This window comes from Nicotiana tabacum, chromosome 8, assembly GCF_000715075.1.
Source record: "Nicotiana tabacum cultivar K326 chromosome 8, ASM71507v2, whole genome shotgun sequence".
Taxonomy (NCBI): Eukaryota; Viridiplantae; Streptophyta; class Magnoliopsida; order Solanales; family Solanaceae; genus Nicotiana; species Nicotiana tabacum.
Window position 1 is genome coordinate 86151948 of NC_134087.1, and position 72089 is coordinate 86224036.

Sequence of the window (72089 nt, forward strand, 5' to 3'; positions counted from 1 at the left end):
CTTCCAAAACTTTGTTACACTCCGGAGTCCAGGAGAAGTTATTCTTCTTCTTCAGTAGTGAGAAGAACTGATGGATGTTATTGGAGGATCTTGATATGAACAGACCCAGGGCGGCTATGCACCCGGTTAGCCTTTGAACGACCGTAACATTGTCCATCACGGTGATGTCTTCTATGGCTTTGATTTTGTTGGGATTGATCTCGATTCCCCGGTTGTATACCATGAACCCAAGGAATATTTCCGCTCCAACCCTGAATGTGCACTTCTCCGGATTTAGCTTCATATTGTATTTCTTCAATATGTCGAAGGTTTGCTGCAAGTGTTTAAATGGTCCTCTGCTCGCAAGGACTTGACTAACATATCATCAATATAAACTTCCATTGACTTTCCTATCTGTCCTTCGAACATCTAGTTTACTAGGCATTGATAGGTAGCACCGACATTCTTTAATCCGAAGGGCATTACATTATAACAATAGGTGTCGAATTTAGTGATAAAAGAAGTCTTTTCCCGATCGTCCGGGTCCATCCGAATTTGGTTGTACCCAGAATAGGTATCGAGAAAGTTGAGTATCTCGTGCCCGACCGTCGTGTCGATCATGCGATTGATGTTAGGAAAAGGAAAAGAGTCCTTAGGGCATGCCTTGTTTAAGTCCTTGTAGTTTACACATTCTTAGCTTATTTCCTTTTTAGGCACTACTACTACGTTAGAGACCCAGTCTAGGTACTTAACTTCTCCAATGGCCCCTATTTTAAGGAGTTTAGATACCTCGTCTTTTATGAATGCATTCTTGACCTCGGATTGAGGTCTCCTCTTCTTTTTAATTGGGTGGAACTTCAGGTCCAAACTCAGCTTATGAGTGGTCACCTCCGGTGGGATCTGTGTCATGTCAAGATGGGACCAAGAGAAACAATCTACGTTAGCTTTATAAAAATTATAAGTTTTTTTCTAAGCTCGAGGGCTAACCCCATGCCCAGGTATACCTTTTGATCTGGTAGGTGCTCGATCAATATGACTTGCTCCAACTCTTTGACCATTGATTTGGTGTCGGTATCATCAGGAGTTATGACTATCTCGGAACTCCATAATCATCCTCCTCATCGACTCCCCGTTCCTCTGATCCGACCGGGACCGACATAGGTGATTGCTATTTAACTTCCACCTTTCCGGTCGGCCCCGTGATCTATAATGTCAAAATGGAGGGTACCGGGAGTACTTCATCGACCGTAAACATCTCTTTTGTAGCTGGTTATTCTCTATATACCATCATGATTCCTCCTGGTGTAGAGAACTTCAATGCCTGGTGCAAGACCGAAGGAACCGCCCTCATGTTGCGAACCCATGGTCTTCCGAATAGAGCATTATATCTCATATCTCCTTCGATCACATGGAAATTTGTGTCCTAGATGGTCCCGACGGTGTTCACCGGTAGGGTTATTTCCCCTTAATGGTTTCGCATGCCATTTTAAATCCGTTCAACACCCAAGTTGCTGGCACTATTTGATCTTGTAACCCCAACTGCTCTACGACCCTTGATTTGATAATGTTAGTCGAGCTACCTGGATCAGTCAACACACGTTTAACTCGAGACTTATTGATAAGTACGGATATTACCAGTGCATCATTATGAGGTTGAACGATGCCCTCGGCATCCTCATCGTTGAATGAAATGGTTCCCTCCAGGATATAATCTCGGGTTCATTTTTCCCTCGTGATAGATACTTTAGTGCATTTTATCATCGGCCCTTGAGGGAAATCGGCCCCTCCAATGATCATTTTGATGATGTGTTGAGGTTCCTCTTGCTCGGCTTGTTTGTGGTCCTCCTTGTTTTTAAAGTGGTTCTTGGCTCGATCACTTAGGAATTCTCTTAGGTGCCTGTTATTAAACAATCGGGCAATTTCTTCTCTCAATCGACGGCAATCCTCAATCCTGTGTCCATGAGCGCCATGATACTGACATATTAAGTTAGGATCTCTCTAGGTAGGGTTGGGTATACTTGATGCGCCCGATGGCTAGCAAGATACTTGTAGCGTTGACGTTGAATTTATATTCTGACAATCTCGACGGCTCCCTGGCCCCGAGTGGCCTGTCGAAACCATTTTCCTCATTAGACCTCGGCTACTAGGCCCTTGATCGCTTCTTCTTTCGTTCCTCGAAGGGTGACGTTTGGACCCATTTCCTCTTCGATCTTTGCTATATGGTTGATACGGATCTCGAATCGGCCTGGATTCATGATCGATGTCTCTCTTAGGCATGTCGTCAGTTCTGATGGGATAAATAGACATAGAAGGGGCTCTGAGCTGGTCATCGTCGACTCTGATTTTTAACAGGTACCTATTGTGGACGTCGGCCCAAGTTACCGCTGGGTACTCTACCAAGTTTTATTTTAGCTTCTACAAAGCCAAGGAACTTCCGGGGTTAAGTCCCTGAGTGAATGCCTAAACGGCCCAATCCTCCGAAACCGGAGGTAAATCCATCTGTTCTATTTGAAATCTTGACACGAATTTCGTGAGAATCTCGTTGTTCCTTTGCTTAACCTTGAAAAGATCCAATTTTCTGGTCTCGACCTTGATTGCCACGACATGAACCTTTACGAAAGCATCTGCGAGCATATGAACGAATCAGTGGAAATTGGGGGCAAGTTATGGTACCATATCATTGCTCCTTTTGACAGAGTTTCCCCGAACTTCTTCAATAACACTGACTCGATTTCGTCGTCTTCCAAGTTGTTACCTTTGATGGCACATATGTAGGAGGTCAAGTGCTCATTTGGGTCCGTGATTCCATTATATTTTGAAATATCAGGCATACAAATACTCTTGGGGATTGGCTTCGGTGCCCGCTCGGAGGAAAAGGCTTTTGACAAATTTTTTGGAGTCCGGACCTTTCAATATTGGAGGCGCTCCTGGGATTTAATTGACCCGGGAATTATATATCTCTACCTTCTTGTCGTTTGCCTCAATTTTGTTTTCACATGACTCCACTGTTACGAACAGAAATTCCCACCCTCGGGATTGTGATGGTGCTTAATATTTCACTTGCTAGGCAAGCGAACATTAGAATAGTTTTAAGTTTTTTGTGACAAATCAAATTTACCGATGCCAATTAAACTGAAATAATTGTAATAGAACTAAAATAAAGTGTGAAAAGTCATAATAACAGAAATATCTAAATACAACCCAGAACTTGTGTCACAAGTACACGAGCGGCTAGAATAATACATATAGTGGTATTAATGAAAGTAAAACTATCTGAGAAGAAGTAAACAGCTAGGATAAAGTAAAATGGGACTTCAGAGTTGCGAACAACGAGCAACTGTACCTCAAGTCTCCGACAGATATCCGATCTGAGCAACCTACTAACTGCCGCTAGGACCGACTCCAAAGTCTGCACAAGAAGTGCAGAGTGTAGTATGAGTACAATCGACTCGATGTACTCTGTAAGTGTCGAACCTAACCTTGACGAAGTAGTGACGCGGCTAAGGCGGGTTACTTACAATAACATGTACGCAATATAATAATAATGACAGTAAAGGAATACGGAAAATAAAGCAGTTAACTCATGACAATAAACTCAATTCTCAAAAACCAGTGAAACCAGAAATACCTAATCCTCAAAATCTCGTATGAAAACATCAAATCCAACACAATACCACAAGAAATACAAAACAGATAAATCGTTGCGGCGCGCAACCTGATCCCACCGTATCAACACGATCCTCCCTTGTTTCTCCATGTAAATATCAATAATAACAAGTAAAAATATGTTGCGGCGAGCAACCAGATCCTACCATATAATCAGAATGAATATCATAATCCTCCCTTATTTTACCATATCAATCCTCCCTTATTCCACCTGTTGCGGCGTGCAACCCCATCCTACCATATCAATAAATGAAATCAGTTTAACAGCTCAAATCACAAGAATATCTACGATTAACGAATACGAGAGCAGCGCCATAAGGAAAATCTCATACCAAATCAAGAATTGCTAAAATTAATACTAAGCAAAGAGACAAGTTAAATAAATGGCAACTAAATGGTACGAGTAAGTCAATTAAGGCAAGTAGCAATTAAGTCATGTAAGCATGGGAGAAACTAATATTTTAATACGAGAATAATAAATGACAATTAGAAAAATTAAGGCATAGGAAGCAATTAAAGCATGGAACAGTTAAGATATGGAATAAAATAATTAATGAAATACGAAAAAGCATGGAAATAAGTATTATTACAGCGTATATATACTCGTCACCTTGCATATACACCGCTACATATGAATTTCACATAGCACATAGCTCAAGGGTTCCTAATTCCCTCAAATCAAGGTTAGACCCAACACTTACCTCGCTCCGCAAGCAAATCAAAGTTGTACTGGGGTCTTACCTCTAAATTCCGCCTCCAAACCAATCGAAACTAACCAAAATCGACTCAATAACATCAAATAATGCTAGGAAAATCAATTACAATACATAAAGTTAAGATCTTTATTCATTTTCCAAAAAGTCAACAAAAGTCAACCCCGGGCACGCTTGGTTAAAACCTGAGGTTCGGACCAAAATCCATTTACCCATTTATCCCCGAGCCAAATTATGTTATTAATTTTGAAATCCGACCCCAAATTGAAGTCTAAATCCCAAATTTGCAAAAATAAAACCCTCCATTTCTTTCCAAATCCCTAATTTTCTACAATAAAAGAACAAAGATTAAGGCTAGAAATTAAAGGGTGATGATAGAAATGGAAGAAAATAAGTTAAAGTACTCTAACCTATGTAAGGGTGATGAAATGTCTTCTCCAAATCGCCTCTAAGCTGAGCTCTAATGAAAAAATGGTGAAAAGAGGGTGAAATACCATATTTAAAATGTTTTAAGGCCTGCGTCCCGCCTTCTTCGCATTCACAAATGGTCTGTCGCATCCGCGATGCACATTGGCCCAATTAGCCTACGCGTTCGCGAAGCGCCTGCTTCGCGTCGAAGGCTTACACCCATCTGTCCTTGCGTTCGCGGTCCTAATGCTGCGTTCGCGAAGAGTAACGATTCGTTCCCCCCTTCCAGGCCACTAGCCCCTACGCGTTCGCTAGAAGCTGTTCGCATTCGTGAAAGGTAAATCCCCCAATGCTCTGCATTCGCGATTAAGAAAACCAACCCAGCCCTAGTTTTCCCTTCGCAATCACAAAGCACAAAGCACCAGGTGACATCAGAAGCTCAAAACCAACAATCTTCTTAAATTCAAGTGTTTTGTAGCATATCTGAAACTCACTCGAGCCCTTAGGGCTCCAAACCAAACATGCGCACAAGTGTAAAAACATTATACTAACTCGCTCGCGTGATCAAAACACCAAAATAACACCTAGAACTATGAATCGGATACCAAAACGAATGAAATTTTCAAAAAAACTTAAAAACTTTCAATTTCTCAACTGGACGTGTGAATCACCTTAAATAAACTCCGTTTTACACCAAATCAATACCGTACTTAACTTATACCAAGTTTCGAAATCAAAATCTGAACCCGGTAGCAACAAAGTCAAATTACGGTCAAACTTATGAATTATTTAAACCTTTAAACTTTTGGTTTTCAACAAATTACGATAAGGACTTCTAAATTCGATTCTGGGCATATGCCCAAGTCCCAAATCACGATACGGACCCACCGAGCCTGTCAAAATACTGGTCCGGGTATGTTTGCTCAAAACATTGACCGACGTCAACTCAAATGAGTTTTAAGGCACGATTTCATATTTTTATCATTTTTTCGCATAAATATCTTTCGAAAAGAGACACAGACTGCACATGCAAATTGAGAAAGGCTAAACAGAGCTATTCGAGGTCTTAGAACACAGAAATAAAGATAAAACTATAGATGACCTATCAGGTCATCACATTCTCCACCTTCAAAACAAACATTCGTCCTCGAACGGACGTAGAAAAGTACCTAGATTGGTGAAACGGTGTAGATATCTACTTCGCATGTCCGACTCGGACTCTCACGTGGCTGCCTCGATTTGTTGACCTCTCCATTACACTCGAACAGAAGGAAAACTCTTAGACCTCAACTATCGGAATTGTCGGGCTAGAATAGCCACCGACTACTCCTCATAAGTCAAATCCTTGTACAATTGGACTGAGCTGAAATCTAACACATAGGAAGGATCGCTATGATATTTCCAGAGCATGGACACATGGAACATCAGATGAACTGCTGATAAACTAGGTGGCAATGCGAGCTTGTAGGCGACATCACCCACTCTCTTAAGAATCTCAAAGGGTCCAATGTGCCTAGGGCTCAACTTGCCCTTCTTTCTAAACCTCATCACACCCTTCATGGGTGAAACCCGGAGCAATACCCTCTCTTCAATCATGAATGCAACATCACGAACTCTACGGTCGACGTACATCTTCTGCCTAGAGCGGTGCGAACCCGATCCTGAATAATCTTGACCCTATCCAAGGCATCTTGTATCAAATCGGTACCCAACAACCGAGCCTCTTCCGACTCGAACTATCCAACTGGCGAACGACACCGCCTCCCGTATAATGCTTCATAAAGAGCCCTCTGAATGATCGACTGGTAGTTGTTATTCTAGGTAAACTCCGTAAGCAGTAAGAATTGATCCCAAGAACCCCCAAAATCCATAATGCATGCACGAAGCATATCCTCCAATATTTGAATAGTGCGCTCAGACTGTCCGTCAGTTTGGGGATGAAATGTTGTGCTCAACTCAACCTGCGTGCCCAACTCAACCTGCGTGCCCAACTTACACTGTACGGCCCTCAAGAAATGTGAGCTGAACTGCGTACCTCGATCAAAATGATAGACACAGGCACACCGTGAAGATGGACGATCTTGCGCCTGTAGATCTCAGCTAACCACTCTGAAGAATAGGTAACTACCACTGGAATGAAATGTACTAACTTTGTCAACCTATCCACAATGACCTATACCGTGTTGAACTTCTTCTGAGTCTGTGGGAGTCCAACAACAAAATCCATTGTGATACGCAGCCACTTCCACTCAAGAATCTTTAACCTCTAAAGCAAACTACCAGGCCTCTGATGCTCGTACTTTACTTGCTGAAAATTTAGACACCAAGCTACATATGCAACTATATTATTCTTCATTTTCCTCCACCAATAATGCTACTACAAGTCCCGATACATCTTGGCGGCACCTGGATGAATAGAATACCGAAAACTATGGACCTATTCAAGAATCAACTCACAAAGTCCATCCACATTGGGCACACAAACATGACCCTGCATCCTCAAAACTCCCATCATATCCAACAGTAACGTGCTTGGCACCACCGTGCCGCATCGTGTCCTTGAGTTCAAGCAAATGGAGATCATCATATTGATGCTCTCTGATGCGCTCATACGAGGAAAATCGAGCAACTGTTCAAGCTAACACACGACTGGGTTCTGAAATATCTAACCTCACAAACTGATTGGCCAAAGCTTGAACATGTGCTACAAGCAGTCTCTCACTAACTGGGATATACGCAAGGCTACCCATACTCACTGCCTTTCTACTCAAGGCATCGGCCACCATATTAGCCTTCCCGAGATGATACAAAATGGTGATATCATATTCTTTCAACAGCTGCTACCATCTATTTTGCCTCAAGTTGAGATCCTTTTGCTTGAACAAATATTGTAAACTCTGATGATCTGTGAATACCTCGCACGACATGCTATAAATATAGTGCCTCCAAATCTTCAGCGCATAAACAATGACTGGCAACTCTAGTCACGCACAGGGTAGTTCTTCTCATGAACCTTCAACTTCTACAACGTGTGCAATCACCCTGCCATCCTGCATCAATACTGCACCAAGCCCAATTCAAGTTGCATCATAATACACCATGTAGGATCTTGAACCTATGGGCAACACCTAAAACTAGCATCGTAGTCAAAGCAATCTTAAGCTTCTAAAAGCTCAACTCATACTCATCCAACCATCTGAATGGGGCACCCTTATGGGTCAATCTAGTCAGTGGGGCTGCTATGGACGAATACCCCTCCACGAACCAACGATAATTACCCGCCAAACCCAAGAAACTCTGAATCTCTATTGCTGAAATAGGTCTATGCCAGTTCTAAACTGCCTCAATCTTCTTAGGATCCAGCTTTATGCCTTATGTTGATACAACATGCCCCAAAAAGGCGACTGAGTCTAACCAAAACTCATACTTTGAAAACTTGGCATATAACTGTTTATCTCTCAGAGTCTGAAGTACAATCCGTAGATGCTGCTCATGCTCCTTTCGACTGGGGGAGTAGATCAAGATATCATCAATGAATACAATCAGAAAAAAATCCAAATAGGGCTTGAACACCAGGTTCATCAAATCTATAAACGCTGCTGGGGCACTTGTCAACACAAATGACATCACTAGGAAATCATAATGCTCATACCGAGTCCGAAAAGCCATCGTAGGGACATCAGATGCCTTGATCTTCAACTGATGGTAGCCAGATCTCTAATCAATCATCGAAAACACTTTGGCACCCTGAAGCTGATCAAATAAGTCATCAATCCTCGGCAACGTATACTTGTTCTTAATAGTGACTTTGTTTAATTACTGATAGTCTATAAACATCCTCATCGACCCATCTTTCTTCTTCATGAATAACATGGGTGCACCCCAGGGTGAGACATTAATTCTAATAAAGCCCTTATCAAGCAAATCTTGCAATTGCTCCTTAAATTCCTTCAACTCTGATGGGGCCATACAGTATGGCAAAATAGAAATGGACTGAGTTCCCAGAGCCAAATCAATACAAAAGTTAATATCCCTATCGGGTGGCATCCCCAGCAGATCTGCTGGAAACTCACAAACAACTGGTACTAAATCCATGGAAGGAACCTCCGTACTAGAATCACGTACATAGGCCAAATAAGCTAGACATTCCTTCTCGACTATGCATCGAGCCTTTACATAGGAAATAACCCTATTGGTAGAATGGCCAGGAGTCCCCCTCCACTCTAATCGAGGAAAACCCGACATGGCTAAGGTCACCATCTTGGCGTGACAGTCCAATATAGCATGATAAGGTGACAACCAATCCATACCCAAGATAACATCAAAATCTACCATATCAAGAAGTAGAAGATCTACGCTAGTCTCAAGACTCCTAATAGTAATCACACTCGAGCAATAAACATGATCTACAATAATAGAATCTCCTACTAGCATGGACACATGCATAGGAACACTCAAAGAATCACGAGGCACAACCAGATATGAAGCAAAATAGGATGACTGATCGGGTCCAACCCTACACCACTACAGAGTGGCAAGAGCGGTCGATGCATCTTTTACCCGAGAAGGTCGGGATCAAATCCACAGGGAGCTAATACAATGTTTGGAGTTGGATTCCTATCTAACCTAGCAGTGTGTAGTGCTCTTAATTACACTTCCAATCATTCTTGTTTGTTTGTTACTTCTAATTTTATACTAAAGATGAGCAAAATTAAGCTAAGTAGATATGTTTGTAGGGTTTTCTAAATGGGTAAAGAGGCACTAGGGAAGTGACTTACTCCTAGGTGAGTATCTAACGGGATCTAGAATTTAGGGCAATAATGTTATAGTTGGGATCATGCTATAACCAATGCACGAAATTACTCACTCTACACCTCTCGGTAGTAAGAGTGACTTTGCCCTAATTGGCTTTCTCAAGCCCAATTGGGTGTTCAATTTGTGCAAGCAATGTTGGCTCAAGTCGGGTATTACTATCTCTAGGTTTAACCCTTTAATTGGGGCTATCAATCTCTTAAATACACTCCAATTCCTTATTGGCCTGAAATTCCTAGACTTAGTCTCTCTTTCTCAAGAAGATCCTAAGTCAAAAAGGCACAAATTAGTGTTTGCAACCACTAATTTATTATAGAAAGCATAAATCATGCCAAATAACAATCACTCATAAACATCTAAGCCCTAAAATAAAAGATCCATTAAATACCCACACTAGGGTTGAGCCACAACCCTAGCTAATAGGTTTAGCTACTCATAATCGAAAAATAAATCATAGATTGAGATGAAGAATAACCCATAAATTGCAATTACAAGAGAACAAACTAAGTTTAATTTCTAAACTAGCTACAAAATTACTCAAAATAGTCAAATACGGCGTTTCATGTGCTCGGCTAACGTAAGATGACCTAAAAATCTGAAAAGAAAGTATTTATACATAGCTAAATTTTTCGGACAAAAATTGCCCCTAACGGAGGTACCACTGACAGAGGAAAATGGATTTCTACAGCGGTGAGGCTACCGCGGACCGTGGTCTTTAGCTTTTGCTCAAACTCCAAGCTCTCTGAATATCTCCTCCGCGGACCGCAGTAAAAGGACCGCTATCGCGGTAGGGGTACCGCGGTCGCATAAAATCATCGCGAACCGCAGTAACGTGAAATGCCTCAACTGGTATCTCTCTAAACCTTGCCACCACGGACGGCAATAAAAGGACCGCGGTCACGGTAAGTCTTTTGCGGCCACGGTAAGTTTTCCACTATAGCACTACTTTGACTTGGTTTTGAACTTGTGCAGGTTTCACTCCTTTTTGAGCTGGTTATGACATCCTTGTCTCCTTTTGACCAAATACTGCAAACAAGCATAACAAGTTAGCTTTTGGGGAATACTTGTACACATTTTAGTCCAAAACTCAAGCAAAAGGGAGCATAAACTAGACTAGAATCCCTAGTTATCAACTCCCTCAAACTTAAGCTTTTGCTTGTCCTCAAGCAAACAAAGTAATTCATACCTCCTCACGATGATAGAAAGGAAAATTCAGTTGTTCTAAAGTAACCTCATCAACAATCAATTGGAACTAACAATTACCCTTGTGAGCACCTATTTTTTGCCCTACATAAAAATAACTCCTAAAAATAGACCAAAAATAGTTTTAATTGATTTTTAGGATTTTTTCTTTATTTAGTTGCATTTCATGCATTTTTAATATTTTTAAAATCATAAAAAAAATTATGTTTTAATTTCATGCCATCTTAGGTTCAATTTGCATTTAGAAATTAATTATATTAAGTTAATTGCATTATTAAGGAAAAATCACAAAAAATATTTATTTTTACATATTTAGCTTTTAGTCTTTAGAAATTAGTATTTTTATTTAGTTTTAAGTTAATTAGTTGTCTTGATAGATAAATAATTTTAATTTTTAAAAATTAGATTAATTTAGAATTTAATTTAGGGTTTTGATTAATTAAATAAAAATGAGAAAAGGAAAATAGGAAGAATATATTTTTTGTTCTTGTTTCTTTTAAAATTGGGCCAATCCTTAAAATTGGCCTAATTAATTTTAAAACCCATGAGCCCAACCGGACCCCTCCCCTCTAAAATCCCTAGACCTAACATCAAATCTTAGGCTCCTAAGCTTGAACGCCGTTTTACGCCAAAAATGGATATATATCTCTCTCTTTCTCTCTAAAGAAGCTAAGCAGAAGACCCCCTCCCTTTCAGAAAACCATCAACGACGCCCTCATCTCCGATCCTCTCTAACAAAATCCTTGAACCAGTCCGAAAACCTAGAAATTCCCCCACAAAACCTCCATGGAAATCACCTCAAAACACTAGGAATAAGCCACCAACATCGTCTGCCATTATGGATCACCAGAAAATTCGTCTACAGCTTGGGTCCTTGGCCAGTTATTTTGTTTTTTGCTTCAGCTGTTTCTCGGATTAAAAAATGGGGGCTCTATTCCAGGGATTAAAATTAAAGCTATGAGCTGTCGCTGCATAATTTTTGGGATTCTCGAGCTGTAGGGTATAAGAAGTTGTTGATTGTTGCTGTCCTAGTGTGTTGGGCGTTCTTCTTCTTCTTTTCGCCTTTATGTGACATTGTATCTCTATCTTATCTTGCATTTGAGGTACACATATTATGAACTTGTATAATATTTTGAATTGTAGCACAATCACACTTCACTTTTCCTCTATGAAATTCATATATATTACTGCTTTTTTCATGTGATGTTTTTTGTGTGTGTTTAAATATGTCCAGATCTTATTTTGTTGTGGTAGTATGTTTGCTATTTGCGTTTAAAGGTCACTGATTTACTGGAACTAGCAGGTCTAGGTAATAGCACAAACTGACTTTGAATGAACTGTCATAAAAGGGTTGAAACATGAATGAGTAATATGAATGAACTGTTATGATTTCTGTGAACCCTTAGTTGCAATGATCTCTGTTCACATTTGTATTTTATGAGTATGGATTATATACTTTATTTTGTGAAACCAATCATTTTATATTTACCTAGTAAGACCCCAGGAGTGTGCAAGTCAGTAGATGACGATTGAAAGGAGTTATATGAATGTAGTAGTTTACCGATTCAGGTCATATTTTTATTTGAATCAATTTCATTAATTATAGATAATTTATGAATTTGAGATAAGAAAGTATGAACTTCAAGTAGAGAAGACTATTGTATGATGATTCCTTTAAGTTGGTGATTGAACCTGTGGTAGTAGCTTCCTGACATGAGAAACGTGACTTGAATTATTAGTCTTTAACTGATTTGAGCTTCCAACTTCAGGTAGGTATACCTCTGGTTCCTTGTTGCCCATTTTAAGTTTCACTCTAGGTTTAAATTAATTATAAACCCCTTTGAAGTGCTTGTACGATTGTTGCTTCAAGTGTTGCAATTAGGTAACATTCACAAAACCAACTTCGTTGACAATTAAATTGCTATTTATCAGATTGTTGCTTCAAGAGATGTTGGTCCAGTGGCGTCATTAGTGTGGCCTTAACAAAATTATTGTTGCTTTGTTCTTCGATAATTATATTTTGCCAAAAGTAATTACAAAGTTAATCCTCCCATAACAATCTTCCATAACTTTAGTCTTACAATAATCTCAAATTTAGGAAAATAATTATGAACATTCGTAGCTTTGCTTTAGGCACGATTAATAAATCATCGTGACTATGGGTACGGTTCTCGTGACATAGTTATGATACCTAATTCCTAAATTTGGGAGTGCATTTCATGTGACCCAATCATAACAACCTTGAACATTAATAAAAATAAACATATCGCGAATTACGGATGCATTTCATGTAGCGTGGTTTGCGGTGTGTCCCAAAACGGCAAGTGTACGACAATCGTAACTTGTTCAAAAAATAATTCCATAAATCCTAAAAAGCGGTTAAAATAATTAAAGAGTGATTATAAAGCTAAAAATGCACAATAGGCTTAAAACGTGTAGTAAATCAGATAATAGGCCAATTATTAATAGTTTAAGCGACCGTGCTAGAACCACGAAACCCGGGAATGCTTAACACCTTCTCCCGGGATAACAAAATTTCTTATCTAGAATTTCTGGTTCGCAGACTTTTAAATAAAGTTGAAAATTTCCTCGATTTGGGATTTAAAAATAAACCGGTGACTTGGGACACAAAAATAAACTATTCCAAGTGGCGACTCTGAAAGAATAAATAAAATAATTCCATTTCGAATAATGTCACTTAAATTGGAAAAACTCTCTTTATATCCCCTCGGGTGTGTAGAAAAGAGGCGTGACATCTCTGGCGACTCCGCTGGGGATCAAAACCCGAAACTTTGGTTCAGGGTTCAAGAATTCGAGCTTAGAATAACTGTTATAGTTGGCTTGTTTTTATCTGATTTTTACATGTTGAGCCTAATGTGCTAATTGTTGCTTTTTAACGATTTGATATTGTTTGGACTGTATATAAATTGCTACAAAACCCTCCTTTCTCTGAGTCTTCTAAATCATCTAGGATGTGTGCACTTCGTGTAACTTCTTTTCTTTTAGAGTCATCCCAATTTTAGAACGACGTTCGGACAAGTTGCAAAGCCGGTGAAGCTTCTGTATTCCCGGTACGCTGCCCCCCCCCCGGCTCAAGCTGTCTGCTCCGGTAAGCCAGGTCTAGAACAATACACTTAGGTTTTTAAACCTAGTATAACATAGCATCATGCCGGATCCCTAGTAGGAACGTTTGTTTGCATCACGTGCATTTGAATTTTGGAACTCAACACGGGGGTTGTGTCCGTCTAGGACAGGTGTACCCGAAATCAAAAAGACCATCCTGATGTATAATACTTGCTACCTGTATAATTATTTGATTCGGCTTGCATGTTGACCGGCTTCTAGAAGAAAAAAGAAAATAAAAAAAAAGGTGAGAGGTAGGTATCTAGAAAATTCACCAACTCTGCCGAAATTCTGAAAAAGAAAAGTCATTTCAAAATTAGCCAAAATTTTCAAGTGTCATGTTTCCCTTGTTCCGTCAAAACTGACCGAACTACGCGGGTCTCATTCTTACCGGATGTGAGATACGTAGGCAAAACTCATCGGTTCCAACCCCGATTTTCAAAAATTCAAAAATATTTTCCTTTAGTTCCTTCTTTGGAAATTTTTCCTTAGAAAATTAAAAAAAAAAAGTTTTTAAAACTAAAAAAAGTACTTTCCTTCTTTCTGAACTATTTCATACGGAAAAAAATCAAAATCAAAAAGAATAAAAATCCGAAATACGGGTTTCCTTTATTTTGAAGTATTTTTTTTCCTTTTTTTTCAAAAATTTAAAAAAAAAACAAAAAAGGGGGGAAATATTTTTTTCTTTCTTTAAAAGTATTTCTTTAGTCCAAAAATATTTTTGCTTTTCTTTAGAAGTACTTTCGCAAATAAATAAAAATAATTTCAAAAATCCAAAATATTTTCTTAAAAGTCTCTCTTTCGAAAATTAAGAGGCAAAATCCAAAAGAAATAATTTCTTTCTTCTTTAGAAAAAGAGAAAACAAATGAAAATTCAAAAAAAAAATATCGTCCTTTTCCTTTTAAAATTCCCAAAGTTCAAATCAAAAGAAAAAGAATTTTCAGAGTCTTTCATTCAAAAAAAGAGTCAAAATCAAAAATCCAAAAAAATATTTCCTTTCTTGTTTTAAAGTATTTCTTTCGAAAATTCAAAACAAAAAACAAAGAATTGAAAAAAAAATGTTTCTTTTGCCTCAAAGCTTTCATGGTCTGAGTGTTATAAAAAAAGAGTTAGTTTATTTACTCCATTCCTAATCTTCCTGAACTACGCAAGATCTGATTCATGCGGCGTCATGATACGTAGGCAATCCCCATCAGATTCGATCATAGCCATAAATAAATAGAGTAAAAAATAAACTGAAAAAAAGAGAAATAAAAATTGAGTGAAAAAAGAAGAAAAGAAAAGAGTGACAAAAATAAAAAGAAAAAGAAAAAAAAAGAAAAGTGAGTGCCAAAAAAATATAAATAAAGAAAGCGACAGAAACGAAATGAAAAAAAAGAGTGACTAAAAGAAAGAGGTACATACTGAAAGAGTTAGTTAAGACCGGTATGAAACATGCAACCGTTCAAACACATGGTAGAAGCGTTTAACTTTTAAGTGCATTGCATCCCAACATGCGATTCCCTATGTGTTAAATGTCTCAAAACTAACAAAGTTGTTAGGTGTGCAAATTAGCCAGGTTCTGTTCAGGTGGTTGGTTTTGTTGGTAGTCTAGCCTCCCCTCCTTCACAAAATCCAAAGGCGTACATGGCCTCCGCAAGCAATCTACCAATCATCGGTCCTGAGGATAGCCCGACATCGACTATTCTGCAGCTAGAATCAACAGCTGCTAAAGAGAATAAGATGTTGCGTCTCCGCATATTGGAAATGTGGGATGCCTGATCTAATGGTAGGGAACCGCCAAGTGCAACTCTGGGTTCACTGAGTTGATCCCCAGGTCAGGTGATGTTACCAACGCCTCTGTGCCCAACCCGCTCATTCCAGACACCCTCTAATGCTGTCCAATGTTCCTGTCATGCCTTCTGTGGTTCGCTCCTTAGTGCCAGTTTCCAGGGGTGTACAGCTTCAATCAGAAATAACATATGTGACCCCATACTCCTTCACTCAACCTCCACAATATGATCTCTTGGTGGAGCAAGAAAAGGTTGTTAAAAATCCCGAGCAAGAGGAAATGGTTCGAAAGATGAAGAGCTTGGAACAAAGCCTAAAAAACATGCAAGGTCTGAGTGGTCAAAAGAGTGTCTCATACTCTGACCTCTGTATGTTTCCCCATGTCCACATGCCAGTTGGCCTCAAGATGCCAAAATTTGAAAAGTACAACGGGCACAGAGACCCGGTTGCTCATCTGAAATGATACTGTAACCAGTTAAGGGGTGCTAGTGGAAAAGAGGAGTTGCTAATGGCCTATTTTGGAGAAAGCCTCACCAGAATCGCTTTTAAGTTGTATACGGATCAAGAAATTACGTAGGCATGTGTGGGACGATATGGCTTGAGATTTTGTCCGCCAGTTCCAATATAATGTGGACATCGCTCCCGACAGAAACTCCTTGTCCAATTTGAAAAAGAAAACTGCGGAAAGCTTCCACGAATATGCTGTCAAATGGCGTGAGAAAGCTACCAGGGTAAAGCCTCCAATGGACGAAACTGAAATGGTTACAGTCTTTCTGCAGGCCTAGGAGGCTGACTACTTACAGAACATGATGTCTACTGTGGGTAAGCCGTTCGCTGAGGCTATCAAAATTGGGGAAATGGTTGAAAACGGTCTAAAAACGGGCCGAATCTTGAGTCATGCTGCTTTTAAAGTCACATCACCAGATGTTCAAAATGGTTTGGAGGGTTTGATGAACAGAAATGGGAGTGAGGAGGGATCCATGATGGTTTCAAGCTCGAGGGGGGCCCGCAGGTCATTCAGCCAGTCATATGTGCCTCCTATGGTCCCACCACACTATTATCCCCTTCAAGATGATGCTTATGATGTGGCACCGCTTTCCTATGCGGTGATGAGCGCGCAATCTTACACGCAGCCACAACATTATACACAAAACCGAGTTCCACCTCATATAAATGCCCATCATTACCAAGCTCCATATAATCCTCAATCAAATGATCCCCAATACAATCCTCGCCCAAGAGAGCCTTTTAGAAAGAATCAGTTCACCCCTACTGGTGAATCATATTCAAGCTTGTTCCAAAAGCTAATTAGGCTAAATCTATTGCATCTAGTGGCCCCGAATCGGCGAACCCCGAGTCCCCTCGTACCGAGTTGATACTAGATGTGAATACCACTCTGGAGCAGTGGGACACAGTACAGAGGACTAATGGACCCTCAAAAGGGCAGTTGAAGATTTGATTGAAGCTGAAAGAATTGTTTTTCGGGATGAAGAAGCTCTTGATGTGATAAACAATCTGTTGCCTGCTCACACTATCAGGCCAATAGTCGGAATGATTTGCGAAGATGAGGAACTTGATCCGGCACTGAAGGCCATTGCAGCCATTGCCGAGATAGAAGGAAAGCCAAAAAAAGGTTGCGAAGCCTAAAAGTTCCCTATTAGACGGGCGTCTCGGTAGCCAGTCTTGCTATCCTTTCTGCATCCGGATTATCTCAAGGTGTGATCCGGATGTTTTACTTTATTATCTTAATTTCCGATGTAAACCCTTCTATCTTCAAAAATTGAAAAAAAATCAAGAAATCAAAAATCAAAAAAATCAAATGAAATTAATATTTCATTGTCTAGGGATGTCTCTTTTCTTAATCTTGTCGTTTTTCCTATTCTCTTTTCAGTTCTGTTTAAATGCAGATTTCAATAACATGACATGCTTGCGGACTTCATGCCCAAGATCCTAAAAGCTGTCAAACCGCAAAATAATGAATAAAGGATTAGATCACAATGAAGATAAAGTTTAAGGAAATAAAACAAAGAGTTGGAACAACTGAAGGAAAATTGGTTTCCGAATTGGAAAGGTCCATACATTGCAACAAGAATACTGCCAAAAGAGTGCGTTGTACTTGGGACATATCGAAGGAAATGTCATTGAAATAACTGTCAATGCAAATGCAGTCAAAAGGTACTATGTTGGATCCTCCATATAGTACTAATATTCTCCGATTGGGATGACGAAGGCTTTCATTCTCGCTACCCAAACACTATCAACCCTTTGCAAACCTTTGAGCCGGCTCCCATTCTTTGATTACCTTCTTTGGAACCTGAAAATATTATTGAAAAATGAAACGAAAAAAAAGAAGAAAAAAAAGAAAAAAAATATACAAAAAAAGAGGGAAAAAAAGACAAAGAAAATGAAATAAAAAAAATGAAACAAAAGAGAGAGGAAAAAGAAATAAAAACAAAACAAAATAGAAAAATAAAAGAAAATCAAAAACAAAGTTCCCTGAACTACGTTTGACTTGATTCCGTAAGGATACGTAGGCAACATCTCTAGGGTTCAGTCACACCAAAATAAAAATTCAAAATCCCCCAAAAAGTGAAACTGGGGCAGAAGTTATAATGGTCCAGCGATGGGTTCGCCTGAAAGGTTCCAAAGTTGTAACTCAATCCAAATCCTTTATATCCCAAAATCCTGTTCAAGTCCTTCTGATTAATCGGTAAAGAGGTTCGAAATGGGAGGATAGAGTTACTTGGATCTGATACAACAAAATGAGAGAAATAAAATGAGATTCTTATTGGTGAAAACCTACACGAGCACCGTAAGGTGATGGTAAGCAGAGAAACAAAACGAGAGAGTCTTAATGGTGAAAATCCACACGGGTACCGTGAGGCGACAATAAGCAGAAAAATTGAAATGAGAGAGTCTTGTTAGTGAAAACTTGCGAAGATCACTATAAGGCGATAAGAGAAGAGAAATGAGAGAGGTCATCTCGTGAAAACCCGCAAAGGGCGCCCCTGATCAAAAAGAGGATCCTCACAGCCATCGGCACCTACAGAGTCCTGGCAAGGTTTCTCGATTTTGAGGCAAAAATTGTGATGAATTTCTGAGAGTCGGACGGTTTACACAGATCAGGCATCCAGTCCAAAAGGCATGTAATGTTCATTGAAGTCCCCATGTACTCCAGATAAGTCCTTCTTTCCTTTCCCCGAAAGGTACACTTCTTGTTTTAAACTCATTCTCTATTCCATTGTTTGTTTTCTTTGAATCCCTTTCGGTCTAACACTGTTCCGAAACTAAGACAAAGAAAGGATGGCAAGACTGATTTTACAGGGTTCTCATTTGACGCGAGCTAATGCGCAAAAAGGCACCCAGCCTCGTCAGGTGCGTAAGTCGACTTCGACTGGCCATGGAGGCCAATGCTCCGAAATCAAAACTCTTAGAAGGAGAAAATCAAATTGAGGTGCCTATAAAGGCAAATGAAGTTGAAAAGGTTGAGTCCCACGTGGCTAACCATCTCGGCAAAGGTTTGAAAAGCCAAAGTACCCAAATGATCTGAAATTGAAGTTGGAAGAAAAGGAAGTCAGAAAGGAAAGGCCTACGAAGGCAAAATAAAGTCGAAAAGGTGGAGTCCTATCGACCAATCGTTATGGCAAAGTATGGAAAAGCCAGATTTTTCCAGAGTCAGAAATGCAATCGGCATTCAGGAAACAACCGGTTGCAGATGAAAGGGGCCGGGATCAAGTGGTTGAAATAATCAAGGCTACAAAACCAACTACCGTTTCAAACTGACAAATTGTTCTTTATTTGAACAACAGGAAACAGGTACAATCCAAAGCAACCTTACAAGAAGCAGGTGCAACCAAAGAGAAACTGCGCAAGGGCTAGAAATAGCTTTGCATCAATAATCAATCCAAAAGGGAAGTCTCCTCCGAATTCTTTCCTGCATTTTTACTCATTTTCTTAAAATAAAAAAACAGAAAAAAAATGAAAAAAAAAGAAAGAAAAAAGATAAGAAGAAAAATTCAAAAAAATCATGGTAGTCTAGGGTCCCCAATCTCTAGCTATGTTTTTCCAACGTAGGGTCCCATTCCCTAGTCGATGCCAGCATAACCTGGTAATTTTTTACCTACATAGGGTTCTATTCCCTAGTCACCACCAGCATAACCTGGTAGTCTTTTTCAGTATAGGGTTCCACTCCCTAGTTGATCCCTAGCATAACCCTAGGACCTTTTTGTTTTTCGGCATAACCTGATGACCTTTTCTGGCATAACCCGATGGACCTCCCCGGCATAACCCGAGGACCTTTTTCTTTTCCAGCATAACTCGATGACCTTTTCCGGCATAACCCGTGGACCTCCCCAGCATAACCCGAGGGCCTTTTTCTTTTCCGGCATAACCCGATGACCTTTCCAGGCATAACCCGAGGACCTTTCTCGGCATAACCCGTGGACCTCCCCGGCATAACCCGAGGACCTTTTTCTTTTCCAGCATAACCTGATGACTTTTCCCGGCATAACCCGTAGACCTCGCCGGCATAACCCGAAGACCTTTTTCTTTTCCAGCATAACCTGATAACCTTTTCTGGCATAACCCGAGGATCTTTTTCTTTTCTGGCATAACCCGATGACCTTTCCCGGCATAACCCGCAGATCCCCCCGGCATAACCCGATGACCTTTCCCGGCATTACCCCTGGACCTCCCCGGCATAACCCAAGGACCTTTTTCTTTTCCGGCATAACCCGATGACCTTTTCCGGCATAACTCGTGGACCTCCCCAGCATAGCCCGAGGACATTTTTCTTTTCTGGCATAACCCGTGGACCTCCATGGCATAACCCGAGGACCTTTTCCTTTTCCGACATAACCCAGTCATTTTTCCAGCATAACCTGGTAATCTTCCCAACTTGGGGCCTCCGATCCCCATTTGATTGTATATAGGGTCTCTACTCCCTAATCTCTTTTTCTCAGGGATACACAATCCCGATGGCAATTGCTTTCAATAATGAAATAGCTTAGATTTTGTTACAATAACTCACGAAATTTTCCTAGTAAAAACTGGGGCAGAAAAATTTCGTTCGTTTGTTTGCTTTGGTGCCTAAACAGGTTTTCACCGTGAGGCACAAGGTTTGAGATGACCAAAAGAAGAAGTCTCAACCCAAATAAAAGAAATAAAAAGATGAAAAATAAATGAGCTCTAAGTGTAGAAGAGGAGAAAAGATGCGGACTGCTCAAGATATGATTGAAGTCACAAGCTTTGCATGTCCCGCTTTGATCCGAAGATCTGAAGAAAAATGAACCAGCATTCGCAGATAATGAGCATCAAGATTCAGATCAGAGTATGAAAGAAGAACCAGCCAAGACTCAAGATCGAGCTTTAGAAGATTTATAGATAGGAATCTTGTAACTCGTAGCTGATAGGCTTAGCTAGTTTAGCTTTTTATTTTTTCATTTTGGTGTAATAAGAAGCTCAGCAAGCAGAAACAGCAGTAAAATCACAGTTTCTCGGTAGTCCCAGCTACCAAAACTTCCAGAACTACACCGACCTGATTCCTTTATAGCCAAGGATATGTATGCAACCTCTGAAGCAAGGATTGGTCAAACTTTTTCAAAATGCTTCCAAATGGAGTATCAAACGGGCAAAAATTGCTCGTAATTGCTCACTTTATCTTTTCCGAAAAACTTTTCATGTTTCCAATCAAAGAGCGGCAGCTGTGAGCACCTAATTTTTTCCCTACATGAAAATAACTCCTAAAAATAGACCAAAAATAATTTTAATTCATTTTTAGGAGTTTTTCTTTATTTAGTTGCATTTCATGCATTTTTAATATTTTTAAAATCATAAAAAATTGTCACGTTTTAATTTCATGTCATCTTAGGTTCAATTTGCATTTAGAAATTAATTACATTAAGTTAATTGCATTATTAAGGAAAAATCACAAAAAATATTTATTTTTACATATTTAGCTTTTAGTCTTTAGAAATTAGTGTTTTTATTTAGTTTTACGTTAATTAGTTATTTTTATAGATAATTTTTTCATTTTTACAAATTAGATTAATTTAGGATTTTAATTAATTAAAAAAAGAGAAAAGAAAAATAGGAAGAATATATTTTTTGTTCTTGTTTCTTTTAAAATTGGGCCAATCCTTAAAATTGGCCCAATTAATTTTAAAACCCATGAGCCCAACCGGACCCCTCCCCTCTAAAATCCCTAGACCTAACATGAGATCTTTGGCTCCTAAGCTTCAACGCCGTTTTACCCCAAAAATGAATATCTATCTCTCTCTCTAAAGAAGCTAAGCAGAAGACCCCCTCCCTTTCAAAAAACCAGCAACGACGCCCTCATCCTCCGATCATCTCTAACAAAATCCTTGAATCAGTCTGAAAACCTAGCAATTCCCCCCACAAAATCTCCATGGAAATCACCTCAAAACACTAGGAATAAGCCACCAACATCGTCTGCCATTATAGATCACCCGAAAATTCGTCTACAACTTGGGTCCTTGGCCAGTTATTTTGTTTTTTGCTTCAGCTGTTTCTCGGATTAAAAATAAGGGCTCTATTCCTAGGATTAAAAATAAAGTTATGAGCTGTCGCTGCATAGTTTTTGGGATTCTCGAGCTGTGGTGTATAAGAAGTTGTTGATTGTTGTTGTCCCAGTGTGTTGGGCGTGCTTCTTCTTCTTTTCGCCTTTATGTGGCATTGTATCTCTATCTTATCTTGCATTTGAGGTACACATCTTATGCACTTATATAATTTTTTGAATTGTAGCACAATCACATTTCTCTGTTCCTCTATGAAATTCATATATATTACTGCTTTTTCATGTGATGTTTTTTTGTGTGCGTTTACATATGTCCAGATCTTATTTTGTTGAGGTAGCATGTTTGCTATTTGCATTTAAAGGTCACTGATCTGCTAGAACTAGCAGGTTTAGGTAATAACACAAACTGACTTTGAATGCACTGTCATAAAAGGGTTGAAACATGAATGAGGAATATAAATAAACTGTTATGATTTCTGTGAATCCTTAGTTGCAATGATCTCTGTTCACATTTGTATTTTATGAGTATGGATTATATACTTATTTTGTGAAACCAATCATTTTATATTTACCTAGTAAGACCCCAGGAGTGTGCAAGTCAGTAGATGACGATTGAAAGGAGTTATATGAATGCAGTAGTTTACAGATTCAGGTCATATTTTTATTTGAATTAATTTCATTAATTGTAGATAATTTGATATTATGAATTTGAGATAAGAAAGTATGAACTTCAAGTAGATAAGACTATTGTATGATGATTCTTTTAAGTTGGTGATTGAACTTGTGGTAGTAACTTCCTGACATGAGAAACGTGACTTGAATTATTAGTCTCTAACTAATTTGAGCTTCCAACTTCTGGTAGGTATACCTCTAATTCCTTGTTGCCCATTTAAGTTTCACTCTAGGTTTAAATTAATTATAAATCCCTTTGAAGTGCTTATACGATTGTTGCTTCAAGTGTTACAATTAGGTAACATTCACAAAACCAACTTCGTTGGCAATTAAGTTGTTATTTATCAGATTGTTGCTTCAAGAGAAGTTGGTCCAGTGGCGTCATTAGTGTGGCCTTAACAAAATTGTCGTTGTTTTGTTCTTCGATAATTATATTTTGCCAAAAGTAATTACAAAGTTAATCCTCCCATAACAATCTTCCATAACTTTAGTCTTACAATAATCTCAAATATAGGAAAATAATTATGAACATTCGTAGCTTTGCTTTAGGCCCGATTAATAAATTATCGTCACTATGGGTACGGTTTCCGTGACATAGTTATGATACCTAATTCCCAAATTCGTGTGTGCATTTCATGTGACCCGATCATAACAATATTGAACATTAATAAAAATAAACATATCGCGAATCACAGGTGCATTTCATGTAGCGTGGTTTGCGGTGTCTCCCAAAACGGCAAGTGTACGACAATCGTAACTTGTTCAAGAAATAATTTCATAAATCCTAAAAAGTGGTTAAAATAATTAAAGAGCGGTTATAAAGCCAAAAATGCACAATAGGCTTAAAAAGTGTAGTAAATCAGATAATAGGACAATTATTAATAGTTTAAGCGACCGTGCTAGAGCCACGAAACCCGGGAATGCCTAACACTTTCTCCCGGGTTAACAGAATTCCTCATCTAGAATTTCTGATTCGCAAACTTTTAAATAAAGTCGAAAATTTCCTCGATTTTGGATTTAAAAATAAACCGGTAACTTGGGACACCAAAATAAACTATTCCAAGTGGCGACTCTGAAAGAATAAATAAAATAATCTCATTTCTAATAATATCACTTAAATTGGAAAAACTCCCTTTATATCCCCTCGCGTGTGTAAAAAAGAGGTGTGAAAACCCTCAACTCAAATACATTATCAACACTACACAACCTTGTAGCACCATGGCTATAGTGTGACACAAAAGCATCAACAGTTAACTCAACTCATCAAGGAAACTCTTTCTATTACATTGGTCGTTGTGGAACCCAAACTCATACTCCTCAACTCTCCATAATCAAAACTCACTTTTAGATTGTAGCACTCAGAACGAGGATTGTAGAAAATACACTCATCTCTCTCAAAGGAAGGTCGCAAGTCCGGCTCTAAGTACCATAAGCTTGCCCCTTATGTGAGTCACCACTAATGTAAGCTCACCTAACTCAAGATCATATAGGGCTTTTGTGGGAATGTAATGAAGGTTTTTGGTTCAAGGTAGGATATATTGGTCTAAGAAGGTTTCATCTTCCCTTAAGCACTTCATTTGCTTCATTTTGGCACACATTTTCTCGACTCTTTGAGTCATTTACTTCTTCTTTAGGGGTTAGAGAGACACACTGTCTCTCTTTCTTGTTCATTTCAATTCTTTTCTCCTTTCAAATTTTTCCATGTCTTTCATCTTTTGCTTTCGTTGAATCCCTTCATTTCTTCTACATTATTCATTTTTTTTGAATCTTTGGCTTTTCTTTCTTTTTCTTTTTCTTTGCCTTTCTTTTTCTTCATTTTGTACCTTTTATACTGAAGTGTGCTCTTTTGTGGATCTTGTCACGGTAGTGATAGTTGATGATACAAGTGCAATGATCAATGTGGAGGACCCTCTAGAAGCGGTATATTTGAATCTTGATGTTAATGAGGATGAAGGTCGGGTGGAGTGTGTCAATGCTTTACATGGAATGGGCTCTTACTCTTATGAGCCTCGGAAGCTCTCTTTGGATCTTGAGAATAGGAAGCCTCCACCAACAAAGCCCTCAATTGAGGAACCTCCCGTGTTGGAGTTGAAGTCGTTGCCTCCACACCTCAGGTATGAATTCTTAGGCCCTTGTTCAACTTTGCCAGTTATTCTTTCCTCTTGTCTTACTAACATGCAGGTAGATGCCACATTGGCAGTGCTCCAAAAATGGAAGAAGGCACATGATATCCGGGGGATAAGCCCCACCTTTTTCATGCACAAGATTATTCTTGAGGAAGATGCCAAGACCTCCGTGGAACATCAAAAGAGGTTGAATGAGGCTATGCAAGAAGTTGTGAAAAAGGAGGTGATCAAGTGGTTAGATGCAGGGGTTGTGTACCCCATCTCGGATAGTTCTTTGACTGCACCGGTGCAATGTGTGCCGAAAAAGGGTGGTATGACCATGGTTACCAATGCGCAAAATGAGTTGATTCCTGCCAGGACTGTCACCGGATGGAGGGTTTGCATGGAATACCGCAAGCTGAATAAAGTGACCCGCAAGGATCACTTTCCATTGCCTTTTCTTGACCAGATGCTAGATAGACTTGTTGGGCGTGCCTTCTACTATTTTTTGGATGGGTACTTAGGGTACAACCAGATTTTGATTGCTCTGGAAGATCAGGAGAAAATCACTTTCACGTGTCTGTATGGTACATTTGCCTATTCTAGGATGCCATTTAGGTTATGTAATGCACCGACTACATTCCAGCGGTGTATGATGGCCATATTTACCGACATGGTGGAGGACATTCTGGAGGTGTTCATGGACGACTTCAGTGTTGTGGGTGACTCATTTGATGAATGTTTGATGAATCTTGACAAGGTGTTGGCCTGGTGTGAAGAGACCAATCTTGTGCTTAACTAGGAAAAATGTCACTTTATGGTCGAGTAGGGCATTGTCCTCGGCTATAAGATCTCAAAGCATGTCATAGAGGTGGACAAGGCTAAAATTGAAGTGATCTCAAAGCTTCCTTCTCCTACTTCAGTCAAGGGGGTTAGAAGTTTCCTTGGGAATGCGGGGTTCTACCGAAGATTCATCAAAGACTTTTCTAAGGTAGTGAACCCCTTGTGTAAGTTATTGGAAAAAGATGACAAGTTCGTGTTCAATGAAGAGTGTATGAAAGCTTTTGAACTCCTCAAGTACAAATTGACAATCACTCCCATTATTAACGCACCCAATTGGAGTTTACCTTTTGAGCTCATGTGTGACGCAAGTGATGTTGCGGTAGGAGCGGTTTTGGGTCAAAGAGTGAATAAGATGTTTTACCCGGTGTATTATGCAAGCAAAATAATGAATGATGCTCAAGTGAATTACACGGTGACAGAAAAAGAGTTATTGGCTATTGTGTTTGCAATGGAGAAGTCTAGGCCTTACTCATGGGTGCCAAGGTGATAGTTCATACCGACCATGCCACATTCCGCTACTTGATGACGAAGAAGGATTCCAAAGCTCGGTTGATGAGATGGGTCTTATTGCTTCAAGAGTTTGATTTGGAGATTGTAGACCGGAAAGGGTGTGAAAACCAAGTGGCGGACCACTTTTCCCTCTTGGAAGAGGAAGGGAGGCCCCGTGATGGACTCGAGATTAATGATTCATTTCCTGATGAGCAACTCCTCTCTCTGTCTGTAATAGTATGCCTAGTTTTGCGAATATTGCCAGTTTCCTTGTAACCGGTATTGTTCTATATGAGTTCTCTTCTAACCAAAGGAAGAAGCTTAAATGGGATAGCTTGGACTACTAATGGGATGAGCCGTACTTGTTAAAAATCTGTAATGATGGTGTGATCCGGAGATGTGTTCCGGACGAGGAGCAATTGTCACGACCCGGATTTCCCACCATCGGGTGTCGTGATGGCGCCTACTATCAGAGCTAGGCAAGCCAAATATTTAAAACACCTTTCCTGCTTTCTTTCAAACAATATAATAAACGAGACAAAATTTAAGCGGAAGACTTTAAATCTAAAGCAACTGAAAACCAAAAGTGTGGAAGTTTAATACACATCACTACCCAAGGTCTGGTGTCACTAGCTCACGGACTACTACAGAATACTACAAACAATGTCTGAAAGGAAATACATCATGTTTGTCTGATACAAGATGAACAAACGAAAAACATGGAAAGGGACGTCGGCCTGCGAACGCCAGCTAGGCTACCTCAAGAGTCCCTGGACTGAAGACAGCTCCCAGAAATTCTACTGCTGTGGTCCGTAAGCTGCTCCCTGATCTGTGCACAAAAATTTGCACATAGTGTAGCATCAACACAACCGACCCCATGTGCTGGTAAGTGCCTGGCCTAACCCCGGCGAAGTAGTGACGAGGCTAGACAGTACCTACCACATTTAACCTATACAGATATATATACAACAAGTGCAAGAAAACAATAACAAGATAATACAAAGTAAAATTGGGAGGGGACATGTTATCGGGGAGTAACAGATAAAAATGAAATATCAAAAATAAGCAGAAGAGACTCCGGTTCCCATGATGTATATATATATATAAGTGGACGGCGTGCCACACGATCCCGTAATATCATATATAAGTGGACGGCGTGCCACACGATCCCATAATATCATATATATAAGTGGACGGCGTGCCACACGATCCCATAATATCATATATAAGTGGACGGCGTGCCACACGATCCCATAATATCATATATATAAGTGGACGGCGTGCCACACGATCCCATAATATCATATATAAGTGGACGGCGTGCCACACGATCCCATAATATCATATATATAATATCTGACTTCATATAGTAGAACCCTTCAGGGAAGAATAACAACTCAATACCTTTAACCCGGCAAGGGTACAACTAACAACCCAAAATATCCCGACAAGGGAGAATATATATATATATCAGTCTACACATCCCGGCAAGGGAGTATTCACAACACATTCTCCTTTTATATCATTCTTCCTCAACCATTCACATTATATGAAACTTATCAAATAAACAAGGAGCTTGTGTTACATTATTCGAATTAAAAGCAATCAAGACTCACGGTCATGCTAGACTCCGGTGCATAGATAACCGTCACCATGCCTATACACCGTACTCCACATTAGCAAGTAGCAAATATCATCCTAATCCTATTCCCTCAAGCCCAAGTTAGAACAAACACTTACCTCGAATGCTCCAAACTCAACTCACGCTTCTAGTATAGCTTTACCTCTTGATTCCACCACCAATCCGCTCGAATCTAGTCATAAGTTACTTAATCACATTAATAATTACTAAATGGATCAATCCCAATGCATGAAAATAATTTTTACAAGGTTTTTCCCAAAATGGTCAAAAACACCCCCGGACCCACGTGGTCGAAACTCGAGGTTCGGACCAAAACCCGGTTACCCATTCTCCCACGAATCCAAGTATATGCTTTGTTTTGAAATCGGACCCCAAATTGAGGTCCAACTCCTCAATTTGTAGAAAACCTAGGTTCTACCCAAAACACCCAATTTCCCCCATGAAAATCTTTGTTTTGAAGTTGAAATCATGTTAAAAGATGTTAAGAAGTGAAGAAAATGAGTTAGAAATCACTTACCAATCGTTTTGAAGAAGAAAAGTTGTTTGGAAAATCGCCTCTTAGGTTTTGGGTTTTTGAAAAGTGGAAAAAATGACTGAAAATCCCGAATTTATATATATGCTGGGGGCTGGCGTGGACCGCGCAGAAATGCACCGCGGCCGCGTGGTTGCCAGCGCGGACCGCACGGAAATGTACTGCGGCCGCGCCGAGGGAGGGAAGAAGTGGGCTCTCTCTGAACCCACCCAGCGCGGACCGCACTGATTTGGTGCGCGGCCGTGCTGGTCGACCCTCTGAACCCCACCACGCGGACCGCACAGAAAAGCACTGCGGCCGCGTGGCTGCCAGCGCGGACAACGCGGAAATGGCCGCGGCCGCGCTGGGCCTGCAACATCTGAACCTGAATATTTTTTTTCTAAGTCCAAGACCTCCCTGGCCCCATTCAAAACTCACCCGAGCCCTCGGGGCTCTGATACCAAACATGCATACAACCTTAAAAACATCTTACGGACTTACTCGTGCGATCAAATCGCCAAAATAACATCATATACATAGGATCAAGCCTCAAACACATGATTTTCTTTCAACTTTCACAAAAAACTCAACTTCCCCATTTTAAGTCCGAAACACGTCATATGACGTCCGTTTTTAGCCAAACTTTACAGATAGTGCTTAACACATATTTAAGACTTGTACCGGCCGTCGCAACCAAAATACGAGCCCGATACCTATATTTTCTAACTCCTTTTCATTTCAAATTTTCATATCAAATTTCAGAAAAACAATTTCTTTCAAAAATTCATTTCTCGAGCTTGGGACCTCAGAATTTGATTCCGGGCACATGCCCAAGTCCCATATTTTTCTACGGACCCTCCGGGACCGTCGAATCACAGGTCTGGGTCTGTTTACCCAAAATGTTGACCGATGTCAACATTATGCATATTAATACCAAAATTCATCAAGTGTTTCACATAATTCACATATTCCAACATAAAAACTTTCCGGCTACGCGCCCGAACTATGCACGCCAATCGAGGCAACTAAAAGTGAGGTTTTCAAGGCCTCGAAAGCGCGGAACAAGGAAGAACTTCGGTGATGACCCTTCGGGTCGTCACATTCTCCACCTCTAAACCAACCGTTCGTCCTCGAACGGACAAAAGAAAGAAGTACCTGAGTCGGGAAATAAATGAGGATAACAGCTTCGCATATCGGACTTGGACTCCCAGGTCGATGCCTCGGGAGACTGACCTCTCCACTGAACACGCACCGAAGGAAAACTCTTCGACCTCAACTGTCAAACCTGCCGGTCTAGAATAGCCACTGTCTCCTCCTCATATGACAGATCCTTGTCCAATTGGACAGTGCTGAAATCTAACACGTGTGATGGATCTCTGCGATACTTCCGGAGCATAGATACATGAAACACGGGATGCACAACTGACAAGCTAGGTGGCAAGGCAAGTCTATAAGCCACCTCTCCTACACGATCAAGAATCTCAAATGGACCGATGAACCTAGGGCTGAGGTTGCCCTTCTTCCCAAATCCCATCACGCCCTTCACAGGCGATACATGGAGCAATACCCGCTCACAAACCATGAAAGCAACATCTCTGACCTTGCAGTCTGCATAACTCTTTTGTCTGGACTGAGCTGTACGAAGTCTATCCTGAATAATCCTGACCTTGTCCAAGGCTTCCTGAACCAGATCCGTACCCAATAATCGAGCCTCTCCCGGCTCAAACCATCCAATTGGAGGCCGACATCGCCTACCATACAACGCCTCATAAGGAGTCATCTGAATGCTAGATTGGTAGCTGTTGTTGTAGGCGAACTCTGCTAAAGGAAAAAACTAGTCCCACGAGCCTCCAAAATCAATGACACAGGCTCGGAGCATGTCCTCAAGAATCTGAATAGTCCTCTCGGACTGACCGTCCGTCTGGGGATGAAATGCTGTACTCAACTCAACTTGGGTGCCCAACTCTAGCTGAACCGCTCTCCAAAAATGCGAGGTAAACTGCGTACCCCGATCCGAAATGATAGATAGCGGCACCCCATGAAGGCGAACAATCTCCTTGATATAAATCTCGGCTAACCTTTCGGACGAATAGGTGGATGCAACAGGAACAAAATGCGCTGACTTGGTCAGCCTATCAACAATGACCCAAACTGCATCAAACTTTTTCCGAGTCATCGGAAGTCCAGTAACGAAATCCATCGTAATCCTCTCCCACTTCCACTCGGGGAGTGCAATCCTCTGAAATAGACCACCGGGTTTTTGATGCTCGTACTTAGCCTGCTGACAATTCAAACACCGAGCCACGTACGCAACGATGTCTTTCTTCATCTTACGCCACCAATAGTGCTGCCTCAGATCCTGATACATCTTCGCGGCGCCCGGGTGAATAGAATACCGAGAACTGTGGGCCTCCGCTAAGATCAACTCTCGAATCCCATCAACATTGGGCACACAAACTCGCCCCTGCAATCTCAATACACCATCATCATCTAAGGTTACTTTCTCTGCACCTCCACGCTGCACTGTGTCTCTCAAGACACACAAATGGGGATCCTCAAACTGCCGCTCGCGGATACGCTCTAATAGTGAGGAACGAGCAACCGTGCAAGCTAACACTTTGCTAGGCTCAGACATATCCAACCTCACAAGACAATTAGCCAAGGCCTGAACATCCAAAGCAAGCGATCTCTGGCTGACTGGAACATAAGCAAGACTACCCATGCTGGCGGACTTCCTGCTCAATGCATCGGCCACCACATTGGCCTTCCCCGGGTGGTATAAGATAGTAACATCATAATCCTTTAGCAACTCTAACCACCTCCTTTGCCTCAAATTCAAGTCTTTCTGCTTGAACAGATACTGAAGACTCTTGTGATCAGTGTAAACCTCACACGTCACACCATATAAGTATTGCCTCCAGATCTTCAAGGCATGAACAATGGCTGCCAACTCGAGATCATGAACCGGATAATTCTTTTCGTGGATCTTCAACTGCCTCGAATCATAAGCAACGACGTTGCCTTCTTGCATCAACACTGCACCAAGCCCAATACGAGACGCATCACAATAGACCGTATATGGCCCTGAACCTGTGGGCAAAACCAATACTGGTGCCGTAGTCAGAACCGTCTTGAGCTTCTGAAAGCTCGCCTCACACTCGTCCGACCACCTGAACTGGACACCCTTCTGGGTCAATCTGGTCATAGGGGCTGCAATGGATGAAAACCCCTCCACGAACCGACGGTAGTAACCTGCTAACCCCAGGAAACTCCGAATATCCGTAGCTGAAGCTGGTCGAGGCTAGTTCTTGACTGCCTCTATCTTCTTCGGGTCTACCTGAATACGTGCTGCTGATACGACATGACCCAGGAATGCGACCGAACTCAACCAAATCTCGCACTTCGAGAACTTAGCATACAACTGACTATCCTTTAGGGTCTGAAGGACCACTCTAAGGTGCTACTCATGCTCCTCCTAACTGCGGGAGTATATAAGAATATCGTCAATGAAGACTATCACGAACAAGTCCAAATAAGGTCTGAACACTCGGTTCATCAACTCCATGAACGCTGCTGGGGCATTAGTCAATCTAAATGACATGACCAAAAACTTATAGTGCCCATACCGAGTGCGAAATGCTGTCTTAGGGACATCAGACGCCCTAATCCTCAGCTGGTGGTAGCCAGATCTCAAATCTATCTTTGAAAACACCCTCGCACCCCGAAGCTGGTCGAATAAATCGTCGATCCTCGGCAGTGGATACTTATTCTTAATTGTAACCTTGTTCAATTGCCGGTAATCGATGCACATTCTCATCGAACCATTCTTTTTCTTAACAAACAACACCGGCGCACCTCAAGGTGAAATACTAGGTCTAATGAAACCTTTCTCAAGCAAATCCTGCAGCTGTTCCTTTAACTCTTTCAACTCCGGCGGGGCCATACGATATGGCGGGATAGAAATGGGCTGAGTGCCCGGGGCCAAATCAATACAAAAGTCGATATCCCTGTCGGGCGGCATACCCGGCAAGTCTGAAGGGAAAACCTTAGGAAACTCCCGAACAACGGGCACATAATCAATAGAAGGGGCCTCCGCGCTAGAATCGCGAACATACGCCAAGTAGGCCAAACATCCCTTCTCGACCATACGCCGAGCTTTCACATACGAGATAACACTGCGGGTACAATGACCAGAAGTCCCTCTACACTCTAAACGGGGTAAATCCGGTAAGGCTAAGGTCACGGTCTTGGCATGGCAATCCAAGATAGCATGGTACGGGGATAACCAATCCATCCCCAATATAACATCGAAGTCGACCATGTCCAAAAGCAACAAATCAACATGGGTCTCAAGACCCCCAAACACTACGATACAAGAACGATGAACTTGGTCGACCACAATAGAATCACCCACCGGTGTTGACACATAAACAAGAATACTCAACGAGTCACTAGGCATAACCAAATAGGGTGCAAAATAGGACGACACATATGAATACGTAGATCCGGGACCAAATAGCACAGAAGCATCCCTATCACAGACCAGAATAATACCTGTAATCACAGCATCTGATGACTCAACCTCTGGCCTGGTTGGCAAAGCATAACAACAGGGTTGGGCCCCACCTCCCTGAAACATATCCCTGGGATGATCTGCTGCTGGTTGACCCCTACCTCTAGCGGTCGGAGCTCCACCTCTAAGACCTCTACCTCCACCTCTATGTCCTCTACCCCCGCCTCTAGCTGGCTGGGCAGGCTGTGGGGCAACTGGTGCCTGGATCATCGGGTGAAGACCCTGCTGCTGCGAGCTGCTGGAAGCTCGAGGGCAATATCTGGCAATGTGACTCACATCGCCGCAAGTATAACAAGCCCTCGGCTGCTGAGAATAATGAAGTGGTGGTGCACTGATAGGTGCTGATGGTGAACTGAAGAGTTGCTGGTCAGAATATTGCGGCTGAGAACCACGACCACCTGGTGTACCATGAGAAGCCTGGAGAGCTGACTGAAAGGGCCTCGAAGGATGGCCTCTACCATAAGAATCCCTACCTCCAGACGAGGTACCACTGAATCTACCAGAATGACGGGGCCTCTTATCATACCCATGACCACCTCCCTGAGCAAGTGCCATCTCTATCCGGCGGGCACCATCTGCCGCCTCCTAAAATGAAATCTCACTACCGGCACTCATGGCCATCTGAACACGGATTGGCTGAACTGCTGGAACCTGATCCTGAGGAGCTACCAGCTCTGGAGTACGAGTATCGGGAGTCTGAATTCCTCCCCCAGCCTGAGATGTGGCTGGAGCTACGGGAAGCAAACCTGCTCTAGAAATGCCCTCCATGAAGCCTACCAGTCGGACCAAAGCGTCCTGAAGCACTGAAGTGGCTATGAAACCCTCTGGGACCTGAGCTGGGCCCACTAGAATAGCTGGGGCCGGAACCTCCTCCTCAAAATCGACCTGAGGCTCCGTCACTGGAAATGCTGCTCGGGGCAGAGCTCTGCCCCGGCCTCGGCCTCGCCCTCTGCCCCTAATAGGAGCTGCTGCTGGGGGCTCGGGCTGCTGCGCGATAGAAGAGTAAGCACATGTCCTCGCCATTTACGAGAGAACAGAGTGGAAAGACAATCAGTAATTGAGAAACAGAATCACACGACAAGAATGAACAAGGTGAAGTTTTCCTAACTCAGTAGCCTCTGCGGGATAAATGCAGACGTCTCTGTACCGATCCCTCAGATTCTACTGAGCTTGTTCGTGATTTGTGAGACCTAAGTAACCTAGGGCTCTGATACCAACTTGTCACGACCCGGATTTCCCACCATCGGGTGTCGTGATGGCGCCTACTATCGGAGCTAGGCAAGACAAATAGTTAAAACACCTTTCCTGCTTTCTTTCAAACAATATAATAAACGAGACAAAATTTAAGCGGAAGACTTTAAATCTAAAGCAACTGAAAACCAAAAGTGTGGAAGTTTAATACACATCACTACCTAAGGTCTGGTGTCACTAGCTCACGGACTACTACAGAATACTACAAACAATGTCTGAAAGGAAATACATCATGTTTGTCTGATACAAGATGAACAAACGAAAAACATGGAAAGGGACGTCGGCCTGCGAACGCCAGCTAGGCTACCTCGAGAGTCCCTGGACTGAAGACAGCTCCCAGAAATCCTACTGTTGTGGTCCGTAAGCTGCTCCCTAATCTGTGCACAAAAATTTGCACATAGTGTAGCATCAGCACAACCGACCCCATGTGCTGGTAAGTGTCTGGCCTAACCCCGGCGAAGTAGTGACGAGGCTAGACAGTACCTACCACATTTAACCTATACAGATATATATACAACAAGTGCAAGAAAACAATAACAAGATAATACAAAGTAAAACTGGGAGGGGACATGCTATCGGGGAGTAACAGATAAAAATGAAATATCGGAAATAAGCAGAAGAGACTCCGGTTCCCATGATGTATATATATATATATATAAGTGGACGGCGTGCCACACGATATGATGTATATATATATATAAGTGGACGGCGTGCCACACGATCCCGTAATATCATATATAAGTGGACGGCGTGCCACACGATCCCATAATATCATATATATAAGTGAACGGCATGCCACACGATCCCATAATATCATATATAAGTGGACGGCGTGCCACACGATCCCATAATATCATATATATAAGTGGACGGCGTGCCACACGATCCCATAATATCATATATAAGTGGACGGCGTGCCACACGATCCCAATTCATCTTTATCACAGTGCACAATATGTCACCGGCAACAGAGGCCAATAACCAAGTGGACGACGTGCCACATGATCCCATAATAGCATATATAATATCTGACTTCATATAGTAGACCCCTTCAGGGAAGAATAACAACTCAATACCTTTAACCCGGCAAGGGTACAGTTAACAACCCAAAATATCCCGACAAGGGAGAATATATATATCAGTCTACAAATATATATATATATATATATATATCAGTCTACACATCCCGGCAAGGGAGTATTCACAACACATTCTCCTTTTATATCATTCTTCCTCAACCATTCACATTATATGAAACTTATCAAATAAACAAGGAGCTTGTGTTACATTATTCGAATTAAAAGCAATCAAGACTCACGGTCATGCTAGACTCCGGTGCATAGATAACCGTCACCATGCCTATACACCGTACTCCACATTAGCAAGGAGCAAATATCATCCTAATCCTATTCCCTCAAGCCCAAGTTAGAACAAACACTTACCTCGAATGCTTCAAAATCAACTCACGCTTCTAGTATAGCTTTACCTCTTGATTCCACCACCAATCCACTCGAATCTAGTCATAAGTTACTCAATCACATTAATAATTACTAAATGGATCAATCCCAATGCATGAAAATAATTTTTACAAGGTTTTTCCCAAAAAGGTCAAAAACACCCCCGGACCCACGTGGTCGAAACTCGAGGTTCGGACCAAAACCCGGTTACCCATTCTCCCACGAATCCAAGTCCAACTCTTCAATTTGTAGAAAACCTAGGTTCTACCCAAAACACCCAATTTCCCCCATGAAAATCTTTGTTTTGAAGTTGAAATCATGTTAAAAGATGTTAAGAAGTGAAGAAAATGAGTTAGAAATCACTTACCAATCGTTTTGAAGAAGAAAAGTTGTTTGGAAAATCGCCTCTTAGGTTTTGGGTTTTTGAAAAGTGGAAAAAATGACTGAAAATCTCGAATTTATATATATGCTGGGGGCTGGCGCGGACCATGCAGAAATGCACCGCGGCCGCGTGGTTGCTAGCGCAGACCGCGCGGAAATGTACCGCGGCCGCGCCGAGGGAGGGAAGAAGTGGGCTCTCTCTGAAACCACCCAGCGCAGACCGCACTGATTTGGTGCGCGGCCGCGCTGGTCGACCCTCTGAACCCCACCACGCGGACCGCACAGAAAAGTACCGCGTCCGCATGGCTGCCAGTGCGGACCGCGCGGAAATGGCCGCGGCCGCGCTGGGCCTGCAACATCTGAACCTGAATATTTTTTTTCTAAGTCCAAGACCTCCCGGGCCCCATTCAAAACTCACCCGAGCCCTCGGGGCTCTGATACCAAACATGCACACAACCTTAAAAACATCTTACGAACTTACTCGTGCGATCAAATCGCCAAAATAACATCATATACATAGGATCAAGCCTCAAACACATGATTTTCTTTCAACTTTCACAAAAACTCAACTTCCCCATTTTAAGTCCGAAACACGTCATATGACGTCCGTTTTTAGCCAAACTTTACAGATAGTGCGTAACACATATTTAAGACTTGTACCGGGCGTCGGAACCAAAATACGAGCCCGATACCTATATTTTCTAACTCCTTTTCATTTCAAATTTTCATATCAAATTTCAAAAAAACAATTTCTTTCAAAAATTCATTTCTCGGGCTTGGGACCTCAGAATTTGATTTCGGGCACATGCCCAAGTCCCATATTTTTCTACGGACCCTCCGGGACCGTCGATACATAGGTCCGAGTCCGTTTACCCAAAATGTTGACCGATGTCAACATTATGCATATTAATACCAAAATTCATCAAATGTTTCACATAATTCACATATTCTAACATAAAAACTTTCCGGCTATGCGCTCGAACTGTGCACGCCAATCAAGGAAACTAAAAGCGAGGTTTTCAAGGTCTCAAAAGCGCGGAACAAGGAAGAACTACGGTGATGACCCTTCGGGTCGTCACAGCAATTGAGTATTCTGGATGTTTGTTATTCCTCTACCTACGGTGGTCATCATGGTGGGGCGAGGACAGCTTCAAAGGTGTTGAGTTGTGATTTTTATTGGACCACATTGTACAAGGATGCAAGTGAACTAGTGAAGAAATGTGATGAATGTCAAAGAGTGGGTGTAGATGAAGTACCGTCATGACAAGTATGCCTTAAATCAAAATGGAGTGGAGGCAATGAGCACAGAGTCAAGCACTATCTTGGCAAGTTTGATGACAACCACGTGGTGGAATTGATCCATCTCAAGTGATTGATGGTAACCTGCGTCGTGCTGCGACGTTAAATCAGGCGCTTCTTGGGAGGCAACCCATGTGTTTTTCTTCTATTTTTCTTTGATTTTTCTCTTTGTATAGGATTTGTTTTTGGACTAACTGGTTGTGAGATGTGTATATGGATGTTTGATGCAATGTAGGACTACGCTGGCAAAAATGTGTCTCTCTGATGTTTGGACCGTGGCTGCGCTCCATTTTTCGCGGTCCGCGGTGGCCTAATCACGGGGGAGGAACTTGATTGCGGTCCTCAGTGCTAAAAGGTCAGAAGTGGAGGCTCTTTGAAGTTTTAACCGCTGCCGCGATGCATTTTTCGCGGACCACAGTGGGTTACCGCTGTCGTGAACCATTTTTCGCGGTCTGCGGTGGTCTCAAAGCAACATCCCTTCTGAGTTTCACAATTGTGGTCCGCGGTGCATTTATTGTGGTCTACAGTGCATTTACCGCAGCCGCAATATGTAAGAATGAGTGGGTCCCAGGGCTTGTCTATAAATAGACCCTCAGGGCCCCCCTTTTCACTTTTTGCTCTTTGCATTCTCAAACAATATAGACTACTGTTCACTCATGCCCTAATTTACACAATACAAGAACTGAATTTAATCTTTATTACATCTCACTTCTGGTAATTCAAATCTATCTTTAGTCTTTAATTTTGTTTTTATTTTCTTTTAATTTGATAGTTATTACTTCTTCTTCTTCTTCTTTTTTCTTTCAATTCTAATTTAGGGTTCGATAGTGTTAATTAGATTAGGTTTTAATTAGTCAGAAATGGTGATTAACTACCTAGTAGGTCGATAATGTGTTGATTAATGCTAAAATGCACGAAAATTTGAAACCCTAGGTGCTGAGCCCAAAATTTAACCTTCACGGTCCGCGGTTGTTTTTCCGCGGTCCATGGTCAGCTATCTTTTGAGAGATTTTCAAGGCTTGCTAACCACGGTCCGCGACGACATTGTTCGTGGTCCGCGGAGCACTTACCGCGGCCGCGCTCCATTTTTCGCGGTCCGCAGTGCCATTGAATCAGAGAGTGGGTAGTCTAAATCCCACCTCTCCGCAATTCGCGATTCACGATCCGCGGTTGATTTTTCGCGGTACGCAGTGCAGCCTTCGCGGCCGCAGTGCATTTTCGCGAACCGCAGTCTGAAGTTTTGCTTTACACTGTCAACTATTTTTCTGTACTACTTTTTCTAGTCTTGGCACTAACAAGTTCACCTGATATACTTGCAGACAATGGTTAAATCTAAAAGAGATGGTGATAAACAAAAGGGTAGAGTAAAGTCCTCCCGGGGTAGGGGACGAGGCATGAACAAATTGACCCCAGTGGCTCGGAAAGCAATTGGGAAAACCAGAAAACTCATCAAAGCTACAGATAGAGTTGCTTCCCTTTTTGAGGGAAGTGAGTATTTACCCTCCTGGGAGGCTTCTGAGTCTAGTTCGGTGCCGGAGTATGTACCTGACTTCCCAGAGAGATATCGTTTGAGAGATTTACCTACACCTCTGGCCTCTCCTACTGCTTATGCTTCAGTTCAGATTTCTTCTAAGTCATTTGAGGGATTAGCTAAGAGCAGTGATAGTGCAGCTTCAACCTCACCTACACCTTTGTCACCTAGACAAGTTGTAGATGCTAGGGTACCAGATGAAGAGGGAGGGGGTGTGCCCTAACCCGGGGGTGTGGAGAGAACTAGAAACCCCGAGGTATGGCAAAATTAGTTCGTTAGTGAGCTAGCTTATCACACGTTTTGGGAATGGTGGCCTCTAAGGTCGCTTGTTGTTGAGCACTAATTCATAGAGAGTGATCTCCTACCATACAACCCTAACGTGAAACATCAATTCAATGAACGAGTGAGGTGAGATTACTTCACCAGCAGGGTGTTAGAGGCAAACAAGCACTTAGTCAAAGAGTTTTATGCCAATGCTCCCCACATCAAGAAGGATACCAAAGTGACTAAAGTGCGGAACTTGAAAGTGAAGTTTGATGGGAAGACAATAAATGAGTTCCTGGGCTTTAATGAGGAAGATGAATCATTGTACTTGGAGAAATTGGCACTTGATGAGGCAGCCCGTCCATGGTTAGCCTCATATTTGGCTCTCCCAGGCACCACCCCAGCATGGTTGACATCAGGAGTTGCAATCTTGAGGAAAACATTAAACTTTGAGGCGAAGGGGTGAGAGACTTTTTATGCAGCAGGTTGGACCCCACTACCCATGAAAACTCCATGTCGGTCTCCCGAACGGCTATTATGGTAGGGTTCCCGATCAATGTCGGGAATGTTATGTCTAGGGTGATCACTAGGGTGGTCAATAAGGGTGACAGATCATACCCCTTCCCAAATTTCCTTACAATATATTTGGAAGACCAGGATGTGGAGAAAAGGAACTTTGACATGAAGGTAAATCCAAGATGCCTTTTTCATGGTACAGCCTCAAGGCTGATGACAACCCCAAAGCCAAAGATGCCAAAGGAAAAGCAACTACTTCTACTGGCCAGTCTGAAAAGCCAGTAGTAGTAGTCACTTCTTCTCAGCCCCCACTGCCATACCAGAGTCTACATCCGGACCATCTACTTCCACCCCTCCAGATATTCCATCTTCCTCAGCATACCCATTGACTGCCCATAGATTGAGCCAAACACTCTCCAGTATGAACAACTGGATGTCGGCAGCAACTTCTAAGCTATCTGTACTTTCTAGTTTAGTGGCAGTGCAGTTAGTACCCCCACAGCCACAGATGCCAACTTCAGTAGAGGAGACTCTCAAGGAGCTTCTGGACAACCAGAAGAAGCTCCTTGATAACCAAAAGCTGATAATAGATGCTCTTGCTGAACAAGGGAAAACACTTAAGGAGTTGAGCAAATAAACAAAGAAGCTGAAGCATACACGGGCATCAAAGGAGTCGGTTAAGGAATTGAGGGGAGAAGTGGAGAAGATGAAGACAGCTGACCATCTGCCTTTGGAGCTACTATTGCATGATCAGCCTCCAGCAGCTCAGATAGAGCAGGTTCCGGAGCAGGAGATTGAGAGTAAGGCTGTATTGTGGTTCGGGCCAGGCCAAACGGGCCTGGGCTTTAGGCGGGCCGGGCTGAGGTGGGCCCGAGCCAAATGGTCCCGAGCTTCACGGTCCCAATGTGTGGAACCGGCCCACAGTGGTCCTAAGCCCACATGGTCCCGGGCTAAATGGGTCGGGCCCGCGGGCCTAACGGGCTTTTTTCGTTCCGGGCTATTTTTTATAATTTTTTTATCTAAGGCACTTTCTTGTAAACTATATATGTATATACTAGTATAAATTGCTTATATATATAGCTATATAAATATATATAGTATGTATATATAAGGGTATATTATGTGTATATATAATTATATATTGCCTTATGTAATAATATTGCCTATATATATATATATAGACACACACACACATATGTATATAGGCTATTTTTTTAATTTTCTTATCTAAGGCACTTTCTTGTAAATTTTATATGTATATACTAGTATAAATTGCTTATATATAGCTATATAAATATGTATAGTATATACAATATGTATATATAAAGGTGTATTATGTGTATATATAATTATAGATGGTCCTAAGCCCACATGGTCCCGGGCTAAATGGGCCGGGCCCGCGGGCCTAACGGGCTTTTTTCGTTCCGGGCTATTTTTTAAAAAAAAATTTTATCTAAGGCACTTTTTTGTAAACTATATATGTATATACTAGTATAAATTGCTTATATATAGCTATATAAATATATATAGTATATATAGTATGTATAGTATGTATTGCCTTATATATATATATATTAGATATATATGTAGTTTATATGTATTAGATATATATATATAGTTTATATGTATTAGATATATAATATATATACTATATCAAATTTAAACACAAAATAAATTGCAAAGAAATATTCAAGGGAATGTCTTATATATTTTACTATTACGACATTAACAAAGAATGACAATATCTTTCTTAGTCTTCCTCCCCCAATGGAATGAGCACAACAAGGTACTAATACCACCATTAAAAGGAAAAAAAATAAGGAAGATGTGCCAAAATACAAGTTACGTGTTAGTCTATGTATTATCTCTAACAAATCTCATAAATCCTTTAAGGTCCGGAGGAATTTCCATTGGTGGTGGTGGAAAAGAAGCTTGTTCATTACCGCTTCCAGGCGAAGCAGCATCCTGCGCAAGTTCCGCTAGCATTTCTTCATAAGCTTCATCTATCTCCGGTTGTAATTCTGCAAGTCCAAAATTTCTTCTTTCCAAACGGATCCAATGTCTGAAGAGTACTGATTTTTCCAAGCTCTCCCTCATAGACGCTCTATGATCACCAATTTGAATTTTCGCTTGACTGAATGCGCTCTCCGATGCCACTGTTGAAGCTTGAACACTTAAAATATCTCGAGCCATCCTTGAAAGAACCGGATAGTATTTTTGTTTGTCCTTCCACCATTCCAAAACATCGAAGGAGCCGTTGAGATTCTCTGATTCAAGTCCCTGTGAAAAATAAATTTGAAGCTCATTTAGTTGTGAACTATCTCAAAAATTATCACCTTGAAAACCCCTGAACTCCGTCCAAGAACTAAGGGCTTTTAGGCCTGCAGTTCTTTTAGATGCTTGCGAACTAGACGAAGTAGGAGTTGGAACATTGGTCTAGCTTGATCTAAGGCAAGTTGATAAGCATTATAAATTGTTTGAGCATTTATTTTAATTGAGGCTTTTGCATCTCCAAGTGTAGCAAATTCCTCAGCTGAAAGTGATAAAGCGTTATAAATTTTTGAATATCAAAAGTGAGGACCTCATAATTTCATTGTACGATTTAACAATACAGCAACACCAAAAATAGGGGGATAGGGAAAAAATATTTTGTTAAACTTAGCTTTCATAGAATTAATAGCTTCTTGATAAATTAGAGAACCCTCTGAAAATTGAGTAAATAAATCTACAAGTGCTGCAATATAAACTAAACAGTTAGAAATAGTAGGATAATATTGGCCAGATAATTCATTTGTAGCAATATGAAATTGTTCTAAAAAGTCTACAAGCATTTTAACATTACTCCAATCTTGATTTGTAAGGTGCTCATCATCATCATCATCATCACCATCACCTACACGAGTTTACCGAATTGACGAACAACTTCTTGATAATTGAATATCGTTGAAGACTTGAATACTTCAATTCACCAACTTCACAATTTTTCATGAAATTGCAATAATAAAGTAAGCAATTATAGAAAAAAATTAGAGAGAGATTGAGAGAGATTGATGAATTTGTGAGTAAAAATGAAAGAATGAGGCGGGGGTATTTATAGTTGAGAATTGGAAAAAAGTGTAATTATAAAAAGTTTGGGGTTAAAACAAAGTTTGGGGGCCAAATGACTATTTTTTAAAGTGCCAAACGGTTGAATTTTGATGGCCAACGACTAGATTTTAAAAATCTGACCGTTGGTCATTTTAAAAAAAATAAAATTAAAAAATAGTCGTTGGGGCGCGTTTGGCCCGTTGGGCCCGGTTGAATCGGCCCAGGCCCGCTTGCCCGTCCCGGGATCACTGGCTATTTGGGTTGGACCGACCCGCTACGGTCTTATGCACCACTAGAGACCGGGCCCGCTTGAACCGGCCCATTTGGCCCCCGGTCCTGGGCCGATCCTGGGCCGGGCCCAGACCACAATACAACCTTAATTGAGAGAGATCCAAAGAGGAGGAGGATGATCCCCCAGGTGGATGATGTTGAGATTGAGTTGGAGGAGACGGAGGATGCTGCTTCTTTCCAGCCACAGGCCCCCGGGACAGATGATCCAAGTGCCCAGCCACAAGATCCCGTGCTACCACAGGACCCCACTCAGTCACAGGAGTCCATGCTACTACAGGACCCCATGCAGATGGAGGATCTATAGGGAGTTTTCTTCACTCTCTATCTTTCTTTTTGAGCTTATTTTTGGTTATTTAGCATTGAGGACAATGCTAGCTTTCATTTGAGGGGGTGACCCTACTTTGATTTTCGATTTAGTAGTTTGATTTGATAGTTGGACTGTAATTATGACACTATTTTCTTTCTTTATGCTTATTTTTCACTTTTGATATGTATATAACTTTACCTTTTATTTTACTTTCCGTTGTTGTTCTAGTTTGGTCTGTATATAAAGTTACTCTCATGTATATATTCATCTCTTCTTATGTATATTCATCTAAACTCCCCTTTTGTACATATTTAGTTTACTTTCTGTATTTTACTTCATAGCTTCTTTTGCAATTTCCTTAATAGTATAGCTTCTTATTTCATTTGATAGCTTCTTTTTCGGTTCATAGCTTCTTATTTTTCAAGTTTCAATGATCAATAAGCCTTTGGTTTTCGTAATGCCACGGTTCTTTCAAAGGTGGAGTTTGTGTGAATCGGGTGGCTCTTCCCGATGATGGATGGCATGACAACCTTCTTAAGGGTTTGAATCTGTTTTTCTTTTCGTTTTTGTGTAAATAGTAGTTAGTAAGCAATGGTACCTCAGGCCAAGCTTCACTTATGCCTAACACATTTACCTTTGTCCTTATGGTTAAAAACAAATTGTTGTGTATAGGATGGTGATAGTTGTGACCTTGAGACTCTTGTGTTGGCTAAACAATCATCGAGTGATTTCTCGGAACCATTTGTGTTGCTCAAATTTTACACTACAAGAATATTGACTTTTAGCGATCAAAGTCTAACGAAGGGATTTGAATCCGGTCGTTATAAGTGTATTTATGATGACCAATTTTTTTTCCGGTCGTCAAAATTAATTTTTCGTGTAATATTAACGAAAGGATAATTTTTGGTCTTTAAAAATCATAAAATCCGGACGCTAAATATAAAATATTTGGCTCTAATTTTTTTCCTCTTTTTTTTGCAACCCACATCAGCCCACGCACTCCCTCAACTCTCTTCCCTCCCCCAAACCCCCCCCCCCCCCCCAAAAAAAAAAAGAATATATCTTTATAGTTTAGAACTAGAAAACTTACAGTTACGTAAAGCAGAGAGCTAGTATCTCACAAATTGAACTCTTCAAAGAATCACAATTTGGGTTCTTCTCTGCAACCTAGGGTTTCAATATCCTTCTCGTCAAGGTAAGCTCTAAACTTTCAGTCAATTATTTTGTCCAAATTTGCGTATAAGTTGTTGAAGGAATGACTTAAGATTATCTTATTTTTTCATACGGAGTATAACATGCTGTCCAAAATCTCTTAAAATTATGTTTGTGTTTATACCAAGTCTAGTGTGCTGCCAAATTTGCATTTTAGTTGTTGAAGGAATGTCTAAATCACCCCGTCAGAGCCTTATTCATGATAGAATTTTCTGGAAATCATTGGAAATTTCTTTAATCCTTGTTCCATAAATTCATTAGAGCTGATTCTAAAGCATCTCTATGGAGTTATTGAAGGGTGCTTTGTAAGAACTAATTATTTTTATGGTTTGAAATTGAGCATTTTTTATGTTATCGGCTCTCTCTCAATTTTTCAAATAATGGGTTGCATCTTATAATTAAATATGCTCCAAACTTATAATTACATGTAGGTTTTATGATATTGCTGATGAATTCGCAGAAGTTCGTTCTTTATTTTCATTGAATATTGCTCGTTATAGGTCAATTATGTGTATTCGTCTTGTAAAGCAGATTATGTTTTGGAATTGGGTTTGATTGCACATTATTATTGGAAGAAAAGTTTTTTCAATATCTAGTCGTGATTGTATTGTAAAATTTTCGTGTGAAATAAGAATTCGCTAACTTTCTCCTTAATTAAACTTTCTGAGTACATTGGGAAGAAATACGTGATTTTCTTTTTCTACCCACTAGACTCCACATTTGTTTGCCCAACAGGTTAGCTTGCATCCTAAAATCACTCAGCTGCTACTTTCACTTTCTTATAATGAAGTTGAACTGATTACGGTTGTTTCTTAATGTATTTTTTCGCTATTATCTATTCCTGCTACTGTAGAGATCACTGCTTTCAGTGATCGTTATGAAGAATTTTAAGGGGAACATAAAATTATTGGGTGTCTCCGTAGAGTGTGGTAGGATTTCTTTCCTTCAAAAATTTCTTCTAAAATAATTGGTTGATTACTTTTTGTTTTGTGCATATGATATGTGCACCAATGTGATATAGTAGTATAAATGTCACTTTCAATAGAATACCTTTCGATGAGTTAGGATACCTAAATAGTCTGTGCCTTGTCAGATTGTGTTGCTGCTCTTCTACAGCCCGTTTAACTTATTAAAAAAAGGCGCTTTTCACATGTTTTGAACTTTGTTCTATGTGGTCTTAGATGAAGAAGTGAGTTGCTCCAGTGGTGAGAATCCTCCACTTCCTACCAAGAGGTTGTGAGTTCGAGTCACCCCAAGAGCAACGTGGGGAGTTTTTGGAGGAAGGGATGCCGATGGTCTATCAGAAACTGCCTCTCTACCCCAGGGCAGGGGTAAGGTCTACGTACAAAAGGACAATGATAGTTCTGTTAGGATACTCGTAAGATTAAAAAGGTTATGCCTGCAATAAGATCATTTATATTAGCTCCCGCTTACCAAAGCAATCAAATCATGGCCAAATCCCCTGTTTCCTCACCTCTTGATGGACTGACTTCATCTGAAGACATTCCCACATTGTATGAATTAATTGGAGTAGTTCGTTTCCTGGATTTTCTTATTTTTTAGCCATCTTCTTTTTGACTTTCTAGTTCTTCTTTTATTATATTGTAAAAGAATCGAACAAGTATGTAGAGCTCACCATGATCACGTTTGTTTTCTATACTATAAAGCAAATGGTAACTAATTTTTATAAGAGTGGAATTGTATGTGTTTAGATTAATGCTCTGTCAAATTAATTCCTGGAGTGGGATCCCCTCTGTCTCCACATAAATAAATAAAAAAAGACACCCCCATTCAAACATTATTTTTAGTAGTTACACACTTTAGTTGTTGCATTTGAGTATTTCAACTAAAAATATAGTTTTGTCCATGAAAGTTAGCCAAGACTTTTGTCACGATCCGGATTTCCCACCCTCGGGAGTCGTGATGGCGCCTACTAATGTGAGCTAGGCAAGCCAATCATTAACTGCTTACTTCGTTAACAATTACTTCTTTTAACAATTATCAGTGATAACATGAAAACACCGGAATTAAATAATTATGCGGAAGACTTAAATTAAAGAAGACGAAACAATAATGTGAGAATCGACATATGCCTCTACCTAAGAACTGGTGTCACATTACTCACGAACTTCTAAGAGTACTAAATAAAACCGTTTGAAAGAAAATATAAACTGTTTGTCTCGAATACATGAGATAACAGACTGAAATAAAAGATAGAGGAGACGCCAGGCCTGCGGACACCTGCAAGGCTACCTCGGTGTCTCACTGGACTGAAGGCTGGCTCCCGCGCTACTGCTGCTGTCCAAGACCTGGATCTGTGCAAAAGAGCACAGAGTGTAGTATCAGCACAACTGACCCCATGTGTTGGTTAGTGTCTAGCCTAACCCCAGCGAGGTAGTGACGAGGCTAGGACTAGACTCCAGATAAACATGTGCAGTTATACAATATATGGCGGAAAAGTAAACAAGTAATAAGCAGTTAAAGCTCTGGGGAAGGGAAACATACTTCGGGGATAGCAGTTAAAAGAAAATAACAGGGAATAATAAGGAAGCTAGCAATATAACTCCTATCACAAATGAAGGAAATAAAGGCAACTTTCACTGTCAGTTTCATCTTGTTGCAGGCGTGCAACCCGATCCCATTTCTCATATCTCGTGGTAGGCGTACCACCAGCTCCCATTTCATTATATCTCGTGGTAGGCGTACCACCCGCTCCCATTTCATAATATCTTGTGGTAGGCGTACCACCCGCTCCCATTTCATAATATCTTGTGGTAGGCGTACCACCCGTTCCCATTTCATAATATCTTGTGGTAGGCGTACCACCCGTTCCCATTTCATAATATCTTGTGGTAGGCGTACCACCCGATCTCATTTCATAATATCTTGTGGTAGGTGTACCACCCGCTCCCATTTTATCACACAATTACAAAAAATCCCGGCAAGGGAACATAAGCGATATAATAACCTCCTGGCGAGGGAACAAAAGCAATATAATAGTTTCCCGGCAAAGGAACAAAGATATCGAAACAATCATCCCGGCAAGGGAGAATCAGCTATAACCAATCTTAACTTAGCTTGTACTCAGCCCAAATAATGACAATGCTCAAACATAAATAAGATCTGCGAGGATAGAACAATTCTTTGCGCAATATAGAAGATCATTAATTAAAGCATCTGAAATGTCATTTAAGGACACAACCACTTTCAATTTAAGACTCACGGTCATGCTCGACACCAACGTATAGATACTCGTCACCATGCCTATACGTCGTACTCAACAAGAAGCAAGTAGCAAATATGACTCCACTCCTAATCCCTCAAGCTAAGGTTAGACCAAACACTTACCTCGATGCCTTGAACACCACTCAAGTCTCAATTATAGCTTTACCTCTTGATTCCACCACCAATCTGCTCGAATCTAGTCATAAATTACTTAATTACATCAATAAGTGCTAAATGAATCTACTTCAATGCATGAAAATGAGTGTCACACCTCCTTTTTCCGCACCCGATAGGGCGCAAGGGAGTTTTTCCAATTAAAGGACAATCAAAACGGGATTGGTTTAATTATTTCAGAGTCGCCACTTGGGAGATTTAGGGTGTCCCAAGTCACCAATTTTAATCCCGAATCGAGGAAAAGAATGACTCTATATTACAGTCTGCGTACCAGAAATCCGGATAAGGAATTCTGTTAACCCGGGAGAAGGTGTTAGGCATTCCCGAGTTCCGTGGTTCTAGCACGGTCGCTCAACTGTTATATTCGGCTTATTTATCTGATTTTAAATACAATTATGAACCAATGTGCCAATTTTAACTTTTTACCGCTTTATTATTGTTATTTCAAAAGAGTGTGAACATCGCTTAAAACACGTCTTTGGATTGCGTCACATGAAATGCACCCACAATCCGGAACGCATTTTATTTGATGTTTTGAGATTTGGATTTGGGTCGCATGAAATGCACACCCGAGCTTAAGAAAGTGAATTATTAAACACGCGCCTAAAGAGACTATCGCGTTATTATTTTGCGGAGGCCGTGAAATTCGCTAAACGACCCTCCTGAATTCTAAGTAATTTTAAACAAGTATTTACTGAGGGCCCTGCAATTTGTGTTTTTATTCAGCGAGGCTCATCTCATTCTTATTTTTTAAAAGGAATTTGCAACGTCATGGATATACAACTCGGGCCACGTCACAATCAATGTGCCCGTGACTAGAGACATATTTCGACTCTGTTGAGATTTGGATTTGGGTCACATAAATGTGCACCCGAGTTTAGGGAGATAACATTATTAAAGGCGCGCTAAAGCAACTAGCGCATTATTATTTTGGGTAGGGCCGTGAAATTTGCTAAACGACCCATCCCGGAATCTAAGTATTTAATACATATATTTTGTGAGGGCCCCGCAATTTGTCCCTTTTATTTGGCGAGGCTCGTCCCATTTTTTTTTTTTTATTATTTTTTATTTTTTTATTTTTTTTATATTTTTAAAGGGATGCCATTTTTACGCCTTTAACCATACTAAACCTTACAGCTTCTTTACAAATACAATCTCATAACTTTGTCAAGATTTAATAAAAGAAGTTAAGCGAATGAGTGTTTCAGGCGTAGTAACAACAGGTACTAATACTAATTTTGTCCAAATAAACTAAGACAATGAAGGGCCGAGCGAATCGACGTCAAACTGTGTCTTAGGACTACTAATACAACTAAATCAAATGACATCAAGTAAACAATAATAACATAACGCAAAATGAGCAAAAATGCATACGATGAAAACATAAGCAGAAAATTATCATACCAATTTCTATATTGCATTTTTGAACATTTCATAACATTTCCTCGTCTAATGCTTGAAGTTTACTAACCTTTGAACCCCGGCAAACTTAGGACGACAAACACGACCCCGACGGAACTCAAGACAGACCTCACTGGACGAGGAACAACGACGAAACCTCGGACAAACACCTCGACGTACTGGACCTCGACGAACAGAAAGCTCGGACCCACAACTGTCAACGACCAGGGATTGTTTGGTTGCTGCTGTATTTTTCCGGCGCGACACCTGTGTACGTGAAGCCGCAGTTGGAGGGGTCGTTTGGGCAGTTGACGAAGGGGGTGGTTGGATGACGTAGCAGCGATGGCTGCTGCTTGACGGGTGGTCGATGGGTGTTGCTGGGTTTTTGGTTGAGGTCGACGGGACTGGGTCTGCGACGGGGGGTGGGAGCTGATGGTTTTGGGTTATGGTTGCTAGGGTTTTTCCTAGGTTTTCTTCAGTAGGAGGAGGAAGACGATGAGCAGCGGATGTCGGGTTCAATGGAGCATCGCCGGACTGGTTTGACGGAGCTCGGAGGAGGAGGAATGGTCGTGTTTTCCGACGTTCGTTTGGACAGTGGTCGACGGAGGTGGAAGCAGGTGGTTAAGGTTGTTCGTTTGGTGGTTTACTGGAGGTTTGGGTGGTGTAGATGGAGGCGGGCTGGTTGGGTTTTGATGGAGGGTGATGGGGAAGGTGTTTGGACGGTGTCGAAGGGCAGTGACGAATGAGAGGGAGCTGGGTTTAGGCGTTGGGGGGGCCTCTCGTTCAGTAAGGTTCTTCTTCTTCTTTTGAAGAAGAAGATGTACAGTACCCCTTTTCCAAAATTTCAAAATCTCCTCCTCGTTCCTTTGGCCTTTCCCGTGTTTTTGTAACACAATGCCCATAAAAATGAGCCCCACGCGTGGTGGGGTTCAAGGCATATGTCCCCCACGCGTGGTGGGGTTCCCCACGTGTCCTGGACACGGTTTATTATGGGCTAGGTCCGAAAATTAGGCCTAAAACCGGGTAGTTTGAACCCGAATATTATTTTTTGCCCGGACCCGAGAAATAGGAACACGTTGCTTAACTAGTCCTATGTAAGCAAAATAACTACCAAAAATAAGACTAGTATTTAAACAAAACTATATCTTTTTTAAATATTTTCAAGATTTAAAATAGCTACAAAATATTAATGAAACTATTTTTTGTAATTTTCGTTTTTTAAATATTAAGATAAAATATGAAGTAATTTTTTTTTTGTATTTTTCAAAGTTAAAATGACTATAGAATATTAATAAAACTATTTTTTGTAATTTTCGTTTTTTAATAAAGACAAAAATATAAAGTAATATTTTTTTGTATTTTTCCAAAATTAAAACGACTACAAAACATTAATAGAATTATATTTTTTGTAATTTTCGAATTTATATAAAGTACCAAAATAAAGTACAATTTTTGTATTTTTCAAGTTTATGAGAAATACATAAACTAAAATTTATATATATATTTTTTTTGATATTTTCTTTTTGCAATGAAATAAAGTAAAAATAGTTAAAATAGCTATATTAGTCCTAAATTAGATATTTAAGCTTAAGAACGTAAAAATTCCTGGGGAGGGTCAAAAATCACGTGCTTACAGCTGCCCCTCTTTGACTGAAACACGAAGAGTTTTCCGACAAAGAACGACTAGACGTGTTTTTGACCCGACCATTACTTGGACGGACTACACTAAGGAAAGGGAGGGAATGTGACCGAGCCCTGGTATCTGAGCTGCCTACATATCCTTGGTTATACAGGAATCAGGCCACGTGTAGTTCGGGAATGAGAGAGATAGTGAAGTGTACCGAGGTGGAGAGCCGATCGAGGTGCCGTTCCGTTGAGGTTCCGGTCCGCGGTCCTGTCATTACAACAAAAATGAAAGTGAAAACTGAAAAAGACTAACTAAGCCTATCAGCTACTAGTTACAAGGATTCCTATCTCTTAAGTCTTCTGAAACTTGGTCTTGAGTCTTGAATGGTGCTTCATACAGACTTTGGATCTGAACCTTGATACTTGCTAGTTGTAGGTGCTAGTTCTTGAGCAGACCACATTTGTTCTCCACTTCCGTAATTTGGGTTCTTTTTTCTTTTTTTCTTTTTTTTTTTTTGGTGACCAGCTTCTGCTGATCATCCCAGACTGTTGACTTGCGTTCTTGAGGCGAGCTTCTAACTTGGATTGAATGCTGGGGATTTCTGTTGTAACATTCTGCTTTCCAGTGGGTCACTGCTTGATCTTGAAAATTGTTCCTCCATTCTACAGGCGGGTCCCTGACAACCAAAACAAACAAAACAAACAAAATTTCCTAACCCAGTTTGTACTGGGAAGATTCGTGAGTCGTTAGAAAAATTGTAACTCATTTATACTACTGATGCAATGATGAGTAAACTAAAGACTAGGCTAGGATGTGCATCTCCTACGGGTAAAACAAAACTTTTGTTAGCAAATGCGTCTGCTAAAATAAAACCTCAATGACTCAAACAACTGCCTTCCCTCATTATACTGGTGGGCGACCTAGAACTTAAATGTATTCCCGCATTATACAGGTGGGCGACCTAGAACTTAAAAGTATTCCCGCATTATACTGGTGGGCGACATAGAACTCAAAAGTATTCCCGCATTATACTGGTGGGTGACCTAGAACTCAAAAGTATTCCCGCATTATACTAGTGGGCGACCTAGAACTTAAATGTATTCCCGCATTATACTGGTGGGCGACCTAGAACTTAAATGTATTCCCGCATTATACTGGTGGGCGACCTAGAACTTAAATGTATTCCCGCATTATACTGGTGGGCGACCTAGAACTTAAATGTATTCCCGCATTATACTGGTGGGCGACCTAGAACTTAAATGTATTCCCGCATTATACTGGTGGGCGACCTAGAACTCAAATGTATTCCCGCATTATACTGGTGGGCGACCTAGAACTCAAATGTATTCCCGCATTATACTGGTGGGCGACCTAGAACTCAAATGTATTCCCGCATTATACTGGTGGGCGACCTAGAACTCAAAAGTATTCCCGCATTATACTGGTGGGCGACCTAGAACTTAAATGTATTCCCGCATTACACTGGTGGGCGACCTAGAACTTAAATGTATTCCCGCATTACACTGGTGGGCGACCTAGAACTTAAATGTATTCCCGCATTACACTGGTGGGCGACCTAGAACTTAAATGTATTCCCGCATTATACTGGTGGGCGACCTAGAACTTAAATGTATTCCCGCATTATACTGGTGGGCGACCTAGAACTTAAATGTATTCCCGCATTATACTGGTGGGCAACCTAGAACTTAAATGTATTCCCGCATTATACTGGTGGGCGACCTAGAACTTAAATGTATTCCCGCATTATACTGGTGGGCGACCTAGAACTTAAAATGTATTCCCGCATTATACTGGTGGGCGACCTAGAACTTAAATGTATTCCCGCATTATACTGGTGGGCGACCTAGAACTTAAAAGTATTCCCGCATTATACTGGTGGGCGACCTAGAACTTAAATGTATTCCCGCATTATACTGGTGGGCGACCTAGAACTTAAATGTATTCCCGCATTATACTGGTGGGCGACCTAGAACTTAAAAGTATTCCCGCATTATACTGGTGGGCGACCTAGAACTTAAATGTATTCCCGCATTATACTGGTGGGCGACCTAGAACTTAAAAGTATTCCCGCATTATACTGGTGGGCGACCTAGAACTTAAATGTATTCCCGCATTATACTGGTGGGCGACCTAGAACTTAAAAGTATTCCCGCATTATACTGGTGGGCGACCTAGAACTTAAATGTATTCCCGCATTATACTGGTGGGCGACCTAGAACTTAAAAGTATTCCCGCATTATACTGGTGGGCGACCTAGAACTTAAATGTATTCCCGCATTATACTGGCGGGCGACCTAGAACTTAAATGTATTCCCGCATTATACTGGTGGGCGACCTAGAACTTAAATGTATTCCCGCATTATACTGGTGGGCGGCCTAGAACTTAAATGTATTCCCGCATTATACTGGTGGACGACCTAGAACTTAAATGTATTCCCGCATTATACTGGTGGGCGACCTAGAACTTAAATGTATTCCTGCATTATACTGGTGGGCGACCTAGAACTTAAAAGTATTCCCGCATTATACTGGTGGGAGACCTAGAACTTAAATGTATTCCCGCATTATACTGGTGGGCGACCTAGAACTTAAAAGTATTCTCGCATTATACTGGTGGGCGACCTAGAACTTAAATGTATTCCCGCATTATACTGGCGGGCGACCTAGAACTTAAATGTATTCCCGCATTATACTGGTGGGCGACCTAGAACTTAAATGTATTCCCGCATTATACTGGTGGGCGGCCTAGAACTTAAATGTATTCCCGCATTATACTGGTGGGCGACCTAGAACTTAAATGTATTCCCGCATTATACTGGTGGGCGACCTAGAACTTAAATGTATTCCCGCATTATACTGGTGGGCGACCTAGAACTTAAATGTATTCCCGCATTATACTGGTGGGCGACCTAGAACTTAAATGTATTCCCGCATTATACTGGTGGGCGACCTAGAACTTAAATGTATTCCCGCATTATACTGGTGGGCGACCTAGAACTTAAATGTATTCCCGCATTATACTGGTGGGCGACCTAGAACTTAAATGTATTCCCGCATTATACTGGTGGGCGACCTAGAACTTAAATGTATTCCCGCATTATACTGGTGGGCGACCTAGAACTTAAATGTATTCCCGCATTATACTGGTGGGCGACCTAGAACTTAAATGTATTCCCGCATTATACTGGTGGGCGACCTAGAACTTAAATGTATTCCCGCATTATACTGGTGGGCGACCTAGAACTTAAAATGTATTCCCGCATTATACTGGTGGGCGACCTAGAACTTAAAATGTATTCCCGCATTATACTGGTGGGCGACCTAGAACTTAAAAGTATTCCCGCATTATACTGGTGGGCGACCTAGAACTTAAAAGTATTCCCGCATTATACTGGTGGGCGACCTAGAACTTAAATGTATTCCCGCATTATACTGGTGGGCGACCTAGAACTTAAATGTATTCCCGCATTATACTGGTGGGCGACCTAGAACTTAAATGTATTCCCGCATTATACTGGTGGGCGACCTAGAACTTAAAAGTATTCCCGCATTATACTGGTGGGCGACCTAGAACTTAAATGTATTCCCGCATTATACTGGTGGGCGACCTAGAACTTAAAATGTATTCCCGCATTATACTGGTGGGCGACCTAGAACTTAAAAGTATTCCCGCATTATACTGGTGGGCGACCTAGAACTTAAAAGTATTCCCGCATTATACTGATGGGCGACCTAGAACTTAAATGTATTCCCGCATTATACTGGTGGGCGACCTAGAACTTAAATGTATTCCCGCATTATACTGGTGGGCGACCTAGAACTTAAATGTATTCCCGCATTATACTGGTGGGCGACCTAGAACTTAAAAGTATTCCCGCATTATACTGGTGGGCGACCTAGAACTTAAATGTATTCCCGCATTATACTGGTGGGCGACCTAGAACTTAAAAGTATTCCCGCATTATACTGGTGGGCGACCTAGAACTTAAATGTATTCCCACATTATACTGGTGGGCGACCTAGAACTTAAAAGTATTCCCGTATTATACTGGTGGGCGACCTAGAACTTAAAAGTATTCCCGCATTATACTGGTGGGCGACCTAGAACTTAAATGTATTCCCGCATTATACTGGTGGGCGACCTAGAACTTAAATGTATTCCCGCATTATACTGGTGGGCGACCTAGAACTTAAAAGTATTCCCGCATTATACTGGTGGACGACCTAGAACTTAAATGTATTCCCGCATTATACTGGTGGGCGACCTAGAACTTAAATGTATTCCTGCATTATACTGGTGGGCGACCTAGAACTTAAATGTATTCCCGCATTATACTGGTGGGCGACCTAGAACTTAAATGTATTCCCGCATTATACTGGTGGGCGACCTAGAACTTAAATGTATTCCCGCATTATACTGGTGGGCGACCTAGAACTTAAAAGTATTCCCGCATTATACTGGTGGGCGACCTAGAACTTAAAAGTATTCCCGCATTATACTGGTGGGCGACCTAGAACTTAAAAGTATTCCCGCATTATACTGGTGGGCGACCTAGAACTTAAATGTATTCCCGCATTATACTGGTGGGCGACCTAGAACTTAAATGTATTCCCGCATTATACTGGTGGGCGACCTAGAACTTAAAAGTATTCCCGCATTATACTGGTGGGCGACCTAGAACTTAAATGTATTCCCGCATTATACTGGTGGGCGACCTAGAACTTAAATGTATTCCCGCATTATACTGGTGGGCGACCTAGAACTTAAATGTATTCCCGCATTATACTGGTGGGCGACCTAGAACTTAAATGTATTCCCGCATTATACTGGTGGGCGACCTAGAACTTTAAATGTATTCCCGCATTATACTGGTGGGCGACCTAGAACTTAAAATGTATTCCCGCATTATACTGGTGGGCGACCTAGAACTTAAAAGTATTCCCGCATTATACTGGTGGGCGACCTAGAACTTAAAAGTATTCCCGCATTATACTGGTGGGCGACCTAGAACTTAAATGTATTCCCGCATTATACTGGTGGGCGACCTAGAACTTAAATGTATTCCCGCATTATACTGGTGGGCGACCTAGAACTTAAATGTATTCCCGCATTATACTGGTGGGCGACCTAGAACTTAAAAGTATTCCCGCATTATACTGGTGGGCGACCTAGAACTTAAATGTATTCCCGCATTATACTGGTGGGCGACCTAGAACTTAAAAGTATTCCCGCATTATACTGGTGGGCGACCTAGAACTTAAATGTATTCCCGCATTATACTGGTGGGCGACCTAGAACTTAAAATGTATTCCCGCATTATACTGGTGGGCGACCTAGAACTTAAAAGTATTCCCGCATTATACTGGTGGGCGACCTAGAACTTAAAAGTATTCCCGCATTATACTGATGGGCGACCTAGAACTTAAATGTATTCCCGCATTATACTGGTGGGCGACCTAGAACTTAAATGTATTCCCGCATTATACTGGTGGGCGACCTAGAACTTAAATGTATTCCCGCATTATACTGGTGGGCGACCTAGAACTTAAAAGTATTCCCGCATTATACTGGTGGGCGACTTAGAACTTAAATGTATTCCCGCATTATACTGGTGGGCGACCTAGAACTTAAAAGTATTCCCGCATTATACTGGTGGGCGACCTAGAACTTAAATGTATTCCCGCATTATACTGGTGGGCGACCTAGAACTTAAAAGTATTCCCGCATTATACTGGTGGGCGACCTAGAACTTAAAAGTATTCCCGCATTATACTGGTGGGCGACCTAGAACTTAAATGTATTCCCGCATTATACTGGTGGGCGACCTAGAACTTAAATGTATTCCCGCATTATACTGGTGGGCGACCTAGAACTTAAAAGTATTCCCGCATTATACTGGTGGACGACCTAGAACTTAAATGTATTCCCGCATTATACTGGTGGGCGACCTAGAACTTAAATGTATTCCCGCATTATACTGGTGGGCGACCTAGAACTTAAATGTATTCCCGCATTATACTGGTGGGCGACCTAGAACTTAAATGTATTCCCGCATTATACTGGTGGGCGACCTAGAACTTAAATGTATTCCTGCATTATACTGGTGGGCGACCTAGAACTTAAATGTATTCCCGCATTATACTGGTGGGCGACCTAGAACTTAAATGTATTCCCGCATTATACTGGTGGGCGACCTAGAACTTAAATGTATTCCCGCATTATACTGGTGGGCGACCTAGAACTTAAATGTATTCCCGTATTATACTGGTGGGCGACCTAGAACTTCCCGCATTATACTGGTGGGCGACCTAGAACTTAAATGAAAAGACAGAAATGTATGCCTCTGTTGTATGGGCGGGCTCCCAACTTCAATACTAACTTATAAGGAAATGCCTTTCTCACGGGTGAAAACTAAACTTAGGAGGAAATGCATCTCCTCTGGATAAAACTAGACTTAGGAGGAAATGCACCTCCTCTGGGTAAAACTAGACTTAGGAGGAAATGCCTCTCCTATGAGTGAAAACTGAACCTAGGAGGGAACTTTAGCCTATTCGAAGGCGGACGAACCCAAAATATCCTATTCGAGGGTGGATAAACCCAACATATCCTATTTGAGGGCGGATGAACCCAACATATCCTATTTGAGGGCGGATGAACCCGACATATCCTATTTGAGGGCGGATGAACCCAACATATCCTATTCGAGGGCGGATGAACCCAAAATATCCTATTCGAGGGCGGATAAACCCAACAGATCCTATTTGAGGGCGGATGAACCCGACATATCCTATTTGAGGGCGGATGAACCCGACATATCCTATTTGAGGGCGGATGAACCCAACATATCCTATTCGAGGGCGGATGAACCCAAAATATCCTATTTGAGGGCGGATGAACCCGACAGATCCTATTTGAGGGCGGATGAACCCAAAATATCCTATTCGAGGGCGGATAAACCCAAAATATCCTATTCGAGGGCGGATGAACCCAAAATATCCTATTCGAGGGCGGATAAACCCAACAGATCCTATTTGAGGGCGGATGAACCCGACATATCCTATTCGAGGGCGGATGAACCCAAAATATCCTATTTGAGGGTGGATGAACCCAAAATATCCTATTCGAGGGCGGATAAACCCAACAGATCCTATTTGAGGGCGGATGAACCCGACATATCCTATTTGAGGGCGGATGAACCCAAAATATCCTATTTGAGGGCGGATGAACCCGAAATATCCTATTTGAGGGCGGATAAACCCAACAGATCCTATTTGAGGGCGGATGAACCCAACATATCCTATTCGAGGGCGGATGAACCCAAAATATCCTATTCGAGGGCGGATAAACCCAACAGATCCTATTTGAGGGCGGATGAACCCGACATATCCTATTCGAGGGCGGATGAACCCAAAATATCCTATTTGAGGGTGGATGAACCCAACAGATCCTATTTGAGGGCGGATGAACCCGACATATCCTATTCGAGGGCGGATGAACCCAAAATATCCTATTTGAGGGCGGATGAACCCGACAGATCCTATTTGAGGGCGGATGAACCCAACAGATCCTATTCGAGGGCGGATGAACCCAAAATATCCTATTTGAGGGCGGATGAACCCGACAGATCCTATTTGAGGGCGGATGAACCCAACAGATCCTATTTGAGGGCGGATGAACCCGAAATATCCTATTTGAGGGCGGATGAACCCGACAGATCCTATTCGAGGGCGGATGAACCCCAAAATATCTTATTCGAGGGCGGATAAACCCAACAGATCCTATTTGAGGGCGGATGAACCCGACATATCCTATTCGAGGGCGGATGAACCCAAAATATCTTATTTGAGGGTGGATGAACCCAAAATATCCTATTTGAGGGCGGATGAACCCGAAATATCCTATTCGAGGGCGGATGAACCCAAAATATCCTATTCGAGGGTGGATGAACCCAACAGATCCTATTTGAGGGCGGATGAACCCGACATATCCTATTTGAGGGCGGATGAACCCCACATATCCTATTCGAGGGCGGATGAACCCAAAATATCCTATTTGAAGGCGGATGAACCCGACAGACCCTATTTGAGGGCGGATGAACCCAACAGATCCTATTTGAGGGCGGATGAACCCGAAATATCCTATTTGAGGGCGGATGAACCCGACAGATCCTATTCGAGGGCGGATGAACCCCAAAATATCCTATTCGAGGGCGGATAAACCCAATAGATCATATTTGAGGGCGGATGAACCCGACATATCCTATTTGAGGGCGGATGAACCCGACAGATCCTATTTGAGGGCGGATGAACCCGACATATCCTTAAGACTTGAAAATGTCTTATCTGGAAAATTTGGTGGGGATTATTTACTTACCTGTTGGGGGTAAAATGTTATCAGCTGGGGGTACCCGACCTCCAGAAAATTTTCTAAATGGAAGGAAAATTTTCTGCCCCAGTTTGATAATATCCCTTGTGGCATGCGTTTCTGCATCAATGCCATTTCCTTTACCTCTGTCAAATCAAACAAAATTTATTAGTTTAAAACATGGTGGTTGGTTGTGATACTCCTACTGGGAGGGCTTTCCCTTTCTCCTTCCTTGCTCTGTGCTCCGCAACTTGTTGGGGATGATATTATTTGCTGGGGATAATCCCTTCCTGCTGGGGATATCCCTCTTCTTTTGTGACATAGCTCGGAAACTGGTATTTCCCCGACCTTTTAGTCTAGCATGAATTTCCCAAATATGTTCACTGCTCTCCTTGCTTTGTTTATGGGCCTTGGCCTTGGGATTTATAACCTTTGACTTTGGCAAGGGTATCCCTCTTGACACTTGTCAATCCTTCTGTCAATTCCCTTTTGCTGGGGATATCTTTTTGACACTGGCCTCGCGTTTGTTCCCTGCTGACTATACCACTTGGATGTACTAGTCAGATCTCATTTTGGAAAGCTAATGGCCTATTTTGAAGTCAATTCACACTTGTTCTGATCAAACTGACTCTATTGGGGAATTTTCTATGAAAGGAGATAGATAAAAGGGGACAGAATAAAAGGACAAAGGAAAAAGATGACTCTTTAACAAAAGAAACTATAAAAAAACCTATCAAATGCAGATACCGACTCTAATGGCCATGACATGCGTATGTGGCCTATCCTTTACCGTCAATCATCTTTCAAGATCTTCAATTGGCGATTCCCCATCTTATTCTCAATCTTATTCGACTTGTAGTGCCCGAAGGGTTTTCACTATCAAGTCTCTCTCATTTTTGGGTTCTTCTCTCAGCTTTCATCGCCTTAAGGTGCCTGTGAAGGTTTTCACCAATAAGACTCTCTCGTTTTATATCTCTTTCCAGCTGGGGATTTGGAGTGTTGCCGGTATGACTCTCTCTGCTGGAGATTAGAGTCCTTTCTGCTGTGGAACAGAATGTTATGTTTGCCGGTAAGACTCTCATTTGTCTGACTTGGCATCTTTTGAAGACTGATCAGAAGGTCTTTCTTTGGACCGTAATGTGGGTTTTGGATAGGCTAGAAAAAAGGGTATGAAAGGCTCAAAAATACATTAATTTTGGGTTATTAGTTACAACCTTCGGAATTAGATTTATTTATAACGAACGCAACCTCTGCCCCAGTTTCTTGCTTGGGCATATTTTAATCGATTTTTCCCTTTTTTATTTTTCAAAACTATGACCGAGCCGTGAAGCGCCTACGTATCCTCTTTGAGGAATCAGGTCAAACGTAGTTCCCAATTCCTCTTTTTCATTTGTCGTTTTTTCTTTCTCTCTTTTTTTCTTTTATTCTTCTTTTCCCATTTTGTTGTTTTCTTTTCTTTCTTTTCTCTTACCTGCCATGCTCGCATATTGTATTCGTTGCTACTAATTCCGAACGAGGGGTATGAAAGAAAATAACCAAGGCTCAAAAGGGGTAACGAAGGATAAAGTGTTTGGGTAGCAGAACAAAATGCCTTCGTCATTCCAGTCTTCCAAACATGCCAAGTGCAAACAACACAATTTAAGTTTGTACTCTCTTTTGAGGGTGCTGGACTTGACAATTATATTCAACATTTACTTTTTCATTGGTCCTTTCTAAAGCACCGTTGGGCGATACTCTCATTATCATGAACGCCCCTCATGCCAATTTGGCGAATCTTGCTTTTAACGGTTTTTCTTCATATTTTACTTGCCCCAGTTTCACATGACTCGAGCTCTGAATAATCTCAAACCGTCCTTATTTTCTTTAAATGGTCTGATCGCCTTTCCAGGGTTTTATGATTAACTTTAAAGATTAGGCCCAAACTGTGTGCGCATGTCATGTCACTAGAATCGGCGCTGAACAAAAATGATAAAAAGACTAAACAAAAAGGTGAATAGAAATAATAAAAGATTGGATTTTGTGCTAGACTACCGGTGAAATGGTTTGCATAACAACAAACGAAATAAAATCCTAAACAACCTGGACAAAATTTAAACAAACCGCTATGACAAAACGGAAAGATAAGCGGAAAGCTATTGACACAAAACAAAATCCGAATTACAATCCTAATAATCCGAACAAACAGGAATGACAACAAAATAAGCCACCAACTGCTTCTTTCTTGTTAACCAAGGAACGGAGCGTCCTCCCATTTTATCAAACTTGGCATCGTAGCCACTGAGCTTTGCATTAGTATTGCAATGACCATTGCCAGCTTCCATATCATTACCCTTAGTCAACAAGTTCCCAATAGGACTCGAATGCTTCCGTCATCAGGCCTGATCCCCGCAGAGTGTGCATCAGGAGGTGCAAGTAAAGGATTCTGGGTGTCATTGTCCGGCTTACCACAAACCAACCACCTTAACTTATTTGCAAAACAAACAGGTTAGAATGGACTCAGTCGGTCCTCATTATTGACAACATATTTTTTTTTCTTTTTTTTCATTCTTTTTTCTTTTCATTTTTTCATTTTTTTTCTCATTTCGTTTTTTTCATTCTTTTTTTCATTCTCTTTTTTTTCATTCTTTTTTCTTTTGTTGTGGTCGAATCTTATGGAGATTGCCTAGTATCATGACCCCGCATGAATCAGACCTTGCGTAGTTCGTGCAAAATTAAAGGTAGCAACAATGAGACATTTTTTCTGGAATTATCAGTTTTCGAAAACAAACTCGGTTTCAAAGATTTAAAGATGACCTACAAACTTAAAAATCAAACAACCCGCATATTCCAGTCAAAATACTTGCAAACTTCAAAAACAAATGGCCAACTTCCTTCCTCCATTTGCTAATTTTAACCAAATGGTTGTTTTTGCAAACGTGGCCCCTTCCGACTTTCACATGAATTTTGAGGCCGAGGAGGATTATTTTATGACACTTTACAAACTTGTCCGTTCTTTTACGAAAATAACCTTTTGACAATTGAAAGATACTCTAAGGCTATTTTGGCAAGAACGGTTTAAGACGCGGCCGAAGCTGGCTCGGCTTATTATGACAAAACTCAAACGGTATTCACCTGACCGCCGACTCTTTGTTTTTTTTTTCAAATTATAATAAAACCTGGTGTTGCAAACACGACCCTTCAGCGCCTCGGGGACGAAGATTTATAAGGCTGTGTGGGTCAACTCAAAATGACCCAAAGGTTGCTGTTTATGCAAAGTCAGCCTTCCGGCGTCCCTTTCGGGCACATTCGGCTATGTCTTGATAAAACAGCGTCACCCGACTTCTTTATGACAAAAACTAAAATTTGACACGTTTTTTTTTATGATTATTATTTGTTTGTTTTTGGCTTTTTAGCAAAACGGTGGGGTTGGACCCGATGAGGGTTGCCTACGTATCTCACATCCGGTGAGAATCAAACCCGCGTAGTTCGGGCAAATGAGAATAAGTAGGCAAATAAGAAATAAGTAGATTTTTTTTAATTTGCGAAAGATCTACTTTAAAAGAAGCAAGGAAGTATTATTTTTTTTTGATTGATTTTCTTTTTAAAACAAAGACTTCTAAGACATTTTTTGAATTTTCGTTTTTTTTCTAAAGAAAAGAAGAAAATATTTTTCGGAATTTTACCTTTAATAAAAGAAATGCTTCTCAAAATGTTTTTTTTTTTGAATTTTGAATTTGCTTTTCAATTTTGAAAGAAGAATCAAAATATTTTCGGATTTTTTTTATTATATACACATGTTTTTTTTTAAACAATTAGAAAGAATTTCTAAAGAAATCAATAATGGAAAGTATTTTTGGATTATTATAATTTCAGCATTTTCGTAAACAAATAAATAAACATATTTTTAAAAACAAGACCCTTTTTTACTTTTATTTTTTATGGCAAGACAAACTATTTTTTTGAAAAACAAAACAAAACAATGATGATTTTTTCTACTTTTCCTTTGTTGTTAATAAAACTAACTAATAAGACATATATTTTTCTTATTTTCTCAAAAATTCGGCAGAGTTTCGACACTACTTGGACATTTATTTACATTTGTTTTTTTCACATTTATAAACTGTTATTTTTTCCTCTTTTCCACTATTTCTAACTTGTGGATGATGATGAAAACATACAAAATCTTTTTTTTTTTGAATTTTTCAACGTTTTTTTTATATATACATATATACATATATATTTTATTTTTTTATATATATCATATATATTTTATTTTTTATATTTATTATATTTTCAAAAATGTGGCATGGGGGACATAGGGAATTTCGAGATTTCTTGGGTTCCGCAAATGTTCCCCATGTACTTTTCCCAAAAATGAAGCGTGAGAGACATAGTGGATTTCCAAGGCTTCTTGGATTCCACAAATGTTCCCCATGTGCTTTCCCAAAAAGCAAGCGTGGGGGACATAGGGAATTCCAAGAATTCTTGGATTCCACAAATGTTCCCCATGTTTTGATTAAAATAACATCATGCTGGAAAAACGTGCGGCCTTCTTATTTAAATGTGATCAACCTAACAAGGTGTGTTATTTGTCCGCAACTATTATTGGTCCGCCAAACGACCCATTCACCCTTGAATAAGTACAACATGTAGCACATAGGATGCCAAAAGATGGTCTATTATTTTCAGGTTGCTTGTCCTAGACGGACCCAACCCCTGTGTTGAGTCCCCTAAGTCAAATGCACATGATGCAAATAAACGTTCCTACTAGGGATCCGACATGTGGCTTTGTTATACTAAGTTCATAACCTGGGTATTTGTTCTAGACCTGGCTTACCCAAACGGACAGTTTGAGCCGAAGCGGGGGCCACGTACCGGGAGCACGAAAGTCTGCCCGGCCTAGTTACTTGTCCCAACTCCGTCTTATCTGGTATGACTTTAACAGAAAGGTGGGTCACGCGCACGTGTACACCATAAATTCAGAAGACTCAGAAAGAAGGGTTTCGTAGCAGTTTTATATACACAATTCAGATAATATTAAAGCGGTAAAAGCATCATTTAGCACATTAAGCATATATCATGTAAAAGTCAGATAATAAATAAAGCCAAATAACAACAATTATTCTAAGCTCGAATTCTTAACCCTGAACCAGTGGTTCTGGGTTACAATTCCCCAGCAGAGTCGCCAGAGCTGTCACACCTCCTTTTTCCGCACCTGATAGGGCGCAAGGGAGTTTTTCCAATTAAAGGACAATCGAAACGGGATTGGTTTAATTATTTTAGAGTCGCCACTTGGGAGATTTAGGGTGTCCCAAGTCACCAATTTTAATCCCGAATCGAGGAAAAGAATGACTCTATATTACAGTCTGCGTACCAGAAATCTGGATAAGGAATTCTGTTAACCCGGGAGAAGGTGTTAGGCATTCCCGAGTTCCGTGGTTCTAGCACGGTCGCTCAACTGTTATATTCGGCTTATTATCTGATTTTAAATACAATTATGAACCAATGTGCCAATTTTAACTTTTTACCGCTTTATTATTGTTATTTCAAAAGAGTGTGAATATCGCTTAAAACACGTCTTTGGATTGCGTCACATGAAATGCACCCACAATCCGGAACGCATTTTATTTGATGTTTTGAGATTTGGATTTGGGTCGCATGAAATGCACACCCGAGCTTAAGAAAGTGAATTATTAAACACACGCCTAAAGAGACTATCGCGTTATTATTTTGCGGAGGCCGTGAAATTCGCTAAACGACCCTCCTGAATTCTAAGTAATTTTAAACAAGTATTTACTGAGGGCCCCGTAATTTGTGTTTTTATTCGGCGAGGCTCATCTCATTCTTATTTTTTAAAAGGAATTTGCAACGTCATGGATATACAACTCGGGCCACGTCACAATCAATGTGCCCGTGACTAGAGACATATTTCGACTCTGTTGAGATTTGGATTTGGGTCACATAAATGTGCACCCGAGCTTAGGGAGATAACATTATTAAAGGCGCGCCTAAAGCAACTAGCGCATTATTATTTTGGGTAGGGCCGTGAAATTTGCTAAACGACCCATCCCGGAATCTAAGTATTTAATACATATATTTTGTGAGGGCCCCGCAATTTGTCCCTTTTATTTGGCGAGGCTCGTCTCATTTTTTTTTATTATTATTATTATTATTTATTTTTTTATTTTTTTTATATTTTTAAAGGGATGCCATTTTTACGCCTTTAACCATACTAAACTTTACAGCTTCTTTACAAATACAATCTCATAACTATGTCAAGATTTAATAAAAGAAGTTAAGCGAATGAGTGTTTCAGGCGTAGTAACAACAAGTACTAATACTAATTTTGTCCAAATAAACTAAGACAATGAAGGGCCGAGCGAATCGACGTCAAACTGTGTCTTAGGACTACTAATACAACTAAATCAAATGACATCAAGTAAACAATAATAACATAACGCAAAATGAGCAAAAATGCATACGATGAAAACATAAGCAGAAAATTATCATACCAATTTCTATATTGCATTTTTGAACATTCCGTAACATTTCCTCGTCTAATGCTTGAAGTTTACTAACCTTTGAACCCCGGCAAACTTAGGACGACAAACACGACCCCGACGGAACTCAAGTCGGACCTCACTGGACGAGGAACAACGACGAAACCTCGGACAAACACCTCGACATACCGGACCTCGACGAACAGAAAGCTCGGACCCACAACTGTCAACGACCAGGGATTGTTTGGTTGCTGCTGTATTTTTCCGGCGCGACACCTGTGTACGTGAAGTCGCAGTTGGAGGGGTCGTTTGGGCAGTTGACGAAGGGGGTGGTTGGACGACGCAGCAGCGATGGCTGCTGCTTGACGGGTGGTCGATGGGTGTTGCTGGGTTTTTGGTTGATGTCGACGGGACTGGGGCTGCGACGGGGGGTGGGAGCTGATGGTTTTGGGTTATGGTTGCTAGGGTTTTTCCTAGGTTTTCTTCAGTAGGAGGAGGAAGACGATGAGCAGCGGATGTCGGGTTCAATGGAGCATCGCCGGACTGGTTTGACGGAGCTCGGAGGAGGAGGAATGGTCGTGTTTTCCGGCGTTTGTTTGGACAGTGGTCGACGGAGGTGGAAGCAGGTGGTTAAGGTTGTTCGTTTGGTGGTTTACTGGAGGTTTGGGTGGTGTAGATGGAGGCGGGCTGGTTGGGTTTTGATGGAGGGTGATGGGGAAGGTGTTTGGACGGTGTCGAAGGGCAGTGACGAACGGGAGGGAGCTGGGTTTAGGCGTTGGGGTTGGGGGGGCCTCTCGTTCAGTAAGGTTCTTCTTCTTCTTTTGAAGAAGAAGATGTACAGTACCCCTTTTCCAAAATTTCAAAATCTCCTCCTCGTTCCTTTGGCCTTTCCCGTGTTTTTGTAACACAATGCCCATAAAAATGAGCCCCACGCGTGGTGGGGTTCAAGGCATATGTCCCCCACGCGTGGTGGGGTTCCCCACATGTCCTGGACACGGTTTATTATGGGCTAGGTCCGAAAATTAGGCCTAAAACCGGGTAGTTTGAACCCGAATATTATTTTTTGCCCGGACCCGAGAAATAGGAACACGTTGCTTAACTAGTCCTATGTAAGCAAAATAACTACCAAAAATAAGACTAGTATTTAAACAAAACTATATCTTTTTTAAATATTTTCAAGATTTAAAATAGCTACAAAATATTAATGAAACTATTTTTTGTAATTTTCGTTTTTTAAATATTAAGATAAAATATGAAGTAATTTTTTTTTTGTATTTTTCAAAGTTAAAATGACTATAGAATATTAATAAAACTATTTTTTGTAATTTTCGTTTTTTAATAAAGACAAAAATATAAAGTAATATTTTTTTGTATTTTTCCAAAATTAAAACGACTACAAAACATTAATAGAATTATATTTTTTGTAATTTTCGAATTTATATAAAGTACCAAAATAAAGTACAATTTTTGTATTTTTCAAGTTTATGAGAAATATATAAACTAAAATTTATATATATATTTTTTTTTTGAAATTTTCTTTTTGCAACGAAATAAAGTAAAAATAGTTAAAATAGCTATATTAGTCCTAAATTAGATATTTAAGCTTAAGAACGTAAAAATTCCCGGGGAGGGTCAAAAATCACGTGCTTACAGCTGCCCCTCTTTGACTGGAAACACGAAGAGTTTTCAGACAAAGAACGACTAGACGTGTTTTTGACCCGACCATTACTTGGACGGACTACACTAAGGAAAGGGAGGGAATGTGACCGAGCCCTGGTATCTGAGCTGCCTACATATCCTTGGTTATACAGGAATCAGGCCACGTGTAGTTCGGGAATGAGAGAGATAGTGAAGTGTACCGAGGTGGAGAGCCGATCGAGGTGCCGTTCCGTTGAGGTTCCGGTCCGCGGTCCTGTCATTACAACAAAAAAAAAAGTGAAAACTGAAAAAGACTAACTAAGCCTATCAGCTACTAGTTGTCGCACCTCCTTTTTACCGCCCCGCGAGGGTGCGTAGGGAGTTTTCTCCAATTAAAGGACAGTCGAAACGGGATTTGTTTGTTTGTTTCAGAGTCGCCACCTGGGAATTTTAAGGTGTCCCAAGTCACCAATTTTAATCCCTGAATCGAGGAGAATATGACTCTGTTTATTATTCTGCGAACCAGAAATCCGGATAAGGAATTCTGTTAACCCGAGAGAAGGTGTTAGGCATTCCCGAGTTCCGTGGTTCTAGCACGGTCGCTCAACTGTTACATTTGGCTTGATTATTTTGATTTATTAAATAGATTTTTATTGCATGATTTTATTGTTACCGCTTCTATTTAAATTGTTTATAATTAATGACCCTTCTTCGAATCGAATCACGCGTACGTGTATTCGTTTTATATATTAATATTTTTTAACGTGAAAATCGTGTCACGCGTACGTATACACAATATAATAATTATTATTTATTTTTTTTTCGAAATTTTTTATTATATAAAAAAAAGTCTTAAGTTCGAAATTGTGCTGAAAATAAAATTAAGAACGTTCGTCGCTCTTGTATAATTAAATATTGAACCGCACATCTCGAGTTATATGAAATTAATATTGATATTCTCCGAAGAGCCCCCTTTTTATTAAATGTTAGTTCGAAGTTGCGCGAACGCATAATCCGAATTGCTTTTAGAAATATAATCAGGTTACGCGAACACATCCCTAATCACAAAAATATTCTTGATAAGGTTCTCTACAAATTGTTATTACGTGTTGACCGCGAGCCTTATTTTACACATATGAATCATATATCTCAAATTTTAAAGAATTAATGGCGTGAAGAAGAAAACAGACAATATGTATCTAAAACTAACATTTTTTGTGGATACAACATTTGGATGTCCATAAATCGAATGGTGTATAAAATTGGGAAAGAACTTAAAATGATAAACAAATTAATAGTTTCCGCAGAATCTTCATTGTTTCATTTAAGGCGAATTCTTCTTCTATATATCTTTTACATAAGATGCCACGATTTGTTTATAAATCTCATGTCCTTCTCATGTATTTGTTTTTGTCCAAAGTTATAATTATTTAGTTGATTTTTGATTACGAAGATTGAGTTTGAGATAAATAAACCAATTCTTATATTCTGCCTATGCGAATATTTGCAAACACTAACTCTATATTTTGTAAAAAATCATTGACATTATTTCATATATTAACAGAAATGAATTGATCGCGTTCCTAAAATAACTAAGCCATTTGTTATTAAGAAAGAGAACTAATCTACCAATTGATTTAATACTATATTAACCAACTAAAACAAAACTGAAACTTAAACTAATAAAATTTAAATGAGTAGAAAACATCCTTATAATCAAACTTCATTTACTTGCCATGTTGAAGATTTTCATGACATGAATTTTCAGATATGTACCTGATATTGGAAGCAAAAGAAAAATGATGATGAGAATCAGCAGCAATAATAACAGTACAATAGCAACAACTGCCCAGCAACAGTAACAACCCAGTAACAGACCGGTGGAGTAATAATCCCAAAAACAAAAGCTTTTAAGCTTTAAATGAAACTACAACCATTAATACTAATTTCAAACAAAGAAAGAAAGCAGTAGATTTTTTAGCTTTTATTTTTATTTTGAAAGCTTAAATATTTTTCGGAATTTTTTTCTCTTCTATTCTCTGTCCGTTTTTTTTCTCTCTCTCTGTATTCTTCTTTTATCTTTTTTTGTGTTGTAAAATGTAAGACAAAAGGGGTTTGGGTCTTTTGGGTTATGGACTGGGTCGACCCAGTTCGAAATGGACTGGGTCGTAGAGAAGATTGGGCCATTTTTTGGGCCTGTGGCTTGAAATTGAAGAAGAGGTCCAATTCCGACTTTCTTTATATTTTCGCTCTCTTTTCTTCTTTTATTTTTCTAAAACTAAATTATAAAAATACTTAAACTATTATTAAGAACTAAATTAAGTTATAAAAGCGCAAATTAATTCCCAATAACAATTAACACACAATTAAGTATTAATTAAGCATAAAATTGTATATTTGGACATTAAATGCTAAAAATGCAAACGATGCCTATTTTTGTAATTTTTAATTTTTGTAAAACAAATTGAATTACTAACAATTGTAGATTTAAATCCTATATGCAAAAATGCGACATATTTTTGTATTTTTTATTAATTTAGCAAATAAACATGCACAGATAAATACAAATAATTATTCAAAAATATCACAAAATATCACAAAATTGCACACCAAGAAAAATTACTTTATTTTTGAATTTTTTGGGAGTAATTCTCATATAGGGCAAAAATCACGTGCTTACAGCTGCCCCTCTTTGCCCGAAGACACGAAGGGTTTTCGTGCAAAGATAAAGCGAGCGATTTTTGCCCATTCGAGTACTCCGTTGAAGCATTTTTTGAAAAAGATTTGACCGAACCTTTGCTTCAAAGGTTTCCTACATATCCTGGGCTAAACAGGAATCAGGTCAATGTAGTTCGGGAAACTTTGGTAGCTGGGACTACCGTTGGACTGCACTGTTACTGTTGTTGCATGCTATTACTACTGCTTACCGATCTCCTTGTTACAACGTGCTTAAAAGAAAACAAGAAGCTAGGCTAGAGTACAATTTGTTTTTGTTGCCTTGCTTCCTTGTCTGCTTGCATTTCTTCCGGTACTTTTCTTCTTTTGACACATGCACTTGAGTTTGTGCTGTGACCTCTTGTTGCAACCTTCTGCTTCCCGGTGCCGGGGAATTTTATTGTTTCCTGCTGGGGATTCCTATTGTAACCCTCTGTTTTATTGTTCTCTGACTTGATCTTGAAATGTATGCCTCTGTTATCTGGGCGGGCTCCCAACTTCAATACTTGAAAATTAAAGACTTGAAATGTATGCCTCTGTTATCTGGGCGGGCTCCCAAGTTCAATGCTTGAAAATTAAAGACTGAAATGTATGCCTCTGTTCTATGGGCGGGCTCCCAACTTTAACAACAAAAATGAATGCCATTCCTCTCTTCAGGCGGGCTCCTGACTTCAACAACAACTTTGAAAATAATTCGCCATTCCTCTCTTCAGGCGGGCTCCTGACTTCCACCAATACATCGCCATTCCTTTCTTTAGGTTGGCAAGATTTCAACAACTTTTTTAAAATGCCTTTCCTCTCTTCAGGCGGGCTCCTGACAACAACTTTGAAAATAATCGCCATTCCTCTCTTCAGGCGGGCTCCTGACTTCAAACCATACATCGCCATTCCTTTCTTTAGGTTGGCAAGATTTCAACAACTTTTAAAAATGCCTTTCCTCTCTTCAGGCGGGCTCCTGACAACAACTTTGAAAATAATCGCCATTCCTCTCTTCAGGCGGGCTCCTGACTTCAAACCATACATCGCCATTCCTTTCTTTAGGTTGGCAAGATTTCAACAACTTTTTTTAAAAATGCCTTTCCTCTCTTCAGGCGGGCTCCTGACAACAACTTTGAAAATAATCGTCATTCCTTTCTTCAGGAGGGCTCCTGACTTCAAACCATACATCGCCATTCCTTTCTTTAGGTTGGCAAGATTTCAACAACTTTTAAAAAATGCCTTTCCTCTCTTCAGGCGGGTGCCTTGACTGCTTCAATTCTCATCCTCATTCTCCAGGTGGACGCCTGACTTCTTCTTCTTTTTTTTTCATCCTTTCTCATCCTCATTCTCCAGGTGGACGCCTGACTTCTTTAATTCTCATCCTCATTCTCCAGGTGGACGCCTGACTTCTTCAATTCTCGTCCTCATTCTCCAGGTGGACGCCTGATTTCTTTAATTTTCATCCTCATTCTCCAGGTGGACGCCTGATTTCTTTAATTCTCATCCTCATTCTCCAGGTGGACGCCTGACTTTTTCAATTCTCATCCTCATTCTCCAGGTGGACGCCTGACTTCTTTAATTCTCATCCTCATTCTCCAGGTGGACGCCTGACTTATTCTTAAATTCTTCATCCTCATTTTCCAGGTGGACGCCTGACTTCTTCTTTAATTCTTCATCCTCATTCTCCAGGTGGACGCCTGACTTCTTCTTCAATTTTTTTTTCATCCTCATTCTCCAGGTGGACGCCTGACTTCTTCTTCAATTTTTTCATCCTCATTCTCCAGGTAGACGCCTGACTTCTTCTTTAATTCTTCATCCTCATTC